General features: G+C 37.1%; 1 protein-coding gene across 1 annotated transcript; it reads right to left on the bottom strand.

The window, feature by feature from the left end:
- Positions 1-39,243: 39,243 nt before the first annotated feature.
- MCHR2 (melanin concentrating hormone receptor 2) lies at positions 39,244-68,182 on the bottom strand. The gene is given in 5 exon segments (NM_001032948.1): positions 39,244-39,672; positions 46,440-46,559; positions 55,005-55,199; positions 59,258-59,467; positions 67,992-68,182. Coding segments are annotated over 5 exon segments (1,023 nt in total). The 5' UTR covers positions 68,174-68,182; the 3' UTR covers positions 39,244-39,356.
- Between the last annotated feature and the right edge of the window lie 3,907 nt (positions 68,183-72,089).

Genomic DNA, 72,089 nt, shown 5'->3' with positions numbered 1-72,089 from the left:
GGTGCCCAGTGAAGCACACATGTTTTGCACAATTCATAATTCATCCCTGGCCACATGTCTGTTCAGTGCTGTGGCCAGATTAGGCAAGTTGCTGCATAGCCATTTCAAACAAAAATTCCTATTAAACTATTAAATGAGATTTGTAACTTACCCAGCAAAGCTAAAAATGGGAAGAATAAATTTTATTTTTGGAAACTGGTGGAACATTTACAAAATCAACCTGATTATTACATTTTTCTCACATGCTCGTTAGAGAGATGTTGATGTATAATGGAGGAATATATCTGTGTAGATATAATTGGTAGTCATACCACTGCCTATTGCGTATTACTTATATGTTAATTTAAGAATAGAAATACTAATTTTTAAAATTTTTAGTTGATATTTTTTGAAAAATTACCATCTTTATTTTTATGCTACATTTTTCCCCTAGTTTGCCTATAATTGTTCTTGAAGAATACTTGAATGTCGGGGGGACTGGCCAGTGGGGGCTTCGGACACCGTCTGCCCAGCTCCGCTGCCCCTCCTGAGTCTTGTACGATGGTCACAGTCTGGTGGCCATGGGGGTGCTGTGCCCTCCCTGGTCCCCACTGCCCATATCTGTGGATTGCCCCTTCCAAAGACTCCAGGGGATAGTGCAGACTGCCTGCCCCACTCCCCCATCACACAAAAAAGGCAATTCTCAAAACAGTGGCATGTTTGGTATTCCCTTTTTCTTCTCCCTCTCTCTCCTTCTGTCTCTCTTCTTTCTTTCTACCAACAAAAATTTCTTTAGATAAGTGCTTCTAGGTGAGGCTACAAAGATGAATACATTGACATGGACACATGCTACTATAATGTGAGCCATGAAGTAATGACTGCTTTGAGAAGGTTACTATAATGTGCTTCTAGGATTCTCAGTATGCAAGGATTGTTCTAAAACTTTGGGGGTGGTGGTATCCTCTCATAGAGGGGACAACAGGCTGCTACTGGTGAGGGCCAGGCAGCTGGGGATGCTCAGCGCAACTATGATGTTATGAACTCCTTATCATGCACCAAAGGAGGCAGGATGCCGGAACATTCCTTAATCTCTCAGACCCTTATTTTCTTCATCTCTCAGCAAGTTACAGTTTTTCTTTCTAACAATTATCACAGCTGTACACTAAATTGTGTGATTGCATATGCTATTATTTGCCTTATGTATCTAGCTCCTAGCATAGAGTCTTACATGGAGTATGGGGTCAGTAAATATTAGCTGAGAGTATGAATATGTGAACAATGGAAAATTACTAACCTCAAAGTGTTTTCATGATAATTAAGAATAAATATTTTTTGATAAATGCATATGTGAATATAAAATGCCTAGGGTGCTTCCTGGCTCAGAGGAGGCACTTGATAAATAAGTGGTTATGAGTTTCAGGTTAAATCATGCATGAATTATTTAAGAAAAAATATATAAATTAACACTTTTAAAACTTCTGATTACGTTTTGTCTAATGTCATTGGTGGCATGTCAATGTCATAGAAGCCAAAGTTTTACCATGTGTTACTATTAGAGCAGGGTTTATCTTAAAAAAAATAGGGAGACTTTTTAGGGATATTGGGTCTTTGACAGGTGCAGAAGTTATCTGGATTAAAAATAGAAATGCTTCTTTTATGAAGACATAGATTGACATCAAATATTCCATAAATGAATCACTTTACCTCTCTAGTTAAAAATTTACAGCAATGAAAGCTCACATTCCTGTTGTACAGCTTAGTACAAAACTAGAAAATACATGCTTTAATGTAACTTTGGAGCATCAACCTCTATTTACTAAATCTCATGCACTTTGATTAAAAAATCTACTTGTAGACAGAACCATCAATAAAAAGAAAATCGAAGCATTCTCTAACTGACCTAGCAATAGTTCAGTAATGATGACTGCCTGGAAAATTCTGTAGAGGACTGTCAACTGAGAACGTTCATCTGTCAGTAGCTGGGGAAAAAGCCCTTCAATCCAAAAGCAGAGTCAGGGCCACTATAGCATAGTGGACGGCAAGATGGAGGGTGGTTGGCCAGTGTGCTTGGGGGTGGGTGGTGGTGGTGGCTGATGATGGAGGGGTGCGCTCAGCCACTGAGTCTTCTCAATGCTAACTTAAGGGGAAGAAGAGTAGGTTTGGTTTGGAAGGACGTAGATCCAAACATACAACCTCAAAATAGCCACCTTCATTTTCACTCACCTTCTCATGACTGTTATTATCACATATTTTTCAACGCTGGGCCAGGACGGGGACTGACTTATGTCTACATCATTTGATCTTTCATTTACTTTCTAGTTCTCTCTTTCAGCTGGATCCTTTGCTGTGGCTTCTTTTTCCTCTTTTCTACAAAGGATTCCCAAGTGGTCTTATCTCTGGTGATTCTTCTTTTTCTGCATTCCCCACTTTTTTTGGGGAAAGTATGATTTAGCCTGAAGGATCAGGGCTGGGAGGGGTGACTGGAACCCAGAAGGAGAGAGGGGTGTGCATGGAGACCTTCTGCAAGGGATGTGGCCAGCGTGAGACAATCTCACAGGAAGGGAACCTGGGGAATAAAGAGTGATCTCACTGTACCTCCCTGCCTCCAATCACCTGCTGGTAGAACCCAAAGGGAAGTCCAAGTCCATATTTGTTCAGATCAGTCTTCTGGAGTGGATAGCAGAGTGGAAAAGGCTGGAGAGTAGATCTGAAGAGGCAAACAAGGTATTTGGCAAAACTCCCATATCTGTAGTTCTATCCCTAACTTCTTTCTGGGGCTGGAAATCTAAGGTATCCAAAATATTTTCCATGGAAACTAACCCTGTTTACCATCATTTTGTTTCTGCTGATGGAGTCTTAATTTCCACAGTTCCTGAGGTTCATAACACCAAAGCCTTCTTTGAGGTCAACTCGTCACTTCCACTGACAGTGAAGTTGAGGGAACAAGATGTACTACTTTACCTGCTTTTATATCTTCCACAGCAACAAGTAATGTTTGCAGATAGTGAGCATCTAAGATATATTTGTGGAATTTTCTTGACTTCACTTGCTCAGGGCGTATTGCTAAGTAGAATAACTTTAACCTTGGAGATGTTTATTTTTCACTTGATTGTTGAAAGGTTGCAAAACTGGGCAGCTGCAGCCAAAGGTAACAGCCCTGAAAAAACATCAGAGGGTAGGACAGACAGTGCCTGCTCAATCAGGATGGAAAGGGGAGAAGACAGAGGGAGCTTGCCTGATGTACTCACTAAGTGGCTGTTGAGTGAAGGTTTCCGTCGGCCAGTTATGGAGGAGGGAGACTATTTGTTCTTTTAAAATGATTGCTTATGCATTTGCGTTAGCTTTTATTAATTATTTTAAGTATCTTTAACACCAGAGATATCTCACACTAGTTGCCCTAGGGCAGTTAAAAAGCATTTTTTAAATTGATAAAAGTTATATACATTTATGCTGTACAGCTTGATGTTTTGATATACACTGTATACACTGTGGGATAGCTAAACCAAGCTAATTAACATATGCATTACCTCACTGCTATAGTTTAGATGTTTGACCCCTGCAAATTGCATGTTGAAATGTGATCCCCAACATTGGAGGTGGGGCCTAATGTGAGGTGTTTGGGTAATGGGGGCAGATCCCTTGTGAATATCTTGGTGCCATCCTTGCAATAATGAGTGAGTTCTCCCTCTATGAGCTCCTGTGAGAGCTGGTTGTTAAATGGGGCCTGGCATCTCCCCACCCTTCCTGTTTCTTGTCTCACCATGTGATCTCTGCAAACACTGGCTCCTTTTCACCTTTCCCTGCGAGTGGCAACCTGAAGCCCTCACCAGAAACAGAGGCTGACACCATGCTTTCCTGTTCAGTCTGCACAACTGTAAATCAAAAACCTTTTCTTTATAAATTACCCAGCCTCAGGTATTCGTTTGTAGCAGCACAAATGGATTAAGACACTCACATACTTATCAACTTTTTTTGTGTGGTTAAGAACACTTAAAATACTCTTAGCAATTTTCAAGTATACAATGTATTGTTATTAACTGTAGTCACAATGGTGTATAATAGATCTCTTGAACTTACTTCTCTATTCTAACTAAAATTATGTGTCTTGGACTAACATCTCCCTAAACCCCACACTCCTGTTGAGCCTCTGGCAACCACTATTTTACTTTCTGTTTCTATGAGTTTGGCTTTTTAAGATTCCACATATAAGTGAGATTATGTAGTATTTGTCTTTCTGTGCCTGGCATATTTCAGTGAACATAATATCCTTCAGGTTCATCCGTGTTGTTACAAATGATAGGAGTTCCTTCTTTTTTAAGGCTAAATAGAATTCCATTATATATATATATATATATAAAATATATATAAAATATATATAATATATATTTTTCTATTTATTTATTTATTTATTGAGACAGGGTCCCACTCTGTCACCCAGGCTGGAGTGCAGTGGCAAGATCTTGGCTCACTACAACCTCCCGGGTTCAAGTGATTCTCTTTCCTCAGCCTCCAGAATAGCTGGGGGTACAGACGTGCACTGCCATGGCCAGCTAAGTTTTGTATTTTTAGTAGAGATGGGGTTTCGCCATGTTAGCCAGGCTGGTCTCAAACTCCTGGCCTCAAGCGATCCTCTTGTTTTGGCCTCCCAAAGATTACAGGCATGAGCCACCATGCTTGGCCTGTGTGATTATTATTAACCTTAAAAATGTTGACACCGAACCTAATGGATTTGGGGAATATATTGGGCTGTGTTATCAAAGCAAAGTCATAACAATCTGTTTCTGAATCAGCGTGAACTTGACAGAAGGGGTAGGTGGGGTAGGGGAACCATCACTATTGCTGATTCTCAACCTTGGCTACACATGATAATCACTCAAGGAGCTTTGAGAAATAGTGATGCCTGGGTCTACTCCTAGGGACCTTGAATTAGCTAGTCCTGAGATAGAACCTGATATTAGTGAATAAATACAGGTCCATTGTGTCCACATCCCTACCCAGGAGACTAGCTGCTGAAGGGACAGAGAAGCCTTTTGTTTAACACTTGGGATTTTTCCTTCCTTCTGTTTTCTCTTAGGACAGTAAAAATGCAACAGTCGATTTCTCTTAAGGCAATTACACAAGAAATTTATGGTAATATGCCAAAGTTGAAGTCAAGGTGACTGCTTGGCTTATCATAGATATGATTGTGAACATGATGGCTCACAACTAAATGTGTTATAAAAATGAGTAACATCATTAGGAAATGGCGTGTGAAGGACTGACTTATAATACAGATGTCCTGGATAAGGTATAGTCACTGCTTTCCATTGTTTATCATCAAGGTGGAAAGTGTGAAATCCAAAGCTCACAGATAGAAGCAGACAGCGTACGATAGTATATAAATCACTGTAAAGATGCAGAGTAAAGATAATACCCTATGTATAAAACTAATGATTCACCATCATGCATAGTCAATTCTTATCCTAGATAGATTTTTATGAAAACAAATATTTAATTCTTCAAAATGCCACTAGGTCTCAGAAGGAAAAGCCACATTCACCCTTGGACATAGGCGAGACCCTTAGGGTGCCTGACACCTTGGGACTGCATTGTTGCCCACATGAACAATTCAAAATAAAATATATTTTAAAATATGATGCAAAATTTATATACATGCTGAAATCAAAATGACTTCTTTCTAGGTTTTCTGAGCATAAAACTCTAGATAAAATTCATGGTTTTATTTTATTTTAGAGATAGGGTCTTGCTCTGTCACCCAGGCTGGAGTGCAGAGGCATGTCACGGCTCACTGCATCCTTGACCTCCTGGGCTCAAGCAATCCTCTCACCTCAGCCTTTCATGCAGTTAAGATTACAGGCATGTGCCATCATGCCCAGCTAATTTTTAATTTTTTTTTTTGTAGAAAAGGAGTTTTGTCGTGTTTCCCAGGCTGGTCTTGAACTCCTGAGCTCAAGCAATCCACTTGCCTTGCCTCCCAAAGTGCTGGGATTACAGGTGTGAGCAACTCTTGCAACCACGATTTTACTTTATTAGTGGCCCTTCTTTGTTGATGTGCTCAGTTTGGAACTAATCTGCCTACAGCGTAGCCTACACTGGGCCCACTTTCATGGTCCCCAAGGAGGATGGCATATCATTTCTAACCACCATGCTTGAGTTCCTGGAGAGCTGGGATTGTGTCTTGTTCATTTTTGAATGTCCCATAGTGCCTATTAAAAATATTTATTGATTGAATTATGTACATAGCACCATTGAGTCTGAGAGTCTGAGTAATTTGCTTCTGAGTTTCAATTAAAACTCTCCATCTTTCAACATACAAAAAGTGCCTTCCAGTAAATTTTTTGGAACCAGTTTTATTGTCACCATGTTTTATTGTTTTGCAGTGCTGATATTCTAGGGATGAGGCCTTAGTCTTAATGATACAACTGTGATTCATTGTTTACTACAGATTAGTTTCTTTTAGTAAACGATGGGTCAATGTTGATTGATGGGGAGAGGGGAGGAAGTGGGGTGCACCAGAGGAGAATATATTCATCAAGATAAATAAACATCAATTTGGGCAGCCTCTCAAAACATGTTTTCTGAAAAGGACCTTTCTGGCATTGCTCCTCTATTTGCTTTCTGCTTCTGTATTTTAATTTACTGAAAATTTTGCTAGCCCAAACCTGCTTCCACCCACTGGAAAAACATCGCCTTTGTAATGAAGAAAATTTATTGCCAACCGTGCCCTTGGAATTTCATGCATGCTGTTCATTTTGATGCCTGGCATTAAAATTAGCTTTTAGCTTTTATTTGAATTTGTACTATTGTACATATGTAATTTTCTTTAAAACAATTACAGTTTTGTTTTCCGAGAAAGCGACTGGTAGAAGAAAAGCTGCTTTGCAAATATTTGGTAGAATCCAGCCTTTGTAAATAACTTACCTGAGTAAAAATGCCTGTTATTAGTCCTGCTTTCTCATATGTTTAAATAACATTTGCATCCTATACTTATCTGTATCCCTGCAACCTACAGTTGAAGAGCAGTAGTTCCCAAATGCCAGACTGTAACAGTGTTTTCACTGGCTCTCAATCAAATTTGGCAAATAAAGACAACGTTGATTTTTTTAATAAGGCTATCTATTTTTCAGTTTAAAGAAAAAGTACGGGTCATTCTGTGATTTTTGTTAGATATCCTTTCTTTCTTTCTTTTGTTTATTTGGTTTGCTTTGTAGGGACAGCATCTTGTTCTGTTGCCCAGTCTGGAGTGCAGTGTCATGATCATGGTTGACTACAGTCTTGAATTCCTGGTTTAAGCAATACCCTTGCCTCAGCCTTACAAGTAGCTGGACTACAGGTTGGTGCCACCAGGCCGGGCTATTTAAAAAAATTTTTTTTTTTATAGAGACAGAGTGCCACTCTGTTGAACAGGCTGGTCTTGAACTCCTGGTCCCAGGTAATCCTCCTGTGTCAGCCTCCCAAAGTGCTCCCAAAGTGGAATTACAGGTGTGAGCCACTGCTCCCAGTCTAAGTGCCCTTTCTTGCATAATATGATAGAAATAGGACAATGGTAGCTAGTTTTAAAAATGTTCTTGACAAAGTAAAAACATTGGGAAATGCTTCATTGTTTGTTTTATAAGCTACAGAAACTACTGTTATAAGAATGGCAAAGACTATTCCTGATTCAAAATCAGCAGTTACAAAAACAAAACAAAAACTGATTATCCTCCAAAAGAAGTGGTTTGACCAACCAAATTGGGGGCAACTCAGTTCTTTCTACAGACTGGAAATACTTTCCAAAGACTAAGAATTAGATTCTTGTAAGCTAGAGGCAACAGATAACATCTTTTGGACATAAGCCGTTGCCTAGGCTGATGGTAACCTCAGACCTAGCTGGGAACACACTCATGATTAACTGATGCTAGGGCAACAGAAAAATGGGCTCATATGTGCAACACAAGATCCCCTACTGGGGAAAGGTAAGAACTTTCTAGGGGAAAACCCAAGTTATTGGTGATGGAGTAATACCCTACAAGACAAACCACAGCTTTATAAGCTGAGTCCAGTTTCACATTGGCCCAGGATCTGGGCTGGATAAAGTCCTTCCATATGACACTTCTGTGGGTGGCCCACTTGTCTCAGCAGTAAACAGAGTATCCATGGAGGGCAGTCTCCTGCATCTGATCACTTTCCACTCAATAGAATTCCTCCTGGGAGATGGTAGGTGGGAGGATGAGTAGGAGAAGTGTGGAAACATTTTGATCAGTAAGAAATTTCTCAAGCTTTTAACACTGCTTTTTGAAGAGGACTCTATTAGCATTGTTCACCTATTCATTTTCTTTGTGTAATTTCACGACTAAATATTAGCAAAAAGCCTGCTCCTACACAAAGGACAGGCATCTTTTCAAGCCCATGCCAAGATGGTCACTGTCATCAGGCATTCACTGTGAAGGAGCCTGCCAGTTATCACCTGGTTGGTGCTATGCTGGGATGGGATGGGCAGGGAACAGGAGGATATTTGTGGTTTCTTGTGGTTCCTTCCATCCCTTTTCAAATGTCCTCTCTTGTGGACCTCCTGATGAAGTATCAGTTGTTCTACTGGCCTATGGTTGTCTAGGAAGATTTATATTATATTATATTACACTATTATATTATATTATAATATAATTTCACTTCCTTTCTGGCATTTTCCAAGTCAATTACTCTTTTATGATACAAATGGATATATTGATATACCATACATTTCTCTCTGTCTTCAGCTTTCTCATTTGCTTGTGCCAATCCCTTGTAAAATAAAATCCATCTGACTATGTCAAGAGAACAAAATCATGGCCATGAAGGCCTAGTGCTACTTTTTGAATGGACCTGACTTGAACTTCTCCGTGCTGATAGGAAAAATCTGCCCCGCTTCCGCCCCTCCGTCACAGCAGTAAACAGAGAGTAGCCATTCGAACTCCATTGCACTTGCTTCTCATCGCCACAAGGAGCTTCCACTACAGTGACATCTCTTTCCAGGCCTCTCCAGCTCCCTCACTTGCTCCTTATCTGATTGGTGAGTTTAGATGGAAGCAAAGGAAATTGCTCCATTCAAACTTCCCAAACTCCCTCTCAAAACTGCTGGCGTGCATAGCAGGTGTATTTGGGTCTGTCCTCAGTATATGGAAAGATTACTGGGTGAACTTTGCCCTTAAAGGGGTGTCCTCTGATTTCCAGTTCAACCTGTCATGGAGCAAGTAAGAATATTTCTGAAGTTGGTGTCAGGATGCCAATGGAGATCACTGATTTAAATCCATGTTCTCTAATCCGCTTTACCAAAAGTAAAGCTGACCTTTTGATCTCCATCTGTCTCTTGGTTCTTATTTCTCAATCAGTTCGAAACTTGACAATGGGGTGTTATTTAATTGAGCCCTTAAATTCCAATATATAACCCCCACAAGCAACTTAACTTGTGACAGGTGAATAAATCATAGTTATTCACATGGTTCAATTTTCATGTCATCCATCTTGGAAACCTCATTTAAAAACTTTTGGACATACAACCTTGCCTCTAACCAACCTACTGGGGCCCTGGGTGTGCTTTCTCCATGGGCATTTCTACATGACCTAGATTGGTATAAATTGTTGTTGACACTTTTAAGCTGAAGGCTTAGAGCTGTCATTAGGGGACCTTGTCTCAGGGCCCAACTGATCCTGGCAAATGTACTCATAAAAGACCCTGGGTCTGTGGCTACAGGTGACCCAGCAGCTCTCTTCCTCTGTGAAATATTCAGAATGTATGACCTCCCACATGAAGTAACATTGTAATTCAGATGGCTACAGGAGTCTGTTTCTGTAGAGTCCTCTCCAATATCTCTGATTTAAAATGCACTTGACCTTTGCTTGCCATCATAACTTCAGCAGCCAAGCCAGAAGACCCTAAATGTGAGTAGCTTTGTGAGACCACACAAAATTCTGCCTGTACCCCCAAATCCCATTTGATTGATGTAAGGATTGTTAATCTTTGCAATTTTTTCCCTTATCATCATTTTCCTATTTCTACCTACAGCCTCCTAGCAGAACTCCATACTAGTTCCAACTCCAGGCTATCCTTCACCAGGCAGTCTGTCTAATGACCTATCTTTAATGGACGTGTTATGTTAGAATGTGTTCGGAAATCTAATGTTGGCTTTAACAAACAGGAATTTGTGTCATATGATAGAAAGTTTGGAGGTAGTTGGCCGTGCCCATTGTCCACCTCTTTTTGCCTTGCTTTGTGCTCTGGGGAGTTGATCTCTAAGGAGTGTGTTACCTGTGCTCTCTAACTCCTGGACTTTGGATTGGGTTGGCCAGTAGATTGGGTTGGCCAGCTTTGGATTGGGTTGGCCAACAGCAGGGAGGACAGAGAAGTTGGGATATTTCTTTCTCTGGCTTCCTCTATGTTGAGCCCAGTTGGATTGTGGCTGGAATCTTTTACCTAAAACAGTTCCTATGGGGAATCCCTTCTCTATTTTCTCCTGGTTCAGGTCTCTTGTATTAATATCTTACTCTCCTTCCCTTCCAAGCTTGAAGTTGTAATGACTCCTCATTACTGATGGTTCCTGAGGTTTCATTATTCCTTATTGGTTCTCGGTTTGCCCACACTTTGTAAAGAGAGGCCCTTTATGAACCTCTGTTTAGTCACTCTTTGAGTGTTCCACCTGTTTCCTGCTGGTACTCTGATTGATGTGGCATCTGGTGGCATTGATTCAATAGAGCAAAGCTATTATATCTGTGACATTTCTGTGATTCTCTTGGCCTTTCCTTGGTGGTTGCAATATAGATGCTACTGTACCTGTTGGTGTTATAGGCAGAAAGAAGGGGATGGGGGTACCAGCTGACTCCTATTACATTTAGCAGAAAAACAAAAGTCTTTTCTTCAGCCCTACGGAATCCTAGTGTGAGGGGCCACTCAGTGCCACACAGGGTGATAAGAAAAAGGGGAATAAACATTTACTGAGCACCTGCTATGGATCAGGCAATGTATTAGGTGCTTTACACACCTCACTGCCTCCAGTTGAAACAGGTACAGAGAGGTAAAGGGACTACCTTGAGGTTATTCAGCTCAAAACTGGCAGGTGGGGAATTTCGACATTGCTGTTCTTTCAGCAGCATTCAAATATTTATTCAAATGAGATCTTATGTGGAATAAAAATGAAAAAAGATGAAAGCTAAGTCCCTCTAGTTAAGCCAGGGAGGGTACCTGAAGATGTTGAAAAGAATGCCCTGCCCTTACCCCATCCCATGGGGTGGCCCTAAGACTCTTCTGCAGAAATCCAGGGTTTCTTGGAAGAGAGTTTGAAAACCCACACTTTCTACTCTGCTAGAAGCACACACAGAGCTCCCCAATAAAAAACAATTTGAACAAAGCAAATATTGGAAAAACCTTATTGACTCATCCAGTCCTTGACTCCATACTTCTTTTCTTTCAAGTCTATCTTTACTTTTAATATGAATATTTATTTTTATTAATGCAATACACGCACATTGTTTTAAAAAATCAAATAGTACTAAAATGCTTCTGGTAAAAAATATGCACCAAAAATCTGCTCCCTGGAGTAACCACTTTCTACAGTTTTAGCTTCATCTTGTGGCATTTATCTCCACATTTCTAAATATAATGTTTTTGTTGCTATTTCCTATTTCTTTTTTGATTATTGTCTACTGACTTTTTTTTTTTTTTGAAATGGAGTCTCGCTCTGTCACCAGGCTGGAGTGCAGTGGCACAATCTCGGCTCACTGCAACCTCCGCCTCCCGGGTTCAAGTGATTCTCCTGCCTCGGCCTCCAGAGCAGTTGGGACTACAGGCGCCTGCCACTACGCCTGGCTAACTTTTTGTATTTTTAGTAGAGACGGGGTTTCACCGTGTTGGCCAGGATGGTCTCGATCTCTTGACCTCGTGATCCACCTGCCTTGGCCTCCCAAAGTGCTGGGATTACAGGTGTGAGCCACCGCACCCAGCTGTACTGACTTTTTATTGTGGCAGATTAAGTGTTTAGTTCTTTCATAATCCCCCTTTTTCCTGCTCCACCTATTTAAGGTAATTACAATTTTTATCAAAATCAGCTTTTACTTTATTATATTGAGTCAAACAATTCAGTATAATTATATTACTTTTCTCGTACAACTTCTCCTCCCCACACTTCAAGTTTGTATTTGCATCATGTTTCCATTTCCTGAGTTTTCCTTATATGTATTGATTATTTCCTCTAAACATTCCAGTTTACTTGTAGCTGTTTTTTTATTCATTGTGTTTGTTATTTGTTTCTTTTTTAAAAAAATCTTCTTCCTTTTTGCTTTTATGTAGGCATTTTATGATTCCATTTTCTCTTCTCTCAGCATATCAATTATATTTCTTTAAATTTTTTTTTAGTGGTTGCCCTGGAGTTTGCAATATATATTTATAAGTAATCTAGATCCACTTTCAAATGACACTACACCACTTTGTGGGTGGTATATGCCCCGTTCCTCCCTCTTATTCCTTATAGTATTGTTGGCATTTATTTCATTTATTCAAATGCTATATCACCCAATACATTGTTATTATTATTACCTTGAACAAACAGTTATCTATAGATCAGGTAAAAATAGGAAAAATAAAGATTTTATTTTACTTTTTTTTCCTTCTCTGACACCATTCCTTTCTTTATGTAGAGCCATATTTCTAATCTATGTCACTTCCTCCTCTCCGAAGAAGTTTGCTGATTTTTTTCCCAAGACAAGTCTACTGGTAACAAATCGCCACAGTTGTATTTGTCTGAGAAAATCTGTTACTTCTTCACTTTTGAAGGATAATTTCACTGGATACAGAATTTAAGACTGGTGGCTTTTTACTTTTAACACTTTAAGTATTTCATTCTACTTACTTTTGGTTTTTGTGGTTTCTAATGAGGAGCACAATGTAGTTTTTATCCTTGTTCTTCCATAGATAATGTTTTTTCCCCCCTCTGGCTTCTGTCAAGGTTTTGTTGACTTTAGTTTTCTGCAGTTTGAATACAATACCTAGGCATAGATATTTTTCAGGGGTTGGAAATTTATTCTGCTTGGTGTTTTATAAGTGTTTGGAATTTGTGATTTGGTTTCTGTGATCAATTTTAGAAAATTCTCAGCTGTTATAACTTCGAATAATTCTTCAGCTCCTTTCTGCTTGTTTCTTTTTCTGGTATCCCATTATGCATAGGTTATACCTTTTGTAATGGTCCCAGGGTTCTTGAATATTATCTTTCATTTTTTCATTCTTTTTTCTCTTTGAATTTCAGTGTAGAAAGTTTCTATTAACATAGCTTCAGGCTCACTAATTCTTTTCTTGGCTGTGTCCAGTCTCCTGATGAGCGCATCAAAGGCATTCTTAATTTTTGTTACAGTTTTTTTAATTTCTAGCATTTTCTTTTGATCCTTTCTTAAAGGTTTCATCTCTCTGCTTATATTACCCATCTGTTCTTGCATATTGTCTATGTCTTCCATCAGAGACCATAGTATATTAATTTTAGTTATTTTAAATTCCTGGACTGATAATTCTAAATCCCTGCCCTATATCAGTCTGGTTTTGATGCTGTGCTGTCTTTTCAGATCCTGTTCCTCCTTGCATTTTACTATGACTTGTAAATTTTTGTTGAAGATTAGACATGATACTAGGAGTTGAGGTAGATCGGCCTTTAGTGTGAGAGTTTATGTTTATCTGGCTAGGAGTTAGGCTGTGTTTATTGTTTGCTGTAGCTATGTATAATAGAGGCTTCAGTTTCCTCTAGAGTCCTCTTTTGTCTTCAGGTTTTCCTAGATACTCCTTCTTAAGTAAAGTCTGAGCCTTGCAGTTCTTTCTGCCATAATCCACTATTATTATATAAGAGCCTGACTGATGTGATGGTAAGATGTGGGGAGAAGGAAAAACATTCTATATTTCTATAATTAGGTCTCAGGTTTTAGTGGACCTGTGCCCCTAGGCTTTGATCTTCATAAGTGCTTGTCACATTCCCCTGTCCCCCTTAGATGAGACAGAAAGGCTATATGGGATTTTTCTCTCCTCTTTCCATGATAAGCTAGTGGGGCTCCTTAGAGGTAATATTCATGTAAGTGTGGGCCCCCTCAGGAAAAACCCACCCCAAGAATTTTAAACTCTCATGCTAGCCCACACTCAACGCTTAGCAATTTTTTGGTTTTACTTTTGAAGTGTTCAAATGATTACAGATTCCAGTAGCTTCTGATTCAGGTAAACTGATCTGTATTCTTCTATTCACCTGTCTCTTCAGTTTTCAGGGTGGTAGTTTGCCAATTCTCTGACAGGTATAAGAAAGATGATTGATTTTCAGTCTGTTCAGGTTTTTTTCTTATTTTGAGGACAAGGATGATGACTTTCATGTTTCTTATATGTTGACATGAACATGGGAAGCCCGGTATATCTGTAAAATAGTGCTGCCTTGCAGTACTATTTTCGGTGTGTTCAGATATATCACGTAATCTACCAATTATGATTTTTTTTTTCTGGAGACCTCCTTCCTGGAATTTCATACTCTCTGGACTGGAATGATTGCTCTCAGGCCTACTGCAAAATTGTAGTTCAGGGACTGCCTTCACTACCATTGTGAGAATTTTATTTGCCTGTCTTGAGCATAGGATTTTCTACTTTCTGGCTCTACTCTCTCATTTTAGGTGGAGTAAACTTTTCAGAATCTCCTTGGAAACGGGGTCATAGGAGATACATTTTTTTTTGGTCATTAACTATTGTAAATATGTTTTTTATTTTATTTTATTCTTCTGTCATACTGGATTGGTGATTAGGTACAGAATTATAGATTGGAAAATTTTTTTTCTTAGCATTTTCAAGACATTGCAGTATATTAATAAATAATTTTGCAAATTCTAATGCTAACATGATCCATGTTGCTTTTTATTATTTGCCCATTTGGAATCTACTAAGGTTTTTCTTCATTTCTGGTGATGTGAAAATTCAAGATGATGTGCTTCGGTGTAGATTTCTTAAAAATTATTCTACTGGGCACTTGGAGGTCCCTTCAGTCTGGAAATTCACATGCTTCAGTATTGAGAAATGTATTGTGTACATGTTTGAACATTTTCTTCTTTTTTCTTTTCTTTTTCCTGAAACTGTTATTTGTCACATATTGAAACTTGTGAATTGATCCTCTGACACTTATTTTTCTTTCCATTTTTAAATTTTTTTAAGATTATTTTTTGGAGATTTCTTTGCTTAATTGTTCAACCCTGCTTTTACATTTTTAACTTGGGTATTAAATTCTAGCCTGGATACTGTTGTTTTAATTTCTAAGAATTCTTTCTTATTTGCTGATGTGTTTTTATTTTAATAGACTATTCTTCTTATTTTAAGTGATGCAATATTTTCACTTCTTCCTGAGGATATTATTTGTGATTTTTAAAACGTTTTCTTCTTTTTTCTGTATCGTCATTATTTCTTTTTATTGTTTTCTTTTTTCCCATTTATTCATGTTGGTGTCTGTTTTCCATGTTGGAAGACTTTCTCAGACATCTTGTACTCTGGCACTAAACAGCTAAAGTGAATCTCATGTGCATGGGTTGAGTTATTAAATAGCATTCATCAAAGGATAATTATGGGATAATTGTTTTTTAGGAGAAAACAGTAAATGTTAGAGTTTGTAATCATTTCTCTGAGGTTGTATGACAGAGATTGTAAATGCTTACCCAATACTCATGTGCTTATCTAAATTTTCTATCCCCTTTTAGTTAGAGTGAGGCCATATGACTTGATTCTGGCCAATGAGATGTGGGTCAATTTGTGCACATTTTGCACAATCCTCAAACTCCCTCTTTTCCTCCTGTAACGTTATCCGATTCTACATGTTCTAGATGTTTAGCTATGCTATAGAGAAACACAGTCTGACCTGTTTCAGACTGATGAGAGTAAGAAATACACTTTTTAAAGGATTCATTAGTTGTTACATCAAGGCCTATTCTTTCTGATCAATACAGGCCAGTTTCTCTGGAAAATAACCTTCTAGTTCTCTGCTTGGGGAGAATATGCCAGATTGTCAGCGTTTGACAGCAAGAGTGGGGAAGAATAGATGAAAATCTTCCCTTGGCCATAAAAGTGGCGAAGCAAATTTAGGGGTGTGTAATTACTCAGCATAAAAACTTTCATCACTTCCTTTTTCAGTCTTGTGCCTTGCCCCTGCAGTACCAATTCCTACCTGGTCTTTCCTATGTCTTGCTGGGTTTGCTTCCCTTTGTCCTCTTTCTCTGTAGACACTTAGGGTTCAAGCTTTTTTGCATCAGTTACCACTTTTCTGTCTGTTTTCCATTTTTTATGTTTTAAAAAATATTGTTCACTTGCTATTCTCCTCTTTTAACTCTTCGTCCTTGTGTATGTACACACTTAAAAAAAAATTCCTTCACTGAATTTTAATGGGGCTTCAGAAGAAAGAGGGCATAAAATGTGTGGTCAATTAGCCATGATTATCTGGATGTCTTCCCTTTACTTCAATACTTAGATTACTATTTTGGGGTTCGGGTGGAACTTCTTGCTCCAGATGTCATATTTCTGCTGTTCTCTTAAGTGGCTTCTTAAGGGCACATCTGTCATTAACCCTCCTGGTCCAGATCTTGGACAAATCCTGATGCCCAAATATTCATTTCTTTAACCAAGCACATGTGTCTGTGTGGGAGGCTGTCCTCCGAGGGTGATGGCTTAGCCAATGATCCCTTTATCACTTCATATCTGCCTATTGGTCCAACTACCTACTCAAATTGCCTCCTCCTCCCTGCTCCACCTCTCCTGGCACATGTTATACCTAAATCTGACCAGATTTTACTCTGCAAAACTTCCATGCATGTGCTATTCCCTCTGCCTACTATGTCCTGCCCCATTTTGTTTACCTGGTGAGCTTTTACTTAGCCATCAAGACTTAAGCCAAGAGATACAACTTCTTCTTAGTCTTTGTGGATAGCTTTCCTGCTCTTACCCTCAGGCAGAGGTAAAATTTATCTTCTGTGCCCCAAATCATCTTTCATTTATCTTCAATATATAGCACTTACTTTGTTTTACTTTATAAATTGCTCTGTTTCAACTTTGAGGGCAGTGACTTATTTGTCTTTGGGTCCTAGTGCTTGAAACTGTCTTTGCCACAGAATAAGCACCTGACACATGTTTGTCGAAAGTACTCAGGACACGTTTCCTCCATTCTCCTGCTACTTGTGGGTAGACGGAAGTCTGAAACACCCACAACTCAAGGCTATTTACGCTTTTCTTGGGGAGTTCTGGGAAGGGAGAAATTACGACCTTCAGCAGAAGCCATTTACTCTCAGCTGACACCTTGTCCCTAATAACTAAAATCTTTCATGCTGCGTGTAAGCCTATTTCCTCTGATTCAGCAAATTCTCTCCTAAATATATTAGATTTAAACTGGGCGCAGTGGCTCACACCTGTAATTCCAGCATTTTGGGAAATTGAGGTGGGTGGATCACCTGAGGTTAGGAGTTTGAGACCAGCCTGGCCAATATGATGAAATTCTGTTCCTACTAAAAGTAAAAAATTAGCCAGCCTGTGGTGATGCACACCTGTAATCCCAGTTACTCAGGAGGCTGAGGTGGGAGAATAGCTTGAACCCAGGGGACAGAGCTTGCAGTGAGCTGAGATGGTGCCACTGCACTCCAATCTGAGCCACAAAGGGAGACCCTGTCTCAAAAGAAATTATACACACATATATATATATATAAATATAATTGTTCAACCCCAGTAAGTTCCTCCTAGATCACAGTTTCCTTCTTGTTTTTTTGCCATTCTTTTCTAGATCCTATAAAATAGCATTGTTAAAGTGAAGAAAAATACAAGTAAGTGAACCTGATTCTCTAGCTCTTTTAGAGAAATAGCCATGTGTAACACTGGGTCAATCCTCCGAGCTTTATGCTGGGTAAAAGGATTACTCAGTGTTTCCGCTAGAGTAGAGAGTAATGAATGGCACTTTTTCCCCAGAGTAAGTGCTCCAGTTGAGCGCACAGTGGACATTGTCTTAGCAGGATGCTAACAGCTTCAGTGTACCTGCTATGTTATTGCTTTGCTTTCAGAGAGTGATGCCTAATAGGTCAAATCAGAGGGCCTTAATCTTGTAGATCGAAAACTCAGTTTGCTCCAGCCCTGAGTCATGGTGAAATTGGAGTTCCACGCCTGTTGGCCTACCATTCATGTATCCCAAAGGCTCATATAGTCTGTCAGAGAATACTTTAGTGAGGGCCACCATGTTAAGCAACAACAATGACAACAACAACAACAACAACAACACCACTACAACTGCCCAGAAAACAAAGGACAAGAAGGAAAAAGAGAAGAGCAAAAACTGTGCAAACAAACCTTTCTGAATGCTGGATGGATTTCAAGAAAAGAGAAGATTTTACTTTTTTTCTGTTTATTTTTAGGGAATTAAATTTATGTGCAAAAGGGAAAGCATGAAATGTAGGTAGTTACTAAAATAAAGCTCAAAAACTCAGATGCATTCAGATGACAGTCATATGACTTAAAAGGGGCAAGGTCTCAAAGAATGGCACTTGCAAGGAGTGGGTTCTGGGGAGACGGGTGTGTCTGTTTCTCACCTAGATGGATTCAAACTTTGAAAAACACCTACCAGCATCGGGAAGTTTGGAGTTTCCTAATTAAGATGATGCTATCAAATCAGGCATGCGATCATAAGCATTACCTGGAGTGTGGTTACAAGCAAGAATCCCAGGGCTTTCCTATGAACTTCTAAACAAGAATCTTCAGGGAAAGGTCCTGGGAATTGAGCTATCTAGTATTTATTTATCTATTAGCTAGATGACACTTATGATTAGGAACTTTTGGGACACACCTAAATAAAATGTATGGTCTAGTGCTTTCCAACCAAGTGCAGAGCTATCTGACTGGGGAAGGGTGGAGGCCAAACAATGGGCTCCCTTGGGATGAGTGTCATGAGATGATAGTGAGGGCAGAGAGAACATCCTGAGTGAGGAGATGTGGATGCTGTGAATGGCTTCAATGCAACTGAGGAAAGTGATTAGGGCTATGTTGAGGTCTTGCGTGTAAGATAGTGGATTTACTAAGATTTCCACAATCACAGGGATTGATTTGAGGTATTTGGAACTTGGTGAGTGGAACTGTCTTTAACGTGCATTTTGTTCCCACAGGAAACATAAGCTTGAAATGTGAAAATGGAGTTTCTGCTGATAGGCCTACTGCTTTTTGAGTGCCTCGGTTGTCAAGGTATGTTTGACATTTTTCTGGATCAAAAGATTCCAGAAATTGTCTAATTTTTATTTTTTCATTTGTAAAGGTCATTGGCAATAGATTACTTGATCTGCCAACTTTTGAAGACAAAATAAAATTCCATCATGAAAAATTGATGGTTTCTCTGTGCCTTATTGAAATGTCATATAGGTGTTAAGACAAAGATTAAAAATGCCCCTACTACAACTTGGCATATTAAAGGTAGAATAATTGTCAGGCTGTAGTTACATGCCACTATGCTGCAGGAAAATAAAATACGCTCATGATAAATGGAAAGAAGAATCAAACAAATATAGTATGGCAAAGAAATACATTGAAGGTCCCTTTTCAAATAGATTAAATAGGCATAGTACATAAACACAGATATTGGCCAACCAAGCTTGAAAATTTACTATTTACGTATGCTGTTTAGTGGTTTAGGATAATACTCACTTATTTTCTCATAATATCTTTAGGCCTGCGCATGGCATAACTGGATTTTTTGCTTACAAGGCTGAAACCAAGGTATCAACTAGGGGGCATTCTCATCTGAAGCCTAGGTCCTCTTCCAAACACAATCAGTTTGTTGGCAGAATTTGGCTCCTTGTGGTTGTAAAATTGAAGTCCTCAGCTGTAGAGGCTGTCCCTTTCAATAGGCAGTTCATAGGATTAGATATTTGCTCCTTGAAGGCCAACAAGAGAGCATTGTATTGTTTGAAGCATCTAATTCAGGAACGCTCTGCATGTCCCTCTTTTTAAAAAATACATTTTACTGTATATACTTGAGGTACAAAACATGATGTTATGGGAGACATATAGACAGTTAAAAGGTTACTAGAGTGAAGCAAGTTAACATATCCATTATCTTACATAGTTACCAATTTTTTGTTTCTGTAGCAAGAGAAACTAAAATCTACTCATTTAGCATGAATTTCGTATAAGTTCAATTTTATTACCTATAGTCCTTATGTTGTACAGTAGATCTCTAGACTTGTTCATCCTACGTATCTGCTAGTTGTATCCTCTGACCTACATCTCCATGTTTCCTTGCCCCTCCTTTTCCCACCAATACCCCACTCCCCTGCCCCGGTAACCACTGTTTGTTTTCTGTATCTTTATATTTGAATTTTTTAAAGGTTCACGTGAAAGTGAGGTCATGCTATATATATATATATATATATATATATATGTGTGTGTGTGTGTGTGTGTGTGTGTGTGTGTGTATATATTTTTTTCCTGTGGGCCTGGACTCCAAGAGCTCAAGTCAGGTCCACTTGAAACTTGGTCCAGTTGAGCTCTTTAAAAGGGTCCTGGCCCATAGAAAAAAAAAGAGCTTGTGAAAACATAAAATTATAAGCCTCATATATTTTACCTCAGCCTTGTCTAGAAAACATATTAGGGCAGAGACTACTAACTTTAATGACTGCAAATGAAGAAAGTTGGACAAATGGTGACTGTCGACACAAGTGCTTTGGGAGAACAAGCACGCAGCTAGCCATCACTTACTGTTAGGTGACAACAACGTTAGTGAATACTTGCATAATTGTTACTACAAAGTTTAATTAACATTTATTTGTATTCCATCACTGTAAAGTTATCCCATTACTATAAAGTTTGCTAATTAGAGCAAAGAGCTTTGCTATAGCAGTGAAAGATTCTTTTTTGTTTAATAGTTCTGCAAATTGTTGACATATAACCTCTAGACTAGAATGTTTGCTATAAGAAACTACATTTACTAGAACACTGTTATATAAAATTACGTTCACTTAAGGTTGTAAGCTACATTTAGTTTTACTTATCAACTTTGGTATGTGTTAATTTACTATGGCATTACTAGCTTTGGTAAACTTAATCTGTATAAAAGCTCTGTGAAAATTTTCTTAAAAATAGGCAGATAGCTGAAGGCATATTTCCTCATTGAAAATGATTCACAAGTAAAGTACAAAAGTGTCTTGCACACTGATTTTAGGCAACAACTCAGAATTTGTTGTCAAGGTGAAATAGATTTTAAAGACCTAAGAAGGGTGAATGAATAGAGTGCATGATTAACTGACGGTCGCAGGACATGCTCTGAGATAGCTTCTTGCATGTGGTGACTCCTGTGCCCAGGACCCCCACTTATGTGCCTGAGGCAGAATGAACTGACTATTCAGTTCTTGTCCTCACTGCCTAACTCATTGTTATGGGACTTCAGATAAATCTTTTAATATCTTGAAAGGATATCTCAGGTCTGGTGAAGTTCTAAAACACCATTCTTTGATCTCTATTTTCATGGGACCAGTAGAATATATTTGCGGGATAGCTGGGGTTTGAGATTAGCCACTGCCATGAAACAGTGGAACTAACTGGCACTTCCAGAGCATGAGATCACGATTCTGTTACTGATTACTTTCAAATATGTTTGACAGTTCAGAGAAAGGCAGTAATTGCTTCTCAAGACACTTAGCATAGTCTCTGATTTCTCAGGCAGCAATGCTGTTAGTTGCTAGTTATTTTAAACCAAGATGGACAAAAATATGTCTTTGGAAAATATTGTCATTTTATCAAACTTAAAATTTTTTTTTGGCATTATATTTACCAAACCAAAACTTTCATGCCAAACTCCAAAAACATTTAGACTTGGTTTCAATAGTTTCAGGGTCCACATATGTCTCAGAGATAATTTAATACCATATTTCATTTAATGTTCACTTGCACGTTCTGCCTTTGCTGCACTTCCAAGTTAGCGATCTGAATTGATTCAGCTGAATTAATCTTCAAACACTCTTGCTTCCTTCTGCCAGCTGGTCCCTTTGTAAGTTCTTTAGAGGATATTGGACTGGTAAAAATAAAGGTCTTACTTTGTTAAGTGGTTATCCTATCATAAAAAGATAAAAATAGACACTAGTCGATTTTCAGACCAATCAATTGAATCCCCTTGGGTATCAGTGGGCAATATGAGCCATTTAATAGCTATTGGAGAGTTGTAAAACTAAGAAATAATTTGTTTGGGTAAAGTTTATCTCCTTGTAAAAGTGATTGTTTCTTATAGTATTTAAGAGGCTGGTTATATAATCAGGGAAATATTTTTAGATGTGTTTGTAAAGCTGAAGTTTTGCTCTGCTGGCAAAAGAATCCACCCAGGTCGTCATGAGCAGAAGATGCTCAGCAATAAGCATTCAGTGTAGGCACTCTTCTTTTCTCTTTTGGTGAGAACTACCATGATACGTCATGTGAAACAAATGCTTAAGATCTAATTGTGTTCTAAGTGGCCCCTTTGAAGTGACTCAAGTTACCTCCTTTTTAGAGGAAAAAAGCTCAGCATTAAGAATAATTCATTAACTTGCCTCCAACAAGTTTTTCTAATCATAGCAATACACATATAATAAAATAGGGATACTTTTGTATTCAGATGTCAAACCTTTCTTGGAGAAAAGGTTGGAAAACAGTATAATGAGGGCGGGGGAAAGGAAAGTATCTCTGATACTATAAATCTCATAGGAATCTATAATTTTGAACTAAACATTTAGCTCATAAATTAATAAAATACAAGGAACAAAATGGCAGAAGATGAGCAGTGATAATAAGTACTTTCTGTATTTGTCAGGGTCCAATATGGAAAATAGAAACCACTTCAGGTATCTCAAGCAGAGAGGAATTAATGCAGGGAACTGGCTGAATACTTGTTGGAAGGATGGAGGAACAACTCAGAAAAGGGCATGTTACTCAGGGATGAGCGGTCACCTCTGCTACTGCCACTGCAGCCACTGCTGTTAGAGTCATGCTGCTGAACTCCTGCTTCTGCTGCTGCCAGAGGTACCACTAGGAGGTAAGAGAAGGTGAGGTATTTTAGCTGATTTGCCAAAGACTCTAGGTGAGATACATGCAGAGAGGGTTGGAAGAGTAATCTCAAGATGGACTGGAGGACAATGGCTCTGTATTTGCTGCAGACTAGGATTATGGAAGGAGGTACAGTCAGTAACAACTGAGACATTTTTACAGAAAATTGTTGAATTAAGGATGTTGTAGCCCACCTCAAGAGTTTGGGAAATTAATTCATTTTGAAAATATAATCAGAATATATTCCAGTTCACCAGCATAGGGTGGTTGTATTTCCTTTAGATACAAAATGCAAGCCCCCTCACATGTCTGAAGTCTACTGTTTTCTTTGAGTCTCTCTTATCGCATAATGCAAAGCTTAATTTTCTGGTCTATGAATTAGTTTTTGTTTTTCATCTGCTACAACCGTTTAGGAGAGAAGAAAGCACAACATATCCTAGAGACTGACCTCGGTGACCCTGATCTGTCCTCTCTGCTTGTTTTTTTCTGCCTCCAGTATCTTTTTCTATGAAAATATCTCCTTCCTGCGCTATTCCATTCTCTTTTACAGCCAATATATTGGTACGGAAGCCTGGGGTGGACACCACATATCCCTGCTCACACTATGGTGGATCCGGACCAAATACATTGACAACAGAAAAAAATGCTACTAATTTGAATACTAGCTTTCTTGTTTTTTGAAGGTGGTTGAGAGGCGGCTTTATGTAGAACGAAGGAATCAGCCATTTAAACTGGGTTGACTAATCAGTTAAATCAAATAACTACTTCTTTTTCTCTTCACCATATTAACCAAGTGTTTGACAGAACAGAGTGGTTAATTAAATAAAACACACATTTCAGCACTTAACTTTATCCTACACATTTTTTACTTAAAAAGTATTTTTAAATTGTAATCAGTGAATTACTGAAAATATGTTTGCAAACTATTGCTTTGAAGAGCTTAATATTTGTCTAGAGAGTCACCTAAGACTTAGAAACTGGCTCAAAACGCAGGTCGTTAGCACCCACATTTTCTTTATTTTCTTCATTTATCTATCAGCTTTTATCAACTCTTTAAAGTTCAATCATATCTTTTACCAGTATTTGGTTCTTCCTGTGTCTTCCTCCGGCTCCTACCCAGCTCCAAAGTTCTATTGGGTGATTGCAGTGCCTATCTATGAACTTCTAGATCTGTTCGGCATCACTTTGGTGGTGAGGGAATGAGACTTTTGGTCAACCATTATGGAAAATAGGAGCTATCACATTCTCATGTGCCTAATTAAGAGGCCTTTCCTTTGTGCAGTCTCTGGGGTTGACTGTGGCCTTGAGGGTCTATTATAATTGAGGAAATCTTAGAAAAGAGCCAAATATGTTTAATTCTGTTCCCTAAGCATACCTTCATGCCATCAAATGCTCATAGCACTTTTTTTCTCCCACTAAATCTCTTAAGAATTTTGAGTACCTACACATACTGAAGGAAAATTTCAACTGTATTTGGACCAAGACGCAAAATGCAGTTTATTGTACTTTCATCTCACAGTCATTCCATGAAGTTTTTAATTTACCATGTGGCTCCAAAACCAAATGCATGGCACTGATGCATTGGGATTTATTGGTGAGACAGTGTAATATAAGCAAAGAGGATAGTCAGGAAAAGGGGGTATGCAGCGCTTGGCAGAAGCTATTTACTAAAGGTGAATAGGCGCATGGTAGGGTCAATAGTGGGCTTGGCTAATATCAGAGGTTCAATTAAGCAAGTAAGCCATGGTGATCAAGAAGTTTGGATTCCCAGATGTGGTTCAGGCAAGCGTTTGGCACCTTGTGTCTGAGCCAAAGAGGCAGGAGGCAAAAGGAGTATGGTGATGGGAAATATGTGTATGTGCTTGGTGTGTGTGAGAGTTTTACATAAATAATTCATAATGCAGATAGTGTATTCCTAGATGACTGAGACTTAGGAGTAGAGAGAAGAAAGTTGAAAAGGCATGTTACATGGAGGGTGTTTTATGCTTTCTGAGTCTGTGCTTTGACCTGGTCTAAGTTGTTTTCATCAGAAATAAATCACTACTGACATTTCATTTTTAGTCACAACTCTAAACTCTTATTCTACGTTCTTGAAAAATCCTTGGTTTGGCAAATAAAAATTGGCAGCTACTATCTGTAGAAATCCATTCTCTTGAGGTAAAGTTGACAGAATCATTTAATACAAGCCCAATTCTCCCACACAGGAGAGTTGTGAAGATTAATGAAGCCATTTAAAAACATTCTTTGACAGCATATTGTAGAAAAGCCTTTTTAGAAAAATATTATTATATCTAGATTTTGGTGATAGGGACGTAATCTTTTCCTAAATAAATTAGAATCTGGCTGTCTATCTATTCATCTATCTCTCTAATCTCTCTTCCCCAGAGGGATGTCTTTCACATGTATTTGATTTTTAACCTGGAGTAAGAAATATATTTTATATCACATACTAGTGTGTGCATGTATGCACACCACACCTGGGAATGTATATTGTATACACAGCTCTGCTCTGTTCTATTGATTAAGGGGGGAAAAGGAGGTAAAACAACTGGTTGAGCCACTAAATTGGTTTCATGGCTTTCTGGTTGCAACTTGTAGCTTAAAAAACACTACTAGTACATATCCTAAGTAAGCAGATAAGCATTTAGAAATATCTATGCCAAAACCCTGTGTCGAAATTATTCAAAGCAGGAACTCAAAGCGCAGGAATCAGGTAATTGTTTAACTAGGCCAGAGTCGTTTTCTTCAGGGACCTGGCGGGGGCGGTAAAAGCCTTTAACAAGCTGCTTCTGAGTTCGCCCTAATTGAGCACTGACTCCCCCATGAGGTTTCTGATTGAATTTTTTTCTGTTTATTGCTGTGAGCAATACAGAAATTAATAGGCTAATTCCCATACCTGGTCCGTATGGTATCTTTTGACAAATAATAACATTATTATTTAAATGAGTGTTTAAAGAGACTAAAGTTATTTTACATGAGTTTTTGCAGTTACATGCATATTTATGCTAGACGATAACTACACACTTAGTTCTAGTCTTTCTTCCATTGTTCTACAGAAATCTAGATGACAGTCTGTTTTCTGTCACCATCCAGCATTGGGAATCCCCAGAGGCCACTCAGACATTTGTTTGTGTTGGCATTGGGACATTTCCTCAAGTCAAAATGGAGAATATTTCTGCCCATTTGCTTTCACTTTTTCAAAATGACTGGCCAGTTTTGTTGAAATAGCCTGACCTTATACTTTAATAATCACCTATACAGAAATTAACTACTGTCCCTGTTTCCTCAACTTAGGAGTTCTAAAAATCAGTATAGGCCAGGCATGGTGGCTCACGCCTATAGTCCCAGCACTTTGGGAAGCTGAGGTGGGTGGATCACTTGAGACCAGGAGTTCAAGACTAGTATGGCTAACATGGCAACCCCCCGTCTCTACTAAAAATACAAAAGTTAGCCGGGTGTGGTGGCACACGCCTGTAGTCCCAGCTACTTGGGAGGCTGAGGCATGAGAATCACTGGAATCTGGGAGGTAGAGGTTGTAGTGAGCTGAGATCATGCCACTGCACTTTGGCCTGGGTGACAAACTGAGACCCTGTTTCAAAAAATAAAATAAAATAAAATAAAATCCGTATAGCTTATACTGCACGATATGATTTTTATAACTTAAATTCTGGTTTCATTTTTTAAGAGCACTCGGTATTCAAAATCTCACACTGTTTCATAAACCTTTCAGCACAAATCTGTACAGGGCAGTGACATGCTGTTTTGATTATGTCTCAGCTCATTTATTTAAAAGGCCTGAAAGGTTGTTTCAGCAGATTTCCTGCAGGTGTGTCTGATTACCTGTGCTCCACTGATTCAGTAAGATAAATGGAAAACTTAGATCTTCATGAAATAGGGGCTTAAGGGAGAAATTCTGCAATGAATTGTCTTAAGAAGGAAAGGGTTCCCCATCTCTAGATGTATTTAATCATAGGCTTGCTTACTACTTGTTTGAGACACTTTGGGAAGGACAGTAATGTAGAATTAGATAGCTTGTGAGGTCTCAGCCAACTGAGAAATTCTATGAGATTAAATTATGTGAAAAGGTTGTCATATTTAGCTTTCAGATCTATTGAATTTTCAGTGACAGGCACATGGACTGGCACCCAATATTCTAAGTTATCATTTGCAAAGTCTGGGTTCAGTATGGTAGCAACTTCAGAAAAGCTTGTGCTGAATTTGTTCTTCAGTTTAAAAACTTCAGTCACTATTCTTTAGCCGTTTTCTTCTTCCTTTTTCTGGGGTGTCAAGCTCTACATCTGCAGAAAAATTATTAACGTTTAAATATTAGGGAATCCAGATAACATCAGGCATGAACATTCTTTGAAGAATCTCTAATGGTTCTTAATCATTTTGGAATCACAGATGCTTTTGGACCCTGCCCAGAACAGTGCACACTGAATTTTACAGGCTTAGAGGATTCACCCCAGATTAAGAATCCTTGTAACGAGCAATAGAAACAATTCCTGAAAGTATCAAAGACCCCAAACCATAAAATTACTAGAATAAAATATTGAGGAAATGCTTTAGGACACTGGTCTGGGCAAATACTCTTTAAAATAAGAACTCAAAAGCACAGGCAACCCAAGCAAAAATAGAAAAATGGAATTTTGTCAGACTAAAAAACTGCTGCACAGCAAAGGAAACAATCAACAAAGTGAAGAGACAACCCGCAGAATGGGGGAGAAAATATGTGCAAACTACTTGAGGGGATGATAGATACCCCATTCTTCATGATGTGCTTATTTCACATTGCATGCCTGTATGAAAACATCTCATGTAACCTATATATATATATACACACACACACACACACATATATATACACACACACATACACACACACCCCCCTACTATGTACACACAAAAATAAATAAAATAAAATAAAAGTCTAGCAAAAAAAAATTTACAAACTATTCACTTGACAAGGGATTAATAATCAGAATATATAAGGAGTTCAAACAACTCAAAAAAAGATCTGATTAAAAAATGGACAAAAGATCTGAATAGATATTTCTTGAAATAAGATAAACAAATGGCCAAAAGGCATATTTAAAAAACCCCAACATCACAAGTCATCAGAGAAATGCAAGCCAAAAGTACAGTGAGATATCATCTCGTCCCATCTCATCCCAGTTTAAATGGCTTTAATAAAAGAGACAGGCAATAATGAATGCTGGAAAAGATGTAGAGAAAGGTGAAACCTCACACATTGTGGTGAGAATATAAATTGGTACAGCCACTATGGAGAACAGTAGGTAGGTTCCTTAAAAAACTAAAAATAGAACTACCATATGATCCAGCAATTCACTATTGCATATATATCCAAAAGAAAGGAAATCAATGTATCAAAGAGATACCTGCACTCCCAAGTTTATTGCAGCACTATTCACAATAACCAAAATGTGGAGTCAACCCTAGTGGCCATCAATGGACGAAAGGGTAAAGAAAATACGGCATTTATACACAACGGAATGTTTTTCAGCCATAATAAATGAAATCCTGTCATTTGCTGCAACATGGATAAAACTAGAGGTCATGTTAAGTGAAATAAGCCAACCAGAGAAACAAAAATATAATATGTTTTCTCTTATATATGATGTAATGAAATGTTATTATTATCTCTGGTTTCTGAATTAGGGATGATTTTTCTTTCTTTCCTTTTTTTGAGTTGTCTTTTTACAAAATTGACACATAGCAACTGTACATGTAAATGGGGTACATAGTGATCTTTTGGTACATATAATAGTGATCATCAGGGTAATTGGCATATCCATTATCTAAAACGCCTGTCATTTCTTTGTGTTGGAAACATTCAACACACTCCTTCTAGCTGTTGGAAACTATGTAATATACTATTGTTAACTATAGTCATCTTACAGTGATGTAGAACACTAGAACTTATTTCTCTTATCTAGATGTAGTTTTGTATCTTTTAACAAATATCTCCCTATCTCTCCCTTCCCCATGCCCTGTTCAACTTCTATATCCTTTGTTCTACTTTTTGCTTCTGTGAGATCAATTTCTTTTAGTTTCCACATATGCGTGAGAACATGCAGTGTTTAATTTTCTGTTGCTGGATTATTTCACCTAACATAATGTCCTCCAGTTTCATCCTTGTTGCTGAAAATGACAGTATTTCACTCTTTTTAATGGCTGAATAGTATTCCATTGCGTATATACGCCACATTTTCTTTATCCATTCTTCTTCTGCTGGACATGTAGGTTGATTGCACATGTTGGCTACTAAGCATAGTGCTGCAATAAACGTAAGAGTGCAGATATCTCTTTGATATACTGATTTCTTTAGCTGTGGCCCAGTAGTGGGATTGCTGGATCATATGTAGTTCTATTTTTAGTTTTTGTGGAACCTGCAAACTGTTCTCCACAGTGGCTCTATTACTTGTTTTCCAAATTCTCTATAGTGAGCATATTCTTATACGTTTTTTAAGTTCAGAGATAAAAAATAAATGTTATCTTTAAAACCCACATCTGGACTACAAGAATATATTTAAATTGTTTTTCAAATGATGCTGTTATATTATAATAATTATATGAAAGCAAGATAGAAAGTATTCATGTAGAGAAGACACCTGGTATTATAGAACCAGCTGTCTTTAGAATCTGTAGTTATTTAGCTTGATAACATTTACAGGAATTTGATTCATTGAAAAAGAAGACAGAACTGAGCATTTTCCACTTGATATCTAATCTAATTTTACAATTTTGAAAAGGTTATTCTTTGAACTTTCAGACATTCTTAAAATGTGCTAGGCATTTTTGAAGTTCAGAAATTGGTTTACAGAGGTGCAGGCTTTAAGTTAAGTGCTTGTATTATTTATTAAATACCTTTTTCATAGATTCACAGTAAGGCATTTGAAGCCATATTAAATCTTTTTATCTCATTTATTTATATTTTTTCATATGAAATCTTAAGGAATGCAAATTGGTCGTCTTTTAGAAAATCCTAAACTCAAATAAAGCAAAATGTCTGCAAGGATTTTAATACATAAGTGATATGTCAGTGCTTTATCACTACATTTAGAATAAAGAAATAAAAAGAGGAGGTTTAAAGAAATTTGTAAGGTACCTGAATGATAAACGTGCTTTCTCAGTTTATTTGACACATCTTTCTACTTGTTAACATCTAGATAGATATCTTTCCACATCCATGTGTAACTATGAACATGCATATAAATATAAATATATGCACAACACATGCACGCAAACACTCCTCAATATTCCTGAGAGTATTCTTTGTCTGTCTTCCTTTCTCATTAATTCATTCCTTTGTTTATTTCATTACCTGTTTCCTGAATACTTATTATGTAACAGATACTGAGGTACCACAGATACTAAGATGAGTCAGATGCATTCTGGATTTGAGAAGCTTACAATGTAATGGATAAGATAATTATGCAAGTAATATCACTGATTATACTACAATAGAGGGAGTTATAAAGTATGTAAGCACTAACAAGAGGATGGCTAACTTGGCTTGCTTTTGGGGTAGGAATGGAAGGAAATAATATTTAAATTTGGTGTAATGAGTAGAGGTTTGTTAGGTGAAGGGGAAAAAGCCCCCTAGATTTGTGAATGTATACCCCACGTGTATGACTGACCAATCTACAGGGTGAGTAGAGGTGAATGGTCACCGTGGCTCAACTGTGAAAGGCTTTGTACATCAGACTACATTGAAGCCTCAATTCCATTGACCTGGAGCATGACTGTGATCAAGCCCCTAAGTGTGCTTTGTCTCAAGGCCAAGGATCATCTTGTTCTTCTTCTGTTCCAATTATCACAGAGTGCTCCTTGTAGATATATAATCAGTACCCCACTGTGCAGAAGGCAACCCTCCATTCTTGCTGAAAAAGTGCTTTAAGTAAGTCCATTTTTCTCTTCAGGTGTACCTTTTTCAGAATCAAATAGTAAACAGTACTCACAGTGCTTTCAGGAGACCTTCTCATTTGCAATGATCTGGGAATCCCAAACTCTGTTAAAAAGCAGCAAATACCTACTCAGGCTGGCAACTGGGTCAAAATGTTAATTACTCTCCAACAGCCACATTTTTTTTTCTCTCTTCATTTGCTCTTTCACCTCTTCAGAGACTGTAATCGAGTTTGAATTTTCCTTATTGCTGAGACTACTGTGGTGTTAAAAATAAGTTAGCCCTTTGCCTGTCTCCTGGGCACTTATGATGTCAGACGTCGTTGGTTTCTCTCCTTTTTCAAGTTAATTACATTCAGTGTGAGTTTGAATTTTCAAATCCATCTGTTTTCCCCATCTCTGTAGGCAGTTTATTTATATCTACCCTTTTAAATAGAAAAGGAATAGAACAACAGCTTCCTCATACTTCAAGCATTTTCTGTTCGATGCTATAGCTATTTCTTTTTTTTTTTTTTTTTTTTTTTTTTTTTTTTTTTTGAGACGGAGTCTCGCTTTGTCGCCCAGGCTGGAGTGCAGTGGCCGGATCTCAGCTCACTGCAAGCTCCGCCTCCCGGGTTTACGCCATTCTCCTGCCTCAGCCTCCCGCGTAGCTGGGACTACAGGCGCCCACCACCTCGCCCGGCTAGATTTTTGTATTTTTAGTAGAGACGGGGTTTCACCATATTAGCCAGGATGGTCTCGATCTCCTGACCTCGTGATCCGCCCGTCTCGGCCTCCCAAAGTGCTGGGATTACAGGCTTGAGCCACCGCGCCCGGCCAGCTATTTCTTTTAGAATAAAATTGCTGGAAGTGAATTTGTTTCACAGCTGCTAAGTACTGATGAAAAACTGCCCAGTGCAGCTTGGGTTACTCTTTGTTGTCCTCTCCTGTAGGCACCTATTATAATGTATAGACTTGTGTGTTAGCACTTTTAATGCTAACTGGACTATAAACTCCGTAAGGGCAGGAAAATGTTTTTTCGCCAAGCTGTATCTGAAACATATTTTATATTCATGCTATAGATATTTATGGAGCAGCTAGCATATTCAAATGGAATAAATGAATGAGTGAATGAATCAAGATTCATAATAACTGCATGCTTTAGAGGCTCACGATTTTTTTAATCACAGGGACTATTTTACTAATTTTTACTTACATGGATGCTATTTTGGTAACCTATACTATAATACAAATCACCCCAAAACTTATGGCTTACAAAACAAGAACAATTTATTATTTCTTACTGTCTTGTGGATTGGTGGATGACTCATTTTTTGGTTACATCTGAGTCACTCTCATGGCTGTGAATGCTGGAGAGTCAGCGGGTCCAGAGGGTATCACCCACATGTCTGACAGTCGGTGCTGGCTACCATCTCGGGTACCTTGGTTCTCCTTCATGTGGCCTCTCAACCTCCAGTAGGCTCTGGCTTCATTATGTAATGTTTCAAGCAGGTTCAAGAGGGCAAAAGTAGAAGGTTCAAGGCCTTTGAGGCCTACCTAGGCTTTGGAATTTACATGGTATCACTACTGCCATATTCTATTGGTAAAAGGAAGTTTCAAGGCAGTCTAGATTGAAAATAGACTACTTCTTAGTGGGAGAAATTGCAAAATACTGTGACTGTTTTTCAATTAAGTGTTTTTAAGTGATGATGTTGATAATCATGATAATGAAGATGATGAGGGTAAGGATAAGGACACTAAACGTGTTGAGTATTTGCACTATCTAAGCAGTGTTTAAAGTACCTTAAGCATACATGTCTCATAACAACAGTTTGAAATGGGTGATGTTATCATCTTCAATTTGCAGATAAGGAACTGAGAGTTAGAGTAGTTATTGAACTTGCTCAAGGTCTTGCAGGCACTAAGTAGCAACTTAGGGATGCAAACCTAGGTCTACTGACTTTATAACCTGTGGTTTTTCTCTCTTCTCCCACTTCTCCATATTCTTTATGCAATAATTAATCCCTGGTGTCTGTATTATACTTTTCCATGTCAACATCAATCTTGATTTTAAGGAATGATACAAAACTCTAAAGGATTAATAATGAGATTATAAAACTAGAAAAATTATTGTATGACTGGGTTGCTAATAAACAATATGGTTGAATGAGCATGTACATATGTACACACTGTTAATTTCTACTGGTAGCCTGGTGTTGATAATTGCCAAAAAAGTATGTTACATTCTTTTTCTTTTTAAGATTGATCTAGAAACAGATGGGCAGAAACTCCATTTAATGAATACAGATTGCAGCTGGTCCTTCTCCTGGGTTCTTATGTTAATCAGTTTTCCCATTGGCTAGAAATCTCAAAATCATTTCGTCATCTTCTCTCTTCCTCATTCCACATAACCAAATTTATTTTTGAAGGTTTCTCCTACGTCTTTCCTCCCTTGCATTTCTATTGGACACAACTTTTTTCAGCTTAAAGTGTGTTCTATGGAACAGCAGTATCAGCATCACTTGGGAGCTTGTTAAAAATGCATAATCTCAGATTGCACCAAATCAGAATCTGCATTTTAACAATATCTCCAAGTGACATGCTTCCACTGTGAAGGTTGAGAAGCATAGTGGATAAGAGCATCAGCCTGGGGTTGCTAGCCGAGTAACCTTAGGCCGGTTACTTAACCTTCCCAAGCCCTGGATTCTTCATGTATAAGATGTGGACAATATGGTATGTAGCTTTGAGGGCTGTGTGAGGATTATATGAGATTATGCACAATGCCTGGTACACTGTATGCACTCAGCAAACGGTAGGTATATGTACACACCTTTATTGTCATTGTGCTGGTTGAGACATTTCCTGGACCATTGTGATAACTTACTATGATTTTCAGCCTCAGGCTCTTCCCGTTCTTTTCATCACACACTCTAGTGCTAGCTATTTCTAAGAGCACAGATTTGATTGTGATCCTGCCCTCCTCAAAAAGTTTCAAGGCATCTCACTGCATTTATAAACCAACTTCTTGGCATGGAATCCACAGCCCCCTACATTCCGAGTACAGCCTGAGAAAGAAAGATATGGTGGAAACTAGGGAAGGCCTAAGAGTCAGGAGCTTCAAAATGTTGCTCTTGTTCTGGCAACAAAAAGTTTAGTGATTTTGAGTTATTACTTTACCCTCTTTGGGCTCCAGTTTCCAAATCTATAAATTAAGTAGTTTAGTCAACAGTTTTTTAAAAAAATATTTTCTTCTGTGCAGGATGTGCAGGTTTGTTACATAGGTAAATGTCTGCCATGGTGGTTTGCTGCACAGATCAACCCATCACCTAGGTATTAAGCCCAGCATCCATTAGCTATTCTTCCTGATGCCCTCACTCCCCTCAACCCGCTGACAGGCCTCAGTATGTTTTTTTCTTCCCAATGTGTCCATGTGTTCTCATTGTTCAGCTCCCACTTATAAGTGAGAACATGCAGTGTTTGGTTTTCTGTTCCTGCATTAGTTTGCTGAGGATGACAGTTTCTAGCTCCATCCATGTCCCTGCAAAGGATGGGATCTCATTATTTTTCATGGCTGCATAGTATTCCATGGTGTATATGTACCACATTTTCTTTATCCAGTCTATCATTGATGGGCATTTGGGTTGATTCCATGTCTCTGCTATTGTGAACAGTGCTGCAATGGACATACGCATGCATGTATCTTTATAATAGAATGATTTATATTCCTTTGGGTATATACCCAGTAATAGGATTGCTGGGTCAAATGGTATTTCTGCTTCTAGGTCTTTGAGGTATCACCACACTGTCTTCCACAATGGTTGAACTAATTTACATTCCCACCAACAGTGTAAAAGTATTCCTTTTTCTCTGCAACCTCACTAGCATCTGTTGTTTCTTGACTTTTTAATATTTGCCACTCTGACTGGCATGAGATGGTATCTCATTATGGTTTTGATTTGCATTTCTTTAATGATCAGTTGAAATTTTTTTCATATGTTTGGCTTGCCTGAAGGTCTTCTTTTGAGAAGTGTCTGTTCATGTCCTTTGCAAGGGTCTTACATCTAGTAATTGACCAGGGTGGAACTTAAACCAAGTCTACTGACACTAGGAATTCCAAAGCCCAGTCAACACAACATTGAAAATTGAGGAGAGGAAACTCATTCCTTATTTCTTATTCCTGGAAATAATTTTGTCAATTGCTTGGGAATAGACTTACATATGATATTTTAGATAGCTGTTATTAAAAAGTGTCTAGTATATTTGCCTTGAATGTTTTTCAGAGAAATAGCAAATGTATTCAGTTTTATAAATTAGGAAGAACAACACATTTAGTAAGCTACAGGAACCACCTGTAGTCTCAGTAAAAATCATACAGTGTTTTAGAAATGCTTTTTTCCCCTGCTTTTGATTAAAGGGCTACTTTATACTTTCAAATAGGTTTCTGATAGAAGAGAATACCCTTGAAGTAGCATCCCAGAATTACACTCCCAGTGATGGTGTGATGGGCCAGAGGTAGATATTTATCCTCAAGAAGCTCAAAGCTCTATTTTCATAATGCAATGTTAAGTTTTACTGTCGTTAAGGTAACAAGTTCTTGTGGTTTTGCTGCTATTGCGATACATTTAATTCAAAATTATTCCCATTTTCTCAATTCTTACATGAAAAAGGTAAACTTTTTTTGTGAGATATTTAATCAATTTTGACCTTTTTATATGATTCACTTTTGTCTTTAAATTCAGACATTAGTAGCAATGAAATCACTTAATGAAGAATCCTTTCATAAACTGATGAGATGAGTACATTTAGTCTTAGAAGAAAATGTCAACACAGTTTTTTCCCTTAATTCTATGATGTGCGTTCCATGTGTGTTTCTGAGGGTATATCTATTAATGTGAATGTTGTGTTTTTACTCCCCAAAGCAGTCATTAAATTAATGGTATATTTTATGAATTGTATTTTAGAATCAAGAAACCACTGTAGATTGTTCTCTGGGACACCTAAGTGGGTACAGTTGATCTACAGGAATCATAGGAGACACTGGATTTTCAGTTCTTGAGATGAGGTAATGTCTTAGGCATTAAAAAAAATTATTCTCAGTGGAGCTCAGCACAGTGCCTTGGAGATAGAGTATTCTGTAAATATGTGTTAAATGATGAATTTACAAACACAAGAAATCAAGATACCAATTAAGTATAGTCTTTTGAGCGGACTATAGCTACATCTAAACTAATTGCTAAAATGGCAAATGCAAAAAATCTGATGCTACCCCTGCTACGGTGATGTCATAAAGGAATTGTAACTGTACGGAGTGTAGCGCTGTTCCTAACTTTAGGTGAGATAGGAGGCGTTTTGTAGAATGAACTAAATTATTGGTGTAGAGAGCTGTCAACAAAAAATTGGGGGCAATAAGAAAATCTTGTTAATTTCTCTATTTTGCTTTGGGCTGATTCCATAGAGCTCTGTGAAGAGAATGGATAATTAATGTCTGCCATTCTGACAAGTAATCCAAGTAAATTCTGAATCAGATATTTCTTCAAAATTTGACAACTTTTAGAGCATAATTATACAATCTTGATTTACTCAGTAAACTTTTAAGTATTTGTTATAGCTATTATCAACTGTATCAGTGTTCCACAGGGACTATGGTTTGGTAGAAAGGACTCAGGGCTGGTTTGTAGCTGCTTTTTAGGTGTAGGTCTCTAGACACACAATGAACTGTGTTAAAAATAATTTGGTTTAATTGTGGCTCATTTTTCTCACCTTTAACACTTGATAGTCTCTAAAGTATCTTTCAGATTCAAGGTTCCATGAGCCTGTGACCCACAAAAGCAGTAATTTCTGGGACATAATACAAGAGTCTAGGTTTCTGACAATTTGGTATGATAACGAGTGCCTTCAAACTACTGGCCATATTTAAGATACATTTTACTAATTCTGAAACATTTGGTCTTTGTTCAGGAGAAACTATTTCCATTAAGAGAATATAAAATCCCTTATAGAAAATCTTAAAAGTAGAAGCTACAAGCCAGAGGTAAATTAATATACAAGCAATTCTTACTCATTCATTTTTATTAATTGATGATCAAAGTTTAAACGAGGCACCTACAATTGAATAAGAATAGAATAAGGATACAATTATTATTTGACTGAGTGACAAATACCCAACTATCACTATTAACTTCATTTGAAAGTAAACCTGTATACATATCATGGCCAAACATATAAAACACATAAAGAGTCTCTATCAAACCACCTCTGTAAATCTGCATATAAATATGCTTATGCATAGAAAGGCTATATAAAGGGACAAAGATAAATTTATTAGTCACCCTTTTTATTTTCTACTTTGATTAAACTAAAGCTCCTTATGACTCTTAGTAAATATAATTTAAAATAATTCACTGACCAATTGTTTGAGGACTATTGGGAATGCTACTAGAAAAAGGTCTGTGGTTTAAAACTGAGTCTTTAAAATCATAATATTTTTCTGTATTAACAAAGACAATGAAAGTAAACAATTGCTCTTCAATTATCACATAATAAGATATTTCTGACCCATTGTGCTGGGTCTTCAGAAGTCAGTATTATTCACTGAGTCTGAGCTGTTGCACCTTAGAAAAGTGAGAATGAAGACCCCTGAAATTGTGGCCATGACACAGCTTCTCATTGACGTTTTACAGGAGCATCCAGCTGCGTATGTAGGTCTCTAGACCTCAGCTATGGAAATAAAATGTTTCAGATGTGTAGTTCTCATGTTGTTTACGGAGCCATTCATCCAGATATGCATTTAGATACTATCCAGTTCTGAAATTGTGCCTAAAAATTCTAGAGTAAAATAAATAGGGTTAAAAATCACGTCGGGTTGATTCAAATACAAGTTTATCCAAACACAATTGAGATATAAAAATGGAGATCAGATATAAAAATGGTTAAGTCTTTTTCTAAAAAGGGCTGATTGAAAATTGGTTTCAGATGTTTATGGAGTAAACAAATTTAATGTATTTAGATGAAGAAGGTGGGTTTACAGACTTTATCCACAAACAAAATAACGATATTTGTCTTAGTGTAGAACCCAGGCATTAAATGCATTGTTTGCTTGCCTAACTATATGTAAGTCTAAAGAGGAAAATATAGATATAATGAATACCTATGAAAATTTAAGGGCTAATTACTTTTTGTACCTTAGAACAAACATGTATACTGTAACCTAAAGGGAATGTTTCTTGGTTTTTGTTTGTTTGTTTTTTGAGATGAAGTCTCACTCTGTTGCCCAAGCTGGAGTGCAGTGGCGTGATCTTGGCTTACTGTAACCTCCACCTCCTGGATTCAAGCGATTCTCCTGCCTCAGCCTCCTGAGTAGCTGGGACTACAGGCACGCACCACCATGCTCGGTTAATTTTTTTGTATTTTTAGTAGATACAGGATCTCACTATGTTGGCCAGACTGGTCTTGAACTCCCGACCTTGTGATCCACCCGCCTCCACCTCCCGAAGTGCTAGGATTACAGGCATGAGCCACTGAGCCCGGCCAGGAATGTTTCTTAATGAAGCTTAAAGTCCAGAAGTAAGGTATTATTATTAAAGTGTAGATACCAGTTTCTACAGTTTGCAGGTGTGAGAACAAAGGTAATCCAAAAGGATGCTTAAACATCAACTCGTTTCTATCAGACTTTAGTTCTCCCCTTGCAGGGCTATAGGAGAAAGCAAAAGAAACTCCAAGTTACTGAGTTCTCCAGTATAATAAGTAAAGGTTGCCAAGGTGGTGCAGTAGAAAAGAAACAGGCAGAGCTGAACATTATTAGCCTGGCTCTTAGATAGCTGTTGCAGCATTAGGCCTAGCATATCTCCTTCCTGAGCCTTAGTAAACAAAGGTAATAATACTTATTTCATAGGTTTGTTACATGTAATCTTACACATTGCATGTGTGCAATAAATGGTAACTGTTATCTGAAAGGTAGGGCTTAGTTGTTGAAGGTATTAGATTGGACCATATAAAACCAACATATTTGTAGATTAAAAATAGCCAAATTTCAGACTTCACTGTGAGGTGATATCCTCCTAGGAACCTTGAGGAAACTGTTACAGTGAGGCCACAGTGTGGAGGGCAAGGTCAGGTTCCTTGGTGAGTTTTGAGTCAATGGTCATGGATGGCCATTTGCATTAGTGACTAGTTTATAACATGCTGGAATAATATATGCCATCATGAAGCTTGGGTATCTTAGACTATCCCATTCCCTACCCACAATATAGATTAATATTTTACATCTTGCTAAAGTTAGCATATTAAACTCATTGCATTTGCATGGTTACACTTCTGTTCCATGCTGCTAAGAGTCACAAGTACACAAGAAAAATGGGCATAAACATATCGGTACACCTGCCCTTTCTAATAATACCAGTAAGATAATCATGTCTAGACTCATGGTGATCCATGTACTTTCCTAAAAGTGTGATTTCAGAGTGTTTCCCATATTTTTGATTTCCTTGTCAGTCACTCTCCTTTGGATTTGAGGCAGACGTTTCTGGAAATTTCCACTCAGCAGGATGTAGAGAAAAGGGTTAATGCTGCTGCTGGCATAGCTGAGACAGATGGAGAGGTAATAACCCACATAGAAGGCCAGTGTGGGCTGTTCCATCTGTAAGTTCACCAGTTGTATCACATGATAAGGGGCAGCACTTAGGATAAAGACTGCCACCAGCACCAGCACCATCTTTGTCAACTTCATCACTCTCTGTTTTGGTACGCTGGGATTGCAACTGCAAAGGAAACATTCAGATAGACAGGGTATAAACAACCATAGAAATCATGGGGCAATGTGTTCCTAGAATCTTTTGGACAGTTCATAATGGCTTTGCAGTGAAATACGAACCTCATTATTATATTCCTACTTAGTGCATTATGATATATTCTTTTTTATTATTGTTGAAAACTTTCCAAAGTTTCCAAAGCTGGAACAATTTTTTGTTGTTATTTTTTTTTAAATTTTTTTGTGGGTACATAGTAGGTGTATATATTTATGGAGTAAATAAGATGTTTTGATACAAGCATGCAATGTGTAATAATCACATCATGGAGAATCGGGTATCCATCCCTTCAAGCATTTATACTTTGTATTACAAACAATCCAATTACACTGTTTTAGTTATTTTTAAATGTGTAATTATTATTGACTATAGTCATCTTGTTGTGCTATTAAATGCTAGGCCTTATTCATTCTTTTGAACTATTTTTAAATACCCATTAACCTTCCTCACCTCATCCTCAGGCCCCTACTATCCTTTCAAGCCTCTGGTAACCATCTTTCTATGCTCTATGTACATGAGTACAATTGTTTTTATTTTTAGATCTCACAAATGTGTGAGAACATGTGATGCTTGTCTTTCTGGCCTGGTTTATTTCACATAACATAATGACTTTCAGTTCCATCCATGTTCTTGCAAATGACAGTATCTCTTTCTTTTTTATGGCTGAATAGCACTCCATTGTGTATACATACCACATTATCTTTATCTATTGATCTGTTGATGGACACTTAGGTTGATTCTAAATCTTGGTAATTTATATAGCCAAGCTTTTCAACTTGATGTGATCCCATTTGTCCATTTTTGCTTTGGTTGCCTGTGCCTGCGGAGTAAGAAATTTTTGCCCAGACCAATGTCCTGGAGATTTTCTCCAATATTTTCTGATAGTGGTTTCGTAGTTTGAGGTCTTAGATTTAAGTCTTTAATCCATTTTGATTTTTGTGTATAATGAGAAATAGGGCTCTAGTTTCATTCTTCTGCATATGGATATCCAATTTTACCAACACCATTTATTGAAGAGGCTGTCTTTTTCCCAGTGTATATTCTTGGAACCTTTGTTAAAAATGAGTTCATCGTAGGTGTGTGAATTTGTTTCTGGGTTTTCTATTCTGTTTCACTGGTCTACGTCTCTGTTTTTATGTCAGTACCAGGCTGTTTTGCTTACCATAGCTTTGTAGTATTATTCGAAGTAAGGTAGTGTGATTCCTCTAGTTTTATTCTTTATGCTTAGGATATATTTGGCTATTCTGGGTCTTTTGTGGTTTCATATAAATTTTAAGATTGTTTTTTCTATTTCTGTGAAGAACATCATTGGTATTTTGATAGAGATTGCTTTGAATCTGTAGATTGCTTTGGGTAGTATGAACATTTCAACAGTACTGATTTTCCAAACACTGAATGTGGAATATCTTTCCATTTTTTGGTGTCCTCTTCAATTTCTTTCACCAATGTTTTATAGTTTTCATTACAGAGATCTTTCACTTCTTTGTTAAGTTTTTAGGTACCTAATTTTATTTGTGGCTATTATAAATGGGATTACTTTTTTATTTCTTTTTCAGATTGTTGACTATTGGCATAAAGAAATGTTACTGATTTTTGTATGTTGATTTTGTATCCTGAAACTTTACTGAATTTGTTTATCAGTTCTAATCTTTTTTTTGTTTGTTTTTTGTGGAGTCTTTAGAGTTTTCCAAATATAAAATCATGTCATCTGTAAACAAGGATAATTTGGTTTACTCCTTTCCAATTTGGCTGTCCTTTATTTCTTTCTCTTGTCTGATTGCTTTAGCTAGGACCTCAGTACTATGTTGAGTAACAGTGGTGAAAGTAAGCATCTTTGTCATATTCCAAATCTTAGAGGAAAGTCTTTCAGTTTTTTCCTCATTTAGTATGATACTAGCTGGGGGTCTGTCATATATGGCTTTTATTATGTTGAGGTATGTTCCTTCTATACCTAGTTTTTTGAAGGTTTTTATCATAAAGAGATGTTGAATTTTATCACATACATTTTCAGCATTTGATATTTCAATTTGATATATTGAATTTAAATGATCATATGATTTTTATCCTTCATTCTGTTGATATGATGTATTACATTGATTGATTTACATATGTTGAATCATCCTGGCACCCCTGGGATAAATTCCTCTTGGTCATGATGAATGAGATTTCTAATATACTGCTGAATTTGGTTTGCTAATATTTTGTTGTGAATTTTTGCATGAATATTTATCAGAGAGATTTGCCTGTAGTTTTCTTTTTTGTTGTGTCTGTCTGATTTTGGTATCACAGTAATACTGGTGTTGTAGAATGAGTTTGGAATTATTCCATGCTCTTCCATATTTCAGGATAATTTGAGTAGAATTTGTATCAGTTCTTTAAATGTTTGGTAGGATTCAGTGAAGCCATTGGGTCCTGGGTTTTTGTTTCTTGGGAGACTTTTTATTATGGCTTTGATCTCATTACTTGTCAGTGATCTGTTCAGATTTTGGATTTCTTCCTGGTTCAATCTTGGTAGGTTATATATGTATAGGAATTTGTCCATTTCTTCCGGATTTTCCAATTTAATGGCATATAGTTGCTCATGGTAGCCTCTAATTATCCTTTGACTTTCTGCAGTATCAGTTGTAATGTCTACTTTTCCATTTCTGAATTTATTTATTTAGACTTTCTCTCTTTTTTCTCAGTTAGTCAGACTATAAGGTTTGTCAATTTTGTTTAACTTTCAAAAAAAACCAGATTTTCGTTTCATTGATCTCTTGTATTGTTTTCTTCATTTTAATTTCATTCATTTTTGCTGTGATCTTTATTGTTTCTTTCCTTCTACCAATTTTGGGTTTGGTTTGCTCTTCCTTTTCTAGTTCTTTAAGGTACATTATTAGACTGTTTGACATTTTTCATCTTTTTTGATGTAGGCACTTAGAGCTATAAAATTCCCATTTAGTACTGCTTTGCTGTATCCCATAGGTTTTGGTATGTTGTGTTTCCATTATCATTTGTTTCAAGAAATTTTTCAACTGTCTTAATTTCTTCATTTACCCACTGGTCATTCAGGAGCATATTTTGTAATTTCCATGTGTTTTTATAGTTTCCAAAATTCCTCTTGTTATTGATTTACAGTTTTATTCCATTGTGGTCAGAGAAGATGTCTGGTATTATTTCAATTATTCGAATTTTTAAAGACTTGTTTTGTGACCTAACATATGCTTTATCCTTGAGAATGATCCACATGCTAAGGAAAATAATGTATATTCTGCTGTCATTGGATGAAATGTTCTGTAAATATATATTAGATCCATTTGGTCTACAGTGCACATTAAGTCCAATGTTTGTTGATTTTCTGGCTGGAAGATTTGTTCAATGCTGAAAGTAGGTTATTGAAGTCTCCAGCTACTATTATATTGGGGCCTATCTCTCTCTTTAATTCTAATAATATTCGCTTTATATATCTGGATGCTCCAGTGTTGGGTGCATATATATTTTAAATTATTATATCCTCTTGCTAAATTGACCCCTTTTTATCATTATATGGTGATCTTGTCTCTTGTTAAAGTTTTTGGATTGAAATCTATTTTGTCTGATAAGACTACTCCTGCTTTTTTTGGTTTCCATTGGTATGGTATATCTTTTTCCATTCCTTTTTTTTTCAGTCTATGTCTGTCTTTATAGTTGAAGTGTGTTTCTTGAAGGCAATAGATCAACAGGTCTTGTTTTTTCACTCAGTCAGCCAGTCTTTGTCTTTTGATTAAAGAGTTTAGTCCATTTACATTCAATGTTGTTATTGATGAGTAAGGACTTACTCCTGCCATTTAAAAATTTGTTTTCTGGTTGTTTTGTGGTGTTCCCTTCCTTTTTTCTTTCCTTCCTGTCTTCCTTTAGTGAAGATGATTTTCTTGGTAATACGATTTAGTTTCTTGCTTTTTATTTTTTGTTTATCCACTGTATGTTTTCTGAGTTGAGGTTGCCATAAATCTTACAAACACTATCTTATAAGCCATTATTTTAACCTGATAACAACTTAACACTGCATAAACAAGCAAAAAGAAAACTAGTAAAAATTCTACACCTTAACTTTGTCTCCCCAATTTTTAACTTTTTATTGTTTAAATTTATATCTTATTGCATTATCTATGTCTTAAAAAGTTGTTGTAGTTATTATTTTTGATTGGTTCATTGTTTAGTCTTTCAACTTACGGCAAGAGTGGTTTACATATCACAGTTACATTGTTATAATATTCTATGTTTTTCTTGGTACTTACTATTACCAGTGAGTTTTGTACCTTCAAGTGATTACTTATTGCTCATTAATGTCCTTTTCTTTCTGATTGGAGTACTCCCTTTAGAATTTATTGTAAAATAGGTCTCGTGTTCATGAAATTCCTCAGCTTTAGTTCATCTGGGAAAGTCTTTATTTCTCCTTCATGTGTGAAGGGTATTTTTGCTGGATATGCTACTCTAGGGTATACTTTTTTTTCCTTCAGTGTTTAAATACGTTATGCCACTCTCTCCTGGCATGTAAGGTCCAAAGTTGGAACATTTTGAAAGACCAAATAAATAACAAAGTATTAAATTATGACTCAATGTATGAAATAACTATATCAGTCTATAGTAATACAAATAATATTGAATAAAATGAGGAGAGAAGAGCCAGACCTTCTTTACAGAATAATTCCAAATAATATGGGGATTCTTATATAGATACTCCCCTTTCAGAAGATGGAGCTTAATTCCCACCTTCCTGCTTCCCCCTTGAAGGTAGGCTATGTTTAGTAACTCATTTCCAAAGAATAGAATAGTGAAAGGGATAAACAGTTTCATGGTGGAGAAACTTAGCAAACACCACCTTAGCCAGGTAATCAAGGCTAGAATCAACAGTGATGTAATGTAGCCATCATGTGACCCCTGATATGCTGTGATGAGAAGAGTTGATTTTTTAAAATAAAAACATGTAAGTACAGTTGAGTAATGATACAATATCAGACAAACCCAGATTGGGAACATTCTACAGGATACCTGGCCAGTGCTCAAGACTACGAAGGTCATGAAAAATAAGGAAAGAGTGAGAAATTCACAAATCAGAGGATACTGGGAAGATGTGATAACCAAATGCAATGTGCTATTCTGGATTGAATCTGGAATAGATTTAGGACTTTAATGGAAAAACTAGTGAAGTCCAATAAAGAATGGAATTTAGTTAACAGTAATGTACAGAAATTTTCTTTGTTTTGACAAATGTCTTAGGTAATGTAAGATGTTAATTATGGGAAAACTGAGTGAGGGGTAGTTGGGAAACCTCTATACTATCTCTGTATTATCTGTACTATATTTTTACTATCAACTTTTTAAGAAATACAAATTATTTTAAAATAAAACATATTTTAAAACTCATACATTTAATCATGTTATGTCATATTTAGGCATTTAATGAAAATTTCCCTGGGACATGAGGGTAACAGATGAACAAAACTTGGAAATAATTTTAAAAGCATGGGAGCTAAAAATCATTTGATTCTCCTGCAGTTTATCAGAGTAGGCCCTATCATTCCTCCAATTTCTTGCATTTTGACGTGTATGAGATTTGTTTCATAAGATCCTCTTTAGCATTTCTGAGAAAAATGTCAGGAGCAAAATGATCTGATTTGGAGAACTGTTTTAAAAAGGCTCAAGCATTCTCTCCAGCTGTTGGTATCTTTAATATTCCATATGATTTCACTTTAACCTTCTCACCAACTCAGCTCCCTGGGATACATTTATAAGCTATGTTTTTTTTCTGTAACTGTGGCTGCTTCCTTTTTCTTCCCAAATGGACCATACTTTACAAGTGTAAGACTTTCAAAGAATTCCAAGTAACTAGGTGGTAAAAAAAAAAAGTTGTGAGCCAACAGACTACTTACAAACCTTTGGTTCAAGGGTTTGCCACAATTTTTGAGGAATGGTGGTTAAATTGTTCACATTTTTTTAAACAAAAAATTTGTAAAATTTGTAAATTTGTAGTGTGCAGGGAAACCCAGCAAACTTGCCTTTCCAAGAGAAACACAAAAATATATTTACAATATAATGTTTAATGAATGTAAGTGTGTTTTTACCCAACAGGTTATATAATTACTGACTTATTTATTTGAACAAGTAGATTGTGGAATACACAATTGCAAGGTGAAAATAATTTAGATTTATTTATGCAGTTTTAGAGACAAGTATCTTCACAGGTTCTTCTCAAGTTTATTGACTTTAGGTTAAGTCTTTGGTTTTATTTGCTCCTAAATAATCTTTTAATATTAACAAAACCCATCTTTTAAAATTCAAATATTAATGAGACTTTTCTCCTCTAAATTAAAAAATTGAAACACAAAAATTAAAAGGTTGCACATAACATTTAAGATATTTACATACGCATGCAACTCTGCAAAATGTGCAATGAAAACAGTTAAATAACTGTTAATAACAAAAATAAATTATTCTTTAAATAGAATCTTGAGTTCTGTATGCATTTTAATGAAACCATTACATCAGTGATTTTTAACATTTGTCACTGAGAGATTCTTAAGCAGTTCGTTTAGTACATGCCTTATTTTCCGAAAGTTCTTTCTATAGACATATATCAATGTCGACATGTCTAAGTGTGGTATGTTTCAAGTCACTGTTGCCTAAGTTTCTATTGTAGATGTCTTAGACTATATAAACTGTTCTTTTAACAAATAAAGCAAAATATGGCAAACACTTACCATCTGGCATCCTTATTCTGTTGATACATCTCCCAAGTATAGCATAAAATTAAAATATAGCACACCAAAATCAAGGGTAGAGGGAAAAAGAAAGTTGTTATTGTCAAATAAAGTGTATACCTGTAAAATGAGAGAGAGGGGAGAGAGAAGAGAGAGAACAACACCATTACATTAATTGGATTAGGAATTGGCTTTTGCAGTTTCCGAGGCATGACTCTTTCATTTTTCAGGGTCCAGGATAAAAGTCCTTGTGGATCTCTGGTTGCTTTATTGTAGAGAAGCCCTGATCTTCATTGTTCACCAATAACAATGCTTGTCTTTTCTCTAGCCAAACCCAGCTGTACTGAGTGCAGTATAGGTGAGGCTACCTATCACCAATCTTCAGTGTTTAACAATGACAGGCAACAGTACGTAACGTTTATTATATAGTAGGCACTGTTCTAAGCATTTTTTATATCTTTATCCACTGAATCTGTGAAACCCCATGAGTATGATGCCATTAGTGCCCTTACATTGTAGAAGAAGAAACTGAGGCACAGAGGGGTTAAGTGGCTTGCCCAAGACTACCCAAGCAGTAACTGAAAGAGGTAAAATTTGAACCCAGGATAGCCAATGCTGGTGGGAGAAGTAATGAATAAACAATCTTATCTATGTTTCGTTTAAACAATTTTCGCTGATGCATAATAGATGTACATCATTTCAGGGTATATGTGATAGTTTAATACATTCATATAATTTGTAAAAATCAAATCAGAGTACTCGGGATTTATCTATCATCTTAACTATTTGACTTTTTAAAAATGCTAGAAACATTAAAATTATTCTCTTCTAGCTATTTTGAAATGTACAATAGGATATTTTAAACTATAGTCATCCTACTGATTCATCAAACACTAGGTCTTAATTCTTCTAGTAAAGTGTATCTTTGTATCCACTTAATCAACTTCTCTTCCTTACCCACTTCCTCTACCTTTCCTGGGATAACCACCAATCTACTATCTTTATGAGATTCACTGTTTTAGCTCCCAAATATAAGTGAGAACATGTGATATTTGTCTTTCTGTACTTGGCTCGTTTCACTTAACATAATAGCCTTCAGTTCTATTCATGCTGCTAAAAATGACAGGATTTCATTGTTTTTTATGGATGAACGCTATTCTATTGTGTATATATACCACATTTTCTTTATCCATTCACCTATTGATAGGCATTTAGATTACTTACATATTTTGGTTATTATGAACAGTACAGCAATAAACATGGTAGTACAGATATATCTTTGATATATTAATATAGTTTCTTTTGGATATAAATCCAGAACTGGAATTGTTGGATCATATGGTAGCTCTACTTTTAGTTTTTCAAGGAGCCTTTATAGTGGCTCTAATAATATATATTCCCATCAACAATGTACGAATGTTCCCCTTTGTTCACATCCTTGTCAGCATCCGTTATTGCCTGCCTTTTTGGTAAAACTTTAATTGGGGTGAGATGATACCTCCTTGTGGTTTTGATTTGCATTTCTCTGATGATTAGTGATAGCACTTTTTGTTTACCCATTGGCCATTTGTATGTCTTATTTTGAGAAATATCTGTTTGGATTTGTGCCCATTTTTTACATTGGATTATTTGGGGTTTTGTGCTATTGAGTTGTTTGAGCTCCTTATATATTCTGGCTATTAATCGCTTGTCAGATGCATGGTTTGCAAATACTTTCTTCCATTCTATGGGTTGTCTCTTCACTTTGTTGTTTTCTTTGCTGTGCAGGCTTTTTAGTTTGAGGTAATCCTATTTGCCCACTTTTGCTTAGGTTACCTGTGCTTTTGAGGTCTTACACAAAAAGTCTTTGCCCAGACCAATGTCCTGGAGCATTTCCTATGTTTTCTTCTTATAGTTTTCATAGGTTCAAGTCTTAGATTTAAGTATTTAATTCATTTTGATTTGATTTTTGTGTATGGTGAGAGGTAGGGGTCTATTTTCATTCTTCTGCATATAGTGTTCCAGTTTTCCCAGCACCATTTATTGAAGAGACTGTCCTTTCTCCATTGTATATTCTTGGCTCTTTTGTTGAAGATGAGTTGGCTATAAATGTGTGGATTTGTATCTGGGTACTCCACTCTGTTCCATTGGTCAATGTGTCTTTTTATGCCAGTACCAGGCTGCTTTAGTTACTATAGCTTTCTAGTAAATTTTGAAGTCAGGTAGCATGATGCCTCTAGCTTTGTTCTTTTACCTCAGGATTGCTTTAGCTATTCAGGGTCTTTTGCGGTTCCACATAAATTTTCGAATTTTTTTTCTGTTTCTGTGAAAACTGTTATTGGTATTTTGAGAGATTGCATTGAATCCTGTACATTGCTTTGGCTAGTAGTGTCATTTTAACAATATTAATTTTTCCAATTAATGAGCAGGGAATATCCTTTTTTTGCATCCTATTTCTTTCATCAGGTATCTAGGTATGTGCGTATTTTTTTTAAATCAGGGTTTTATAGCTTTCCTTATATAGATATATTACTTCTTTTGTTGAATTGAATACTAGGTATTTTATATTCTTGGTAGCTATTTTGAAGGCAATTGCATTTTTGATTTCTTTGTCAGATTGTTCATTACTGCATATATAAATGCTATTGATTTTTATACATTCATTTTGTATCCTGCAACTTTACTGAATTCATTTATCACCTCTAATAGTTGTTTGGTGGATCTTTAGGTTTTTCTAAACATAATATCATGCCATCTGTGAACAAGGCTATTTGACTTTTTCCTTTCCAATTTGAATGCCCTTCATTTCTTTCTCTTGCCTAATTGCTCTGGCTAGGATTTCTGATATTATGTTGAATAAAAGTGGTGAAGGTGGGTATCCTTGTCTTGTTCCAGATCTTAGAGAAAAGGCCTTCAATTCTTCCCCATTCAGTGCAAAATTAGCTGTAGGTATGTCATGTATGCCTTTTGTTATTTTGAGGTATATTCCTTTTATAACCAGTTTGATGAGGGTTTTATCAGAAAGGGATGCTGAATTTTATTGAATGATTTTTTGGCATTTATTGAAATAGTCATATGGTTTTTGTTCTTGGTGCTGTAAATGTGATGTATCAACTTTATTGATTTGCGTATGTTGAACCATCCTCACATTCCTTGGATGAGTCCTACTTGCTCATGATATATGATCTTTTTAAAGTGTTGTTGTATTCTGTTTGCTAATATTTTGTTGAGGATTTTTGCATCTATGTTCATCAGTAATATTGGTCTGTAGTTTTCTTTTTGTGTGTGTCTCTGGTTGGTTTTGGTATCAGAGTAATGCTGGCTTTGTAGAATGAGTTTGGAAGTATTCCTTCCTCTTCATTTTTTTTTTGAAGTTTGAAGAGAATTGATATTAATTATTTAAATGTTTGGTAGAATTCAGCAGTGAAGCCATCAGGTCCTGGACTTTTCCTTGGTGAAAGACTCTTTTTCAGCGTCAGTCTCCTTATTCGCTGTTGGTTTGTTGAGGTTGTTTATTTCTTCATAGTTCAATCTTGGCAGGCTGTATGTGTCCAGGAATTTATTTATTTCCTCTATATTTCCCAGTTTGTTGGCATTTAGTGATGCATTACAGTTTCTAATGACTCTTTGTATTTCTGAGGTTTCAGTTGTTATGTTTCCATTTTTGTTTCTGGTTTTGTTTATTTGGATCTTCTCTCTGTTTTTCTCAGTCTAGCTAAAGGTTTGTTGGTTTTGCATATCTTTTTGAAAAGCCAACTTTTCATTTCGTTGATCATCTGTAGTTTTTTAAGTCTAATTTTATTTATTTCTGCTCTAATCTTCATTACCTCTTTCCTGCTACTAATTTTGGGTTTGGTTTGTTCTTGCCTTTCTAATTCTTTGAGGTATGTTCGTGGGTTGTTTATTTTTAAAGTCTTTCTACTTTTTTGATATCGGCATTTATTGCTATAAAATTCCTTGTTAGTATTGCTTCTGCTATATCCCATAGATTTTGGTATGCTGTAGTTCAACTTTCATTTGTTTCAAAAATGTTTAAATTTCCTTCTTGATATCTTCATTGACTGATAATTCAGGAGCATGTTGTTTAATTTACATATATTCGTGTAGTTTCCAAGGTTTCTCTTGTTATTGAGTTCTAGTTTTAGTTCACTGTGGTCAAAGACACTTGCTATAACTTCTACTTTTTTGAATTTGATCAGGTGTGTCTTGTGGCCTGATAGGATTATTCTGGGGAATGTTCTATATGCTGTTGAAAAGAATTTGCATTCTGCAACAGTTGGGTGAAATGTTCTGTAAATGTCAGGCCTATCAGGTCTAGCGTGTAGTTTAACTCTGCCGTTTCTTTGTTGATTTTCTGTCTGGATGATCTGTCAATTACAGAGAATGGTGTGTTAAAGTCTCTTACTATTATTGCATTGCAGCCCCTCCCTCCCCTCAGATCTATTAGTGTTTGCTCTATATATTTGGGAGCCCCAATGTTGGGTGCAGAGATACTTAAAATTGTTATATCCTTTTGCTGAATTGACCCCTTTATCATTATATAGTGACCTTCTTTGTCTTCTTTTACAGTCATTGATTTGTAGTGTATTTTATCTAAATATAGCTACTCTTGATATTTTTGATCTCCAGTTGTATGGAATGCCTTTTCCCATCCCTTCACTCTCAGGCTATGTGTGTCTTTAGAGGTGAAGTGGGTTTCTTGCAGGCTGCATAGAGTTGAGTCTTGTTTCTTTATCAAGCCACTCACTGCATTTTAATTGGAAAATTGAGACTATTTACATTCAGTATTATTATTGATAAGTAAAGACTTACTACTGCCATCTTGTTGCTTGTTTTCTGGTTCTGCAACTTTTCTCTTCCTTTCTTCTTTTCTTACCATCGTCCTTTGTGGAAAAGTGATTTTCTTCGATGGAATGTCTTAGTTCATTACTTTTTATTTTTAAAATCTGTTATGGATTTTTGCAATGTGGTTACAATGATGTTGACAAAAAACATATATCTTACAAGTTATTCCAAAGAGATGATTATTTATCTTACATCACAAAGAAAATAATAGAAACAAAGAAACAAGTGGAAAGAACTACACTTTAACTCCATTCCCCTACATTTTAACTTTTAGTTGTCTCAATTTACATATTTTCATATTATCTGTCTCTTAACAGGTTGCTACAGCTGTTATCATTTTTGATAGATTTGTCTTTGGGCTTCATGCTATAATTATGAGTGGATTATGTACCAAAATTACAGTATTAGAGCATTCTGGGCTTGTTAATGTATTTAATTTTATCCAGGGGTTTCATACCTTCAAATGTTTTCTTTTTGCACATTAGTGTTTTTTTTTCCTTCCAACAGAAGAACTCCCTTTAGCATTTCTTGTAAGACAGATCTGACAGTGGTAAATTCCTTCAGCTTCTGCCTGTCTGGGAAACACTTTGTCTTCTTCACAGTCAAAGAATAGATGCAATATCTTGGATGGCAGGTTTTTTTTGTTTTTGTTTTAGTTTTTTTTCTTTAGCAGTTTGAAAATGTCATTTTACTCCCTCTTGGCCTATATGGTTTTTAGTAAGAAGTCCATATCCAGATGAATTAGAGCTCCTTTACACGTTATTTGCTTCTTTTCTTTTACTGATTTTAGAGTTCTATCTTTGTCTTTGACTTTTGAAAGTTTATTATCTGCCTTGGGGTAGAGTCTTATTTGGGTTGATTTTGTTTGATGTTCTCTGATCTTCCCATATCTGGATATTTACATCTTTCTCAATTTTTGGGAAATTTTCTGTTATTATTTCTTTGAATAAGCTTTCTACTTCTTGCTCTTGCTCAACTCCCTCTTGAACACTGATAAGTCTTAGATTTTGTCTTTTGAAGTAATTTTTTCTATATCTTGTATACAGTCTTCATTTCTTTTCATTCCTTTTTTTTTCTGATTGTGTATTTTCAAATAACCTCTCTTTGAGCTCACTAATTCTTTCCTTTGTTTGACCCATTCTGCTGTTGAGAATTTTTAGTAACTTTTTCAGTTCAGCAAACGTATTTCTCAATTCCAAGATTTCTTTTTTAATTTTTAAATTATTTTCATCTCCTTGTTAAATTTCTCTGATATATTTCTGAATTGCTTTTCTGTGTTATCCTGGAGATCACTGAGTTTCCTAAAAACTACTATTTTGAATTATCGGCCAGAGAGCTCACATATTGCTGTCTCATTAGGGTCAGTTACTGGTTCCCTGCTTTGTCTATTTGGAGAGATCATGGTTTGCTGTTTGCTGTTGCTTCTTGTGGATGTACAACTATGTCTTTGCATTGAGGATTTGCTATTTATTCCAGTCTTCTCTGTCTGACTTGTTTTGGTTTTTATTGCATATATTTTCTTAGAGAGTCTTTATCGCTAGGTTGTTGTCTCCTTTTGGCTCTAGGTTGCGCCTTAAGCCCAGATTTGCTTTCGCTCTAGTAACCCATCAGTCACTGCCTGTCCTGAATGGGGGAGGTCCCAAAGGAGATATCCCAGATGTGTGGGAAGCCTGGCTAGGGGTTTGTCCAGGGGACCTGCTGAATGTACCTCCTGCAGTGTAGTGGTATTGAATAGCCACTCTGATTTAGTGTCTCCTTTGGCTGAGCTACAGAGTAACTGTCCCACCTCCCTACTTTGTCTCTGCCTGTTCTCAGGGATATTTCTCCCTTCCAGCACTTGTGATACTTCCCATAGGTTAAGGCAGAGACAGATATTTTGTCAGGGAACCCAAGGTGGTGGGAAAGCTGGTTGTCTACCTTGATCGTGTTTTCTTCAGTGTAGAAACTGTGAGTTGGGGGGAAATTTTTCATGTGTTTGGTGTCAAGCAGAATGGGAGAGAAGGGTGTCATGGATGTGGAAATCTGATTCTATTACAGTCGGCTTGGGGGCTTTTTCATATTTTTTTTCACTTCTCTGAAGCCTGAGGAACCGTCTCATCCTCATATTTGAGTTCTGGAGTTCTGGGATATTGCTAATGCTAACCTTGGTGCTGTATATTTGTTTTTGATTTTCTGAGGGCTCAGGGGGGCATTCAGTCAGCTTGCTTCTATGCTGCCATTTTGGAACTGGAAGTCCAGTCCTATCTATGTTGCACTATTATGTTCTAAATGTTTGTGTTCCCTCAAAATTGCTATGTTGAAAACCTAACCCCCGATATAATGGTATGAGGAAGTGGGGTCCTTGGGAAGTAATTAAGTCATGAGAGTGGAGCCTTCATGAATGGGAATAGTGTCCTTATAAGAAGAGACACAAGAGAGCTTGCTTCCTGTCTCTCTCTTTTGCCACATAAGGATAGAATGAAAAGTTGGCAGACTGCAACCTGGAAGAGGGCTGTCATCAGAACTTGATCATGCTGGCACTTTCATCTTGGATTTCCAGCTTCTAGAACTGTGAAAAATAAATTTCTATTGTTTACAAGCCACCTAGTCTATAGTACTTTTTTATACTAAACTGAACAAAACATGCATGTATATGAATTTTATTTTTTACTGGATTAGTGGATTTGCAGGTCCTTTACTGCCATCCTTCTTTGGCTGCGTCCACATAATGCAGAAATGACTCATCTGTTTGACAAGTTATAGAGTCGGAGAAAGGGATCTGCCGGACTGACTTGAGATAGCATATGTAAAAATATCTAACACAGTTATTGGCCATTGGTAGTTGCTCAAAGAATTTAATCATGAACTCCAATTCTATGTTCAAATTTCACATTGAAGACTTTTAATTTCCTTTTAAATTAAAATGCATAAAATGGCTATGGTAGTTGCATTAGTTTCCTAGGACTGCTGTAAGAAATTAGCACAAACTGGATAGCTTAAAACAATAGAAATTTATTCGCTCACAGCTCTGAAATCTAGGCATCTGAAATCAAGGTGCTGGCAAGTTTGGTTCTTTAGAAACTCTGAAGGAGAATCTGCTCTATGCCCCCTCCTACCCTCTCTGCTGGTTTCTGGCAATCCTTGGTGTTCCTTAGCTTACAGATACATCACTCCAATCTCTGCCTCTGTCTTCACATGTCTCTTTTCTGTGTGTCTCTGTATTTCTTAAAATCTGCTTCTCCTTATCAGGACAATAGTCATTGGGCCCACCTTAATCCAGCAAGACCTTAACTTAGCTTGATTACATCTGAAAAAACCCTATTTCCAAATAAGGTCACATTCACAGGTATGGCAGGGGGGAGCTGGTGTAGGACTTGAACATATCTTTATAGGGGACACAATTTAAGCAAACTGCAATTGCATACTGATGAGGTTTGAGTTTGAGTGACTCTGGAAATTCCTTACCTCCCTTGATTGCTGCATTCCCACTGCATCTGGCTGCTATGAATCTTTAAAATCCTATTTAAATATATTTGTGTCCACTGAGGTTACATGATTGAATTCAAAATCTTTTCTAAAGGTTATCCTCTCCTTAAAAATCAAACTATCACCTTGATTGCATGTGTGGAGAGACCTAAGTGGAGATACTGGTGAGAAGAGGATCCACAAGGATACTCTTTGAGGCTGCTCACATGTTGACAAGGAGAATGAAGTAATTCACAACTTAATTCAACTCATTTTTCTTAAGTTTTAACAACTTACCAGAGTACATCGTCAGGGGATGTCAAATCAAAAGCACAACTCTCGACACCGTCTTTAAATTTGATGACCTTCGAGTAGATCCAGACAGGCAATGCCAGGATAAAGGAAGCTGCCCAAAGGCCCAAATTGATCCGGATGGTCTTGTACCTTGTTCTCCAACTTGTCAGTCGAAATGGTTGGACGAGGGCAAAGTACCTGCAAAAGCAGTCAGGAAGAGTTTTGGAACAATCAATAAAAACACTGAGCTCCAAGGATGAAAGGTTCATGACGAGCGTAAATTATTAGCATTATTGTCCTCTCTGAAGCACACCTCTATCAGGGTAAAAGAAAGTTATATTTTTTAAGAGCTGCCTGGTATCTGTAGAGAAAACAATTCTTGGCCCTGCAAGTCTGAATAAACCACTCACTGAAATAGTTGTTCCTTCTATGAACACACTGATAATGGCAAAATTCTGCAGTGCACTCTTTACAAAGGCGCTTTTCCTGTAAATGAGACTCTGGAAAACTTTGTCTCTGAATACGGAATTCCTCCAGGAGGAAATGACCCTTTTCCCAGCAAGATTTACTGACACAGAGGCAGGAAGGAGGAAAATGTGGGGCTAAGAGAATCTCTCAGCAGAAAGGGATTCAGGAACATAGAACAAACATTTTGCCCCGATGGCTTTATACTAAAGTCACCACGCTCATGGAGTTTCAGCTCACAGAAGTCACAGTGAGGATGAACAAGTGTGACTAGTATAGACAATGCAAATTCCTTAAGGAACTTAGGCTAGGAGCCAGAGGGAAGAAATGGGCTAATTTCATGGGGAAGCATTTTTCTTTATTTTTTTTTCTTTTCATTTTAGTATCAGCAGAAATTAAACAAATGTAAAAATGGTTTTTATGGTCACTTAAATTTCTCCAAGTTTTTGTAAAGCTACTTAATGAAGACTCACAAAAATAAAAAAATTTCCTCTTCTTTTGCCCTTTCAATTTTGCACCAGAAGCAGGACATTTGTATTCAGTTAAGGGGCCTTTGGTTGCAGAGAGTGGTCTGGCCAGGGTTCCTCGGCTACCCATCCTCTGCACACTGCACATGCATTCCCTGTGGCTAAGGAGAGAAGGGCCTCTTTTCTCCCTGCTGGGGAAGTGGATACCGTAGTGACTGCATAGCAGCCCAGCCATCAGTTTTACTGGAATTATAGGATGATGAAGTCATGGGATCAAGCAATTAAGGAATCTTCTCTGATAGCATCCCTCCCCAACTGAAAATCTTTCAATGGTTTTCTATAAATTCTCAGAATTCCTCCCATGTTCCACAGGTCTTTTTTTCCCACCTGGTTCTGCCTGCTGCTCAAGCTGGAGCCTGTGCCAGTCTCTCCCTTGACTTCCTCAAGCTCTTCCCCTTTCAAGGTCAGGTATATGCTGTGCTACCTGCCTGGCAGGATCTGCTTCTGCTTCTTCCTGCTCTTCCTTCAAGACCCTATTTAACCGTCTCCCTCTTAGGGAAGACTTGTTTGACCACCCATTCTATACAAGGGACCACGACTGTAAAAGAATATTATAGGGAGACTCTATTTTTCCTTCCTAGTGTGTTATCACTATGTGGAAATAAACATTTACTTGTGGGACTCTTCACTTAATGTCTGTCTATGTCACTAGAATGAAAGCCCCACGAGGGCAGGAGCCTTGACTATTAGTTTAAGGCCACTGTATCCCCTGTGTCCAACAATCTCTGGCATATGGTTCATGCTCAATAAATATTTTTTGAATAAATGAATGAATAAATTGCAAATTTTGGCTCCTACTTACTGACTCCTGATGTTTTAGAGAATTTATTTATAAAAGTAGCCACTAATGAAAGTCTAGGTAGCTTTCATTTGAAAGCAAACATTTTTGACATTTTGGGTGTTTATATATTGTTTTTGTATGGCTATGGAGGTAGGAGCCGACTACTAGATATTCTACACACTTGCAGTTATCACTAATTAGGGAAAGCAAAATGAGTTATTGGAAACACTTGAAATGTATGATCCATTAAATTGGCAATTAAAATGATTTAAATATGTAAACACTAAGGCATACTGATGGCACCGACATTTAGTTATGACCTTACAAAGCAAGCCTCATTTCTCTCTTACAAAATTGCAGATTTTGTTAAACTTTAATGATTTTAGTAGAGTTAGAATTACAAGAACTGTAAGGAAGGTAATGGTTCAGTTTTATAGCCTCTTCATTTGTTTCTTACCACCTGATTTTCCAGAGCGAGGGGAAGGAAAGGGCAGATGTCTTAAATGTGAAATGAAATTTTAGCATACTATGTCAATTGGATTAAAACCAAACAAAACAAAAGACTACGAGTAAGATACACACGCATGCATGTGTGTACATGTATACATACAGAGAAAAATCTGTCAATATTAAAAAATATACACAGTTTGTCTGTTCCAAGGCAGAAAATGCCCATTCACTTCATTTACAGTAAAAGATTTACAGGAGTATACCCCTCTTTTTTTTTTTTCTCAAAAAAAAGGCAATATTCTCCTGCATCCAAGGCACAGTGTATAAAGAAGCTCGTATTATCCCCAAGAATGGGATTACTAGTGGTATGGTCTATACCTTAGGTTGCTTTTCCATAGTGAGCCTGGCCTGTTCAAGGCCCTCTTCCTGGTATTGGAACCCTGACATGTTTATGGGGCTTTTCTCATGACACAGTCACAGTGGCTGGCATCAGCTGAGCTAACTAGACCTATGCAGTATATTGATTTAAAAATATGCGAATTATAAGTTGAGAAGGAAACTTTATATTTTGAAAATTCTCTTGCAAAAAAATAAAAGTATATTTAAAATTTTACCATTATTATTCATTTTTGTCAGAGTGGATGATTTATATGAACCTTGTCATTCTTTTTTTGTCCATCTAAAGAATGGTTCATCACTTCCCCACCCAAGAGTCCCATTTGGAAGGGTGAAAGAGGCAGGGTTCAGGAAGATTTCTGGATGGACCCGGGGAAATTTAACATACCCTTCAAGACATTCATTCATTCATTCATCAATATTTTTTTAGCACCTGAGTGCCAGGCAGTGTTACACACACATTTATGATATATTGATGGACAAAGACCTGCCTTTGGGGAATTTACATTTGAGGTGCAAGGGAACTAGACAATAAATCACACACACACACACACGCACACACACACACACACACACGTGATTTATGTAATATATTTGAATCAAAGGAAAAAGACAGTAGATCAGAGAAAGGAGGATTAAATGTGTTGGGCTGGGGTTGGGTTGGGAAGAAGGCAGATGGAGATTTTAAGTGGGTTTTTCTGAAAGACAGAGTAACACTGTTGGAAGTACTATGGTTGTCTTTAGGCCCTGTTTCTGTTTGAGGTGAGCTGTTAGGACCTGGGGTGGACATTCTGGCATCTGGATAATGCAGGGCACATCCTAGCTTGCATGCTTCCTAGACAGGCCAGAGATTGAAGCAGTTACAACTACCTGCCATCTCTAGAGTCAGATGATTTGGGTCTGAACTGGATTCTACCACTTATCGGCTCAATAAGTACTCACTATCACCATCATCTCCTCAAATAACATTAGCTTACATGGATGGTGAAAGGGGCTATGGCACATTCCAGGACATAGTGGTATACATTTCTAATAATATAAAATGACAGCATTTGTATTAACCAATCACAATAATGTTTGTGAAAGATGATCTTCTTGGCACTGGGAAATTGCTTCATGGTCATATAAGAACCTCTATTTACTCCACTGATTCCTTAGAGCTATGAGGCAATAACAAGTGTATGAGACAGTGGACATATCAGAAATAGCCTTGGACAGAGACTAAGGAAACTACTTTAATTCTTGGCTCTGCTGCTAATTCTCTATGTGCTTCTAGCAGATCTCCTCACCTCTTTGGGCCTCAGCTTCCTTACTGTGAAATTCATGGGGGGAGTTCATTCTGGTTTCTAATATTTCACGGTTTTGTGATTTTTTTTCATGCAGTGAATTGCAAATAAAACTGAGTTGAAAAGAATGATTAGAAAAAAGGAGATTTTTGTGTTTTATGTTTTCCATTAAAAATAGACCTCTGTGAAAGTTGAACAAAATATTCTTAAGTAATCAATCCTACAATGAAACAAGCAAAGGAAGAAAAGCTTTGCTGTTATAAACCAAAACTGATGTTGGAATTGGAATGAGCTTGGGGAAGCGCAGGCACCTCTGAATCATATTAAGATATTTCAAAGTCCTTCACTTACCTGTCCACACTCATTACAGTCATGATGGCACTACAGGCAAATTGGTTACAAGTATCCAGGGATGTGATGATGGTGCAGAGAGGCCCCCCAAATACCCACTCTCCCCCTCGGGCCCACTGGTGAATAAGAAAAGGCATTCCAATGATGTGGACCAAATCAGCCACAGCCAGGTTGCAGATATAGATGTCAGGGACTGTTTTTTTTCTGGACCTGAAAGAGATAGAGGAAACTGAGGTTTGACATTGAATGTATACAGACTATTCAATATATGCTACCTGATACAATTTTTAATTGCCATAATGCATTTTAAAATGTTAAAGGAAACCTACACAAATGCATAGAGGAATTGCCTAGTCTTGTGTATATTTAAGCATTTTGAACTATTTATTTGATAACTTACTGTGGTGGTTTAAAAATATGTCCACAAAATCTTTGATATTCCTTTCAATAGGTGTAGCCTAATTCCCTCTCTCTCTTTTTTTTTCAATTCCCTCTCTTTGAGTGTTGACCTTATTAACTTGCTTCTAACAATGAGAATATGGCAGAAGTCACAGTGTATGCCTTTGAAATTGGGTCACAAAGTTATTGTAGGGTTTTCTCTTTGCTCTCTATTGGATTGCTCTCCCTGGTGGAAGCCTGTTGCCATCTTGTGAGGATACTCAAGCAACACTATGGAGAGGTCCACGTTGAGAGGAGCTGAAGCTCCAGTCAACAACCAGTCAGTACCAGCTTTCGAGGTATGGGAATGAGCTACCTTGGAAGTAGATCCTCCAGCTGCAGCCAAGCCTTCAGATGACTGTAACCCTGGAAGACAGCTTGATGGCAACTTTATGACAGTTCATGAGCCAGAACCAACCAGCTAAGCTGCTGCTGAATCCATGACCACTGGACACACATGAGACAGTAAACGTTTATTGTTTCAATCCGGTATGTTTGGGGTAATTTTTTAATGCAGCAACAAGTTATACCAACTTTAAATACACTCAGACAAAAGATTTAGTCTTTACTCATTCCTAGTATTTAAAACAGCTGAAGACTGAAAATAAATGATTTCTGTTGTCTAATGCTTTTTTTTTTCCTGTTGTAGCTTAGGCCATTGTTAAGATTTCAACAATGACTTAGAAATATTCCAGAAAAATCTAACAAATAGCAAAGACTATTAATAAAGACCCTGAGATCCAGACAGAGAGAGTCATCTGAAAAGAGGGAGCTGGTAGATGGCACTGAGAATGATGTCATGTCTCCTGTGGGGAGCTGGGGGTGGGAGAAGTGAATTCAGTGCTATCTAGAAGTGGCCTTCTCATCAGCAGGTGAAATACATTTCTGAGAGCAGAAATTTAAAATTCAGTTGGTTCCTCTTTCAAGGAGCTGGCACATTCAATAATAAACAGGTATCATCTTTATCTGGGAGATGCTATTTATTAATTCAACAAACATTTTGTTGAGCACCAATTACATGGCAGGCATAATACTGTGCTCTAAGGCTGTAAAGCTAAACCATGTATAAACCCTGTCATCAAGGAGCTTATAGTCTAGACTTGCATAAATAAATGATCACATTACAATTTGATGAGAGAAAACTAGAGACAAGTACAAGGTCAAGAAGCACAAAGAAGGGGCCCTCTCCTTTTTCTTGGGCACAGTCAAGACAGGTTTCTTGGCAGATGTGGACAAGTAAGAATTTAAAGAGCATATAAGAACCAGTCCTAAGATTATGCCACAATTGCTAGTTTTCTCCTATTTCTTTTTTTTTTTAATTTATTTTTTATTATTATTATACTTTAAGTTCTAGGGTGCATGTGCATATCGTGCAGGTGTGTTACATATGTATACTTGTGTCATGTTGCTGTGCTGCACCCATCAACTCGTCAGCACCCATCAACTCGTCATTTACATCAGGTATAACTCCCAGTGCAATCCCTCCCCCCTCCCCCCTCCCCATGATAGGCCACGGTGTGTGATGTTCCCCTTCCCGAGTCCAAGTGATCTCATTGTTCAGTTCCCACCTATGAGTGAGAACATGTGGTGTTTGGTTTTCTGTTCTTGTGATAGTTTGCTAAGAATGATGGTTTCCAGCTGCATCCATGTCCCTACAAAGGACACAAACTCATCCTTTTTTATGGCTGCATAGTATTCCATGGTGTATATGCTCCTATTTCAGGGCTAATGCTCTGCTGTTTGGAAGCTCGTGTGTGTCTTTATTATTCATTGGCTACAACTTCTATAACCTGTGAGCTTCATTTCTCAGCTGTCAGATTCTCATGTGAAACATCAGATTGGGTGAGGCCGTCTCTTCTCCAGGCCTTGGCAGCACCCACTATGTGGGGCAGTTACTGCCATGGAGTCCTCATTCAGCAACCATACTGTATGCATTGTTGCTGCCACTAAAAAAACAGGTTGGTTCCTTGCTCTCAGGAACTTAGTGCCTCACACTAGAATGACCAAGAGGGAGAGATGACATGAAGAAAAGATCATGTCAAACAAAAGACCAGCCAGCTGACTGTCCTTGGTCTCTCATCCCCTGTCCTCTCCAGGCCATTAGAGTGGGAAATGGAGAGGGGACAGAGAAGAGGGACAGATATTAGCAGTCAGATAGAAAGAGCTCCAAACTAAAAAAAAAAAAAACAGACAAAAAAAAATCGTAAATCTTGGTCTATAAATAGACATTATTTGCATGTGAATTGGGATATAAACCATAAGCAGTTGCTTAGGTCTCAATTGCAGCAATTAGATCCATGGTCCTTGTTTTTCTCTAGAGGGGTACCCATCATTTACTGATAATGAATTATGGTAATTATATTGTGGAGACAGTGCAGGCCATTAACTGCCAATTAAAAAGAATTAAATAAAAGTGTGTCTCGATATTCTGTACAGTACAAAGAGAATTCTGAAGCAATTGATAAATTTATCTGGACATAAGTTACTAGGGCAATATAAATAACACATTATATTTATTATTGTCTTCTTTACTGAAAGCAACAGCATCGAAATTAAAAACAAATAGAAATTGTAAAATTTCTAACTATATAAATTATATCCCATTTTAGGTCTAATTTATCTTCAGATTTCCTGATGTCAGACTTCATGAGATTTATGTTTCTTATGATGCAAACATTTAAAATAAAATACAAAGACTTGTGATAATTTTGGCTAACATGTGTTCCATATGGTTAAAGTGGTCATATCTAATGCTCATTAATTTGAGGAATGACAAAATAAATTACGGTATTCTACACTACCACACTCAATAGGATATAGCTGTTATAAGTCATAGTTTGAAAGAATATTTAATCACATTGGAAAAAAAAGAAAGAATACTCGTGTAGAGCATGACTCTAAATTTATTTAAACATTTGTTAAAAAATTTGCAGGAAAAATATGTCAAGTGATCACAGTGATCATCTATTTGGTAGTAGTATGACTGATTTTTTTACTTTACTGTTTGCATTTTCTGACAATTTTTCAAAATTTCTATTAAAACCATGCTTACCTTTTGCAATCAGAAATAACAACATATGATATGGATTCAGTAAAACTAACAAAACACAACACTACGCATGTAGGCTGCTGTGCTTGTCATTCGCTAGCCTGTCCTCAGGCCCCTTTGCCAACTGGCTTCTGATTAGGTTTGGCCAATCAGAAGCACTGGTGGGAACTGGAGAGTAAGGGGGAGAAGAGAAGCCAGAATGTAGCCCTCACTCCATGATCCAAGATACCAGTGGGGCTCCAGCTCCCACCAGGCAGCCCAGACTGCGGAGGGCTGTAAAACCTCTTTCTCCCTTTCTCCCTCCAGCTTGGGGCAGGGAGAGGAAGGTGGTGTTGGGGTGAGGGATGGGGTAGGGTGTAGAACTGGCTTCCTGCTCTTGTTAATCTCTGGGTTGCCTCACCATCCTGTCTGGCATTTAACTCTAGTTGAATTAAATTGCTATCATGAGCCAATGCCAATGGATTAGTAGTCATTTCCTGAAGCACTTTGCTGAGAAGAATTCTGAGTCCTCACATAGGACAGACCTATACAAAACAGATGCTACACAGGACAGACCTGTGTGATTAGAGATGACTGCTAAGGGTGAGAGAGTTTACAGTAGAGTCACATATTTGCCAACCCTTCCCTACATAGATAGAGTGATATAGTGGAAAGATAACTTAATTGGGAATTTTATTTTCATTTCTATGCCCTCACTCATTGTGTCGTTAGGCAAGCCACTCAACTTCTTTAGATTCCCAAGCCGGCTTAGCATATTGGCCAACTGGACCATAGATCTGAACAAATGTGGTTGCAAGGTACTCTGGCATCTAAAACATATCTGTGCAGCCAAGGGTATGGGTCAATTCCAACAAAAGTCTGTGTATGGCTGACATTTGGAATGGTAGAGGGCTGGGTCAGAGGGAGCTGTTAGTTATTATTTAATCTGGGTTGGGAAAAAAGAGACCTGTGTTCTAAAACGTTTCCCATCCCTGTCAGCAACTGGAATTCTGCCATTAGACAGTATTCCTCTAGGTTAATACATTTATTAACCTCTGTTTGTAACCTCTGTTTCATGATTTCATGACTTAGTATTAATTAGTTGACCTGACAGGGAGATGAAGGCAGGAAGTGACAAAATGGGAACTCTTTATTTTTGGAGGATAGGGCACCTTTTATAGAGACTCTGCCCACTTGAAGGGAATCTATCAGTAAACAGAAGGAAGATGTGTTCAGAAGGTGGATGTGGGGGTCTGATTAAAAAAAAGTCAGTGCCTTTATTGAAGGACAGGTGATTCCCAGGGCCTGCTGTGCCTGTGGAGAATAGTTGAGTAATGGGGTTGAGTTCATTAATCGGTCTCCTGGGAACGCAAGAGGAAAATATTATAATTGGCTCAATTTTCTGCCTACCTTTTCTAAACTGGCTTCTTTTGACCTGCTACAAATTTAATGTACAACAGACTAGTGATGATCTGGCCTCATTATTTTAAAGTCACCCTCCTAATACACAAGTTGCTTCTTGCTTTTACAAAAGGCACATAGAACATCTTATTATTGAAGCTCCACCTTCCTTAAACATATTTATTTTATATATGTTTCTAGTCTTCATTTGGCAAAGTCAGAAATTGGTTCATTGCTTGCTTATGACTCTTAGTTCTATTGATGAACACTGGTTTTGATACAATTACTACCATAAAAGGAAAAGTCATTAAATCTTGTTTAAATGTTATTTATTTCTCCTTATTGTTACTGTAGTCTTAATATTTTATTTAATTCACCTGTCTGTTCAGAAAGTAACAAAAGATCATGGCAAAGCAGGATGAAAACATTAATACAAATTGCCTTAAAATATTTAGAGAGCAATTTGCAAAATGTTGATACATTCCTAGCTAACTAACTAAATAAATAAATGTAAGTTGCTTTTAAATGACTTTTGAAAGATTAATAAATTTTTGGCGAGCAATTTGCAAGGAAAAGTGTTAAAATCTTAGCAAAAAAATTAAAACTCTTGTTTTAATTAACAGTTGTTCCCTATACTTTTTGAAAGATTAAAATATTTATTTTAAAAGCTCCATTAGCATTTCTTTATCTAATGTATATTCTCACGTTATGTATAAAATGATAATATGAAGAAATGCTAGATTTTTCACAATAATGCAAACAAATTGGTCCATATAATGGCTCAAGTGTTTTTTTCCCCAGTTAAATGATGGTTGACTTCATGTTGAAAATCTGTTTCCATAAATCATAGCTCAGAATTTACTTTTAGAAGAGTTCACATTGCACATGTCTTCCTTTTTTTCAACTTTGTCTCTGTATAAGTAGACGGGATTAGCCTGTTATCTATTGGTGTAAATTGAGGGGTCCAAGAAATTTCTCTGGCTCCAAACATCTCTTCGACAGCTTGTCACAAGGCCTGGAATCCCACACTGCAAAGGTTTTGCATATAAAAGCCACCTGTGAAAATGCAAACATTTCAGAAGGGCTAAGACCTAATAAGGACTTGGTTTTTAAATGGTGGTACCAAGGCTTTTGGGTGTAGGACACACTATATGTATCTGTAGAAGAGCAGGGCAGAAATACTGGAGGCCATGAGGGAGAAATGGAAGGAGAACTGGGCAGGTCCAACAGGCCAACAGGAGGGAGCTAGAAATATTCTCAAGTATCTGGCTATTAACTCTCTACTCAGCACTATTGCCTCTTTGAGGCTCCCTAAGAATATTTGATTACTTCCATTTTCTTTCCTGGAACTCATCTGAGCCATCTTTTTTCCCCTGCAATTGATTGTTTTTATTGTCTTTCTTGTATTATTTTTCAAATTATTCCATGAATTTAAATCTCATCTTCTCCACTAGAATATGAACTTTTTAAACAGATGCTGCTTTTTTTTTTTTTGTATTTTCATACACCCTAGGGCAATGCAGGGCATGCAATAGGTATTTACTAATATATATTGAATGGACATTCTTCTAGCACTTAAAGAAAAGTTTAAAATGCTTGATATTCACAAATGGCTTTACAGGACACAATAAGGAATGCCTGAATTTATTAAGAGTAGAATCCCTATGTGCTAAATAAATCTTCAGCTGTGACTGGTATAAAAAATACCATTGATCCTCTAGTTCTAACTGCAGAGAGAGCGAAAATGAAAGTTTGAGAGAGGGCTGGCTGATGAGACGCCACCCGGGGAAGTGACAAGTTATGAGTCTTCTCGGGGTGATGAGCACCATCTGCATGACCATCCTGAGGGCTCCTCTTGCTCTCAATTAAGGCTGTGAGGATTCTTTTATCTTTATGGCAAATCCAACAACTGTCTCTATAATTTTGATGACCTCTTTGTTTTCATTAGCTGTGGAGGAAATAGCCTAGAATTTGGAATAAGATCTGAGTTCAATTGCCAGGATTGCTACTTACTAGCTCTGTGATGCTGGACCAGTTATTTACTCATCTGAGCCTCTTTTCTTAAATATATAGTACTGTATATATAATAGTACTGCTACATATATAGTACTATATAATGTACTATATATAATGTACTATATATAGTGTGTATATATACTATATATATAAGTACTATATAATGCTATATAGTACTAGTGTAATAATAGTACTGCTGTGCTTTTTAGTGTAGTATGTTCCACAAAAGTTTTTTGCGGTTATGTGTTAATATGATGCTGAAAACACCTATTAGGTAGTACAGGTTGGGCATCCCTAACTTGGAAATCCAAAATCTGAAATGCTCTAAAATCTGAAAGTTAACATGACCCTTCAAGTGGAACATTCCACACCTGACCTCATGTGATGGGTTGCAGTCAAAATGCTGCTGCACAACACACAGCATTTCCAAGGGAAAAATGAGCCTCCCAGCCCCCTTCAGCTGCTGTTGTTTCGCAGCTGGTGCTGGTGTTCTGGTGATGTTACTGGGCTGCTTAGTTGCCCTGAACACATTATTTTTCACTGTATTAGTGGTATTAATGGCCATATTTTTTACTGCTAAGTACCGTTGTGTGAATAAGTTTAAGAAAGTGATTGTTCATTGGTTAGATGTAAATCTGGAGTCAGGAATGATGGTGATGCCAGACAACCACGGATGTCCACATGGGTGGCAGAGAGAGTGATGACTTTACTATCTGATGGTTTGGTTTACAACAATTTGTCTCATGCATAAAATTATTTAAATTATTACATAAAGTTACTTTCAGGCTTTGTGTATAAGGTGTAAATGAGACATAATGAATTTTGTGTTTAGACTTGGTCCCTTCTCCAGGATATCTCATTATGCATATACAAACAGTGCAAAATCCAGAAAAATCTGAAATCTGAACCACTTCTGGTCCCAAGCATTTTGGATAAGGGATACTAAACCTGCAGTCTAGAATACCTTTTATAACATATGAATATGCACAAACATTTTAAAAATGGCAATTTTAAGTATAATCAGAAACTAGGAAAAAAAGTTAACATCCTATAGTTATTAAAACTAGCAAAACTTACATGTGAAAATCAAGATAGCAAATATACCAAGTAGTTAAAGGGCTTGTGTGCACTAATTCTGAATCCATTTTATCAAGTCCCTAGAAAACAAATAATCAGTTCTTTTTCTCCAGGTAAAACTTTAGTCTCTACTTGAGAAGAGGGAATTACCTGAATTAGGTGAGATACGTGGTGCCCAGGCAGGAGGTACTGGGGGGCAAATGTCTCTCAGTTTGGTCTATATAGGCTGGTCTACACAAAAAGGGAACAGCCCACTACCTATGACTCCCTGCATCTTCTGGTGATCAGATAAAGTCTCTCTTTTGCCCAAGTGAGTAAAAGAATCTCTTTCACCTGCCTAAACAGGTCAGCTTTTTAGGATAATTCTTATTGCTGGAAAATAAAATGTTGCATTGCAGTTTCAAATCTTACCCAGACCCTACCCTTAGAGATTCTGAGTTAATGGGTCTGGGGTGAAACTGCATATCAGGAGTTTTTAAAACTCCCCAGGTGATTCTAATATGCAGCTAAGACTGAGAGTCATTGCCCTAAAAATTCACTGACCCAGCAGTAAGCATTGGCCTAGGTCTTAGCATGTTGAGATTTCCAACTGAGATGTTACCTAATGCATGATGAAAGTATCTGTAGAATCTTCATTAATTATCTTAATTATCTTAAGCAAATATTTAAGAAATTGCATTTCATTAAGCAAAATGCTACAGGGGAAAGGATTGATTTAGGGAGCTTTGACTGTAGTTTCCTAAAGTACAGAAGGAAAAAAAAAGGAGCACTTACCTTATTATAGTGAATACAATGAGGATGTTGCCAACCAGCCCTGTTGAACAGATAATCCCAATCATGGAAGGGAGGATGACTGTATCTACAACACTGGCAGTTTGATAAGCAAACTCTTTATTCCAGGATTTGTTTGAAAGTTCGGCAGAGGTGTTCCAACAAGATGAGTGAAATGGATTCATTGTTCATGGACTTCCAGGGATTAAAGCTGTGAAGTAATAGGAAGTGATTTATTTAGTGAACATTCTCTCAATATAACTTCCTTTGCCTAATTCAAATAATATTTTTTGGGACCTATTTTTTTTAAACCAAGATTCCATGGAACACAGGATTCCAGGTTGAGTATGATTTGTCCCTGTTCATAGTAATCTCACAGATTACCATAAGAGACAGGTAAACAGCAAGTTACAGAACAACATGAGAAGCACCATGATAATCTTTGTATCTTACCACATCTTACTGTACTATATGCTTTGAGCATAGGTGATATTTACCTAGTATATACTGGTCCTGGTTGTTTACAGATCGCTGGTATTCTTATTGGCCTGTAGGTCTGTTCATATTGGCTAGTATTCTTGTAACACTTATGTTGTTAAATATATCCTCTCTGTCTGCTATAAAATGCATGGGATCTACTGAACTCAGATTGTTTAGAAATGGAATGGATAAGACTTCCTGATGTGATTATTGGACTATCCTGAAGCATGAGGAAGAGTTAGCTGAGCAAAGTAGAGTTGTGGGAAGGGAAAAGTGTTGTAGCCAGCGGTGGCATCATGTGCAAAGAAGTATTCAAGGAGAAATGCTCACTGCCAAAAAATAAACAAGTAAATAAAGCCAAATAGAACTAGAAAATTATTTGCTTGATCATCTGTTTTGATAAAAGACATTTTAAAAATGCCATCTAAGTCTGGTGTTTGGTAATGATAAATTGGATTACTCAGATTAATCTTCCCACTGAAAATAAAATATGCTGGACAAAATATGTGTGTGTGTATTTATATTTATGTATGTCCATGTGTGTGTATACAGCAACTTAAAAATATTCAAGGTCTGAAAAATCAGTAGGCCTTCCCTGGCTGGGTTTTGAATGAGATCTTGAAAGGTAAGTGGAATATTGAAGCACCAGTGCTATCTTGATTTAGAAGACATTTAGGGATGACATAGCATTTGAAGTCTGGTTCCATGTCTACAAGAAGTCCAGAGAAAAATTAGGGTCCAGGGCCTACTGAGGCTGGGGAATCTTACAGGAGATACCCTCCTCTGAGCTGGAGCCTCAGGGGCTTCATGATTAAGTGTATTATATTTGGTCAGATTAAGAAAGTTCCCTTCTATTCCCAGTTCATCAGCAGGTTATTAGTTTAATATTAAAGATGGTTTTTCCATCAATTGAGAGAGTGATGTGATTTTTAAAAAATGTTCTTCATTTTCATTTGGTTCTTTTTCATGTCTGTCACGTTACTTTGATAATTGAATCTCCCCTGAAGAAAACTTTAATTATGAAATGCTGAACATTTCCCTTTCAAAACATGAAAGAACGTCCACTATTACCACTTGTCTTCAATATTGGACTTCTCTAGCACAATGAGGGAAAAAAATAGGATGTATGAGACTTGGAGAGTAAGAAAGTCTCAGTGTTATTATTGTGCAGCTATAAGAGAATTTAGTAAGTTTGCTGGATATGAAAACAAGCCAAAAAAATTGCATTTCCATATATTTTCTACAAACCATTAGAAAAAGAAGGTTTAAAAGAGTTAACATTTAACTGTTAAAAATATATATACCTAATGCTAAACCCAGCAAAAATATGTAAGAACTCTACTGGAAAAGTTATAACATTTAACTGATGTTAAAGAACATTTGTAAATGGAGAAAAATACCAAGTTAATGAATTTGAAGACTCATTATTCTATAGATGTCAATTTCCCCCAGATTGACTTATAGATTCAATGCAATTCCAATAAAATTCAAAGTTTTATTATCTGTGAAAGATGATAACATACTACTTCTGACATAAAAGACTAAGAATTGTAAGTAAACTCTTGAAAAAAGAGAACCAGATAGAAGGACTTAATTTATTTGATACTAAGACAAATTATAAAGATACAGTAATCTACATAGTGTGATATTTGAATAGGGATAGACAAATAGATCAAGGGAACATTAAAGAGAACATTAAAGAGAGCCCCCACACATATACATTACACTTGATACATGAAAAGATGTCACTTTAGAGAAGTGAGGAAAGAATGGACTCTTCCATAAATGATGCTGGGACAACTGCCTATCTAAATAGAAAAAAAACAATCTCACCTATATAAATATATATTATACACACATATACATGAATTCATATATGCTTACTTACACTTATATGCGCATTGATTTAAAATCTATACATACATAAAAATAAACCCCATGTGGCTTAAAAACAAATGTAAAAGGCTTTTAGAAGTGAATATAGAATATCTTTATGTCCTTGGAGTAAAAAATTTCATAAACAAGACACAGAAAACACAGATGTTTAATAAAAACCTGAAAAATTCGATTACAATGAAAAAAAATCTGTTCATTAAAAGACACCATTAAGACAGTAAAATAGGAAATTTCAGACCCTCTTTCTCCCATGGCAACACTGATTCAACAGCCATACATGGAACAATTCCTTTTGTGAGAAACCCAGAAACCAGTTAAGAAACTTTTGCATCCTAGGCAAAGGGGAAGCCAGCTACATCAAAGCCAGTAGAAGAACCTGTGGCACCCTCTTGCCATAGTATCTCTCTCTGGCACAGTGCCATGTGATTGCGGGGAAACTTCCAGCTCCTGGCTTCTCCCTGGGGAGAGAGAGGAAACTGGAGCATATGTCCATTTTTCTGACTTTCAAGGGGCTTCTTTGGGGACAGGCTTTTGTCTTATCTATCTCAGCGTATTGGCAGGAAATGGCATATTCTGGATAGCTGGGGGCTCCTCAGAAAAAAAGAGCTGGGCAGTGTGCTGCTGCTCCAGAGGACCTGTGGTATAGCTGACAGAGGTCAATGCTGCTTGGCAGTATCTTCCTTCAAGGAGAGAAGAGTGGAGCATATATGCAGTGTTCTGGCTTTTGGGGGGTTTCCAGAGGTACTGGTTTCTATGTAGTCCAAATTGGGGCACTGATGAGACCTCATGTACTCTGGATGCCTGGAAGGCCACTGGGAACACAAAAAGAGTCGGGTGGCATGCTGCTATTTTGGAGAACCTGTGGTACAAAAGATAGATACCAATGGAGAAAGAAATTACGAGTTCCAGGAAAAAAAATTGGTAAATCTCTCTAATTAGGAACCTAGACACAGACATCCAGAGGAGACACATCCACAGAAAATGTTTGCGATGTCCCCTGAATCTGTAGCTATGCTGCTTGGTGAAGATGTTTCCCTGTTTGGAGCCAGTCTACAAAGACTGGGAGAGGTAGCTATATTGTTAAAATGTGTAGATACTAATGCAAAATTACAAGGAACACAAAGAAGCAGAGAAAATTGGCCCAATCAAATAAGCCAAGCAAGTTTTCAGAAATTGATACTAAAGAAATAGTTAGATACTAATTGCCTGACAAATAGTTCAAAATAACCACCATAAAGGTGATTGATAAACTCATCAAAACAATACAGGAACAAAATGAGAATTTCAGCAAAGGGATAGAAAATATAAAAAAGAACCAAACAGATTTTGGAGCTGAGAAATTCAAAAATTGAAATGAGGAATTCACTATAAAGTTTCAACAGCAGATTTGATCAAGCAAGAGAGAGAATCAGAAAATTTGAAGACAAGTGATTTGAAATAAAATAGGCAGAGGAGCAAAAAGACACAATAATAATAATAATGAAGGGTAAAAATGGCCTAAAAGGCTACTGGACACCATTGAAAGGATCCATATACATGTTATGGGAATCTCAGAAAAAGAAGAGAAAGAAAGGGACAGAAAGCTTATTTAAAGAAATAATGGTTGAAATCTTCCTAAATATGGGAAGGGAAATGAACACCCAGATTCAAGAAGACCAGCCTACCTCAAATAGGCTACATCCAAAGAAGTCCACAAAGGCAAGAGAAAATTTCAAAAGCAGCAAG

The sequence above is a fragment of the Macaca mulatta genome, chromosome 4, assembly GCF_049350105.2.
Source record: "Macaca mulatta isolate MMU2019108-1 chromosome 4, T2T-MMU8v2.0, whole genome shotgun sequence".
Taxonomy (NCBI): Eukaryota; Metazoa; Chordata; class Mammalia; order Primates; family Cercopithecidae; genus Macaca; species Macaca mulatta.
The sequence above is the reverse complement of the archived record's forward strand: the minus strand, read 5'-3'. Positions and strand labels throughout refer to the sequence as shown.